Source organism: Phyllobates terribilis, unplaced genomic scaffold (genome assembly GCF_046119375.1).
Source record: "Phyllobates terribilis strain yellow unplaced genomic scaffold, ASM4611937v1 Scaffold_1__5_contigs__length_1240528914, whole genome shotgun sequence".
In the NCBI taxonomy this organism is placed as follows: domain Eukaryota; kingdom Metazoa; phylum Chordata; class Amphibia; order Anura; family Dendrobatidae; genus Phyllobates; species Phyllobates terribilis.
The window spans coordinates 919,122,776-919,194,864 of NW_027362761.1; the positions used below are offsets into that span (position 1 = coordinate 919,122,776).

General features: G+C 44.8%; 1 long non-coding RNA gene across 1 annotated transcript; it reads right to left on the reverse strand.

Annotated features, from left to right (window-relative positions):
• Positions 1-11,530: 11,530 nt before the first annotated feature.
• On the reverse strand, positions 11,531-52,467 carry LOC141171954 (uncharacterized). The gene is made up of 4 exons (XR_012252396.1): positions 52,450-52,467; positions 52,195-52,310; positions 16,901-16,996; positions 11,531-12,213 (listed from the first exon to the last, which is right to left on the reverse strand). It is a non-coding gene; the product is annotated as an uncharacterized lncRNA (long non-coding RNA).
• Positions 52,468-72,089: the final 19,622 nt, after the last annotated feature.

The following is a 72,089-nucleotide window of genomic DNA, read 5'->3' on the forward strand; positions in this document are numbered from 1 at the left end:
GGATCGCACAAGAAATGGTCATGCTGCGGTTTTTACCGCAATGGTAATCCGGAGTGGAAATTTCTGCATCATGTGCACACAGAACATGACTCAAGCAACATTGAAACAATCTTCTTTGCAGAAGGAAGAAAAATAAATGCAGAAGGAACTGGACATGGAATCCTAGTCTGTCCTGATAAAAATGGACAAAACTTAGCCATACCAGTAAAGGATGTTTTGTATGTTCCTGGTATAGAAGGAGGACAGCTATCCATAAAATGCATGACACCTAAAGAACTCATTGTGACATTGAAAGGTGATGAATGTATTATCCTGGATAAAAACAAGGTAATAACAATCTAATAATGCCTGCTTGTCCAATCACCATAAGATGTGAATGTTGCATCAAATCCAAAGCTACAAGGGCAAGTCTTCCTAAAGTAAGTCAGACAGTAGACACACAACCGCTTGACCTAGTACATATTGATTTATGTGGACCTATAAAAGTGCGTACACCCAGAAGTAACAGGTACACCCAGAGGTAACAGTTATATGGTGACTTTCATAGATGACTATTCACAATACACAGTCACCTATCTAATCAAGAATAAGAGTGAAGTTTTCAGCAAACTAGAACTAGTCAAGTAACAAGTTTCAGAGAAAGCCAATTAGTATTTAAATTGATAATGGATGTGAATTCATGGGACATCAAATAGAAGACTATTTAAGACAGAATGGAATAGAACATCAAATAACAGCCCCATATACACCTGAACAGAATGGTGTAGCAGAGAGAAAAAATAGAACCTTGACTGAAATGACTAGATGTATGCTAACAGATTCTAATCTACCCGAAAAATATTGGGATGAATAACAGGCACTTATATACAGAACCGACTCTTTTCAAAAAAGTGGAGAAGACCACATATTAACAGTGGCATGGTGAGAAACCACATGTGAAATACTTAAGAATTTTTAGTTGCAAAGCATTTTAATTTATTCCACAAGAGAAGAGCTTAAAACTTCAAAACAGGGTCATAGAAGGAATCTTGTTGGATACAATGATCACTGCAATGGGTGCAGAATCCTAGATCCTAAAACAGACAGAATTATTAAGTAAGTAAAGTAACAGTGTGACTTTCATTGAGGATTTAAACAACAACTAAATAACAAAAGTTGAAGCATTAAGGAGAAAACCAATAATGGAGAGATTACAGTAATACCCAATGAGCAAATAGTTGAAATAACTTCAAACCCAAGTACATAGGTGACCAAATACTACTGCACACAGATAGAGAACCAAGACGTTCAATAAGAGAAAACAGAGGTAAACCACCAGTACGCCTTTCATATAAAGTGAGCATAACTAGTGCATATGAACCCACATCATGGGAGGATATATCTCGACTCTCAGAAAAGGAAACCAGTAAATGGATAAAGGCAGCAGAAACAGAAATGAAATCTATGAATGATTCAAGAACTTGGACCTTAACAGAAACTGTCCAACTGATGACATGACCGCAGGTATAATTACAAAGGCACTAACTGCTGAAAGGCATCAAAGGCTACTAAAGAAGTTAGAACCGAACAAATAAGTCTCTGCTGTTGAGAAAGGGTGTTGAAATACATTATATTACGGTGTGAGCAGATGGCGCTGTTTTATCTGTTGTTGCTTAATAATATGTAGTGTATCTAGGTGTTTCTGTTGTTTAAACTGTCATTCTTTAGTATAGCAGCCATTTTTGGAAAAGTTTGTTTGTCTAAAGTAAAGCCCCCGTCTCACATAGCGAGATCGCTAGCGAGATTGCTGCTGAGTCACGGTTTTGGTGACGCAACAGCGACCTCACCAGCGATGTCGCTATGTGTGACACTTTGCAACGTCAGGCCCCTGCTGTGAGGTCGCTGATCGCTGCAAAGTGTCCAGGACCATTTTTTGGTCATTGCTCTCCCGCTGGTCAGCACACATCGCTGTGTGTGACCAGCGGGAGCAGCGATCAGGCTGGTATCTATGGTAAACATCGGGTTACTAGGGGTACACGCGCACTTAGTAAACCACTGTTTATCATGGTTATGAGCCTGCTAAAGCGAGCGGTAACCTCCCGCTCACTGTAGCAGAGTGGTAACCATGATAAACAACGGGTTACTAGGAGTACGTGTGCCCCTAGTAACCCAATGTTTACCATAGTTACCAGCCTGCTCCTTCTTCAGCAGGCTCGTAACCAGGAGCAGGACATCGTGGAAAGATTCTTTCCACGATGTCACTGCTCCCCTGATCGTTGGTGAGCCTGCTGTTTGACAGCTCACCAGCAACCACATAGCGAAGCAGCAACGATCCCTGACAGGTCGTATCGTTGTCGGGATCGTTGCAGCGTCGCTAAGTGTGACGGGGCCTTAACTCTAGTTTCTCCCACAAATTTCTGATTGCTGTTACTTCTGCTGAAGTTGAACAAATCTGCAACAATAGATATAATGATGGTCTCAATCCATAGAAATCACTCTATCCTGGACTGACCATTGTTAGTTTTTTATTCTCATACAGATAGTTGGACTATATCTGTGTTTGTGTGTGTGAACAAGTCATCTGATTTGACATGGGTGACCTACTTTTAATATTTTGATACATTTAATTTAAAATACTTTTGATTAAAGGTTAACTTTTAGATTTTCGCTTTTTGCTTCTTTCTCATACTATTAGTAAGCTATGACTGATAGATTCCCTTTAATAGTAACCTCACAGTGTGCCTGTTACTAAATTGTTTTTACTTTTTCACACTTGTTTTATTAGTTAAATTTGACATTCGTACACACCACAATATAGAGTGATGTTTCAAGTAGTGACCTTTGAGACATGTACCTACTGTACCTAGCATTTCTTTATACGTCCTTTTTAGGAAAGGGAAGTTGAATTCAGTTCTAAAAAAGAAAAAAGGAAAACATTGCTTTTTTTCACTCACTAACTTGAAATCAATCTACCCAATTCATGGTATTACCTATCAAAATGATGTCTTCATATTATAGCACTTGCTGCTATATATTATTGTGAGATTACATAGTTACATATAGTTACATAGTTTATAAGGCCGAAAAAAGACAAGCGTCCATCCAGTTCAGCCTATTTCTTGTGCACTGCAGCTATTCCGCAGCCTTGATCCAGGAGAAGGCAACAAAAAAAAAAACATGCGGTATAGGCCAATTTACATCATTGAGGAAAAAATTCACTTCCCGACACCAATCTGGATTAATTAACTATCACTAAGCATAAGATGTAATTTTATTGTTCTCAAGAAAGGCGTCCAGGCCTCTCTTGAACTCATTAAGTGAGTTGGACATCACCACTTCCTCTCCCAGAGAGTTCCAGAGTCTCACGGCTCTGACCGTAAAGAATCCCCTTCTATGCTGGTGCAGGAACCTCCTTTCCTCCAGACGCATAGTGTGCCCCCTCGTCTTTGTCACCATCCTTGGTATAAACAGGTCATGGGAGAGATCTCTGTACTGCCCCCTGATGTATTTATACATGTTTATGAGGTCTCCCCTAAGCCTTCTCTTTCCCAACGTAAATAGGCCTAATTTTGACAACCTCTCTGAGTATTCTAGTCCCTCCATTCCCTTTATTACCTTAGTCGCCCTCCTTTGTACCCTCTCTAGCTCCAATATGTCTTTCCTGAGCACCGGAGCCCAGAACTGTGCACAATATTCTAAGTGCGGCCTTACCAGCGCTTTATACAGAGGAAGAACAATGTTCTCATCATATGCCCCTATTCCTCTTCTGATGCATGCCATGACTCTATTTGCCTTCGCAGCTGCTGCCTGACACTGGGCACTCCAATTTAATTTGCTATTAACCAAGACGCCCAGGTCCTTCTCCATGTCAGATTTCCCCAACGTTTTCCCATTTAATATGTATGGGTGACTGCTGTTTTTCTTTCCCATGTGCATGACCTTACATTTATCGGCATTGAACCCCATTTGCCATTTTTTGGCCCAACTCCCCAATTTATCTAAATCCTCCTGTAGCTGTGCCCTATCCTCATCTGTATTAACTACTTTACAAAGTTTAGTATCATCTGCAAATATTGCTATTTTACTATGCAACCCTTCCACTAGATAATTAATAAATATATTAAATAATATAGGGCCCAAGACAGACCCTTGAGGCACCCCGCTAGTAACCCTGACACACCCTGAGCTTACTCCATTGATAACCACCCTCTACTTTCTATCACTCAGCCAGCTATTTACCCACTTGCACACATTATCCCCCAGACCAAGCATTCTCATTTTATATACCAACCTTTTGTGTGGCACGGTATCAAACGCTTTGGAGAAGTCAAGGTATACAACATCCACTGACTCTCCCCGGTCCAGCTGTGAGCTCACCTCCTCGTAGAAGGCAATCAGGTTTGTTTGGCAGGAGCGATCTCTCATGAATCCATGTTGATATGGAGTTAGACAGTTATTATCATTAAGATATTCTACAATAGCATCTCTAAGAAATCCTTCAAACAATTTACCCACAACAGACGTTAAGCTGACTGGTCTATAGTTCCCAGGGTCACTTTTAGACCCCTTTTTGAATATTGGTACCACATTTGCTTGGCGCCAGTCTAGTGGGACAGTCCCTGTCCGTAAAGAGTGCTTGAATATAAGATACAGCGGTCTGTCTATCACATTACTTAATTCTTTTAGTACCCGGGGGTGTATGCCATCTGGGCCTGGTGACTTGTCTATTTTGATATTATTTAGGCGTTTCTGAACTTCCTCCTGGGTTAGGTGAGTGATATTTAGCGGAGGGTTTACTTTATCACTTTGCATTTCCTCCGATAAATTGTTTTCTTTTGTGAAAACAGTGGAGAAGAAGCTATTGAGTAGGTTTGCTTTACCCTCATCGCCCTCTATGATTTTACCCAGGTTATTTTTCAATGGGCCAACTTCATCAGTTTTAATCCTTTTACTGTTTATATAGTTAAAGAACAGTTTGGGATTCGTTTTACTTTCCTTGGCAATTAGTCTCTCTGTCTCCTCTTTTGCTATTCTTATTTGTTTCTTACAGATTTTGTTTTTTTCCCTATAAGTTATTAGCGCTTCCTCGCTGCCTTCTTGTTTAAGTTTACCGAAAGCCCTTTTTTTGTTTTTCATTGCCCTCTTGACTTCCTTATTTAGCCACATTGGCTTCATCCTATTCCTAGCCCTTTTATTCCCATAAGGTATGTACCTTCTACAGTGACTATGTAGGACTGTTTTGAAAATTTCCCATTTTCTATCCGTGCTCCTATTACTGAAGATACTATCCCAGTCTATAAGGTGAAGGGCATCTCTTAGCTGATCAAACTTTGCCCTCCTGAAGTTCAGTGTTTTTGTGACTCCCTTGCTGGGCACCCTACTGAAGCACATGTGGAATTGTATAATGTTGTGGTCACTATTTCCCAGGTGCCCCCCGACCTGCACCTCAGTTATTCTGTCTGGCCTGTTAGTTAATATTAAGTCTAAAAGGGCCGTCCCTCTAGTTGGTTCCTGCACAAGTTGTGACAAATAATTGTCTTTGATAATTGACAGAAACCTGTTTCCTTTCTGAGATCTACAGCTTTCGGTTTCCCAGTCTATATCGGGGTAGTTGAAGTCCCCCATAATAATCACCTCGTTATTTTTTGCTACTTCGTCTATTTGTCTCATTAAAAGACTTTCCGTGGCTTCTGCTATATTTGGTGGTTTATAACAGACTCCTATGATAATTTTATTATTGTTTTTTGCCCCATGTATCTCCACCCATAAGGACTCGACCTCCTCATTTCCCTCCCATACATCCTCCCATATTGTAGACTTTAGACACGTCTTTACATACAGACAGACTCCACCCCCTTTCCGACTTCTTCGATCCCTTCTAAACAGACTGTAACCCTGTAAGTTAACTGCCCAGTCATAGCTTTCATCCAACCATGTCTCGGTTATTCCCACTATGTCATAGTTACCTGTAGATATTTCTTCTTCCAGTTCATCCATCTTGTTTGTCAGGCTCCTGGCATTTGCTAGCATGCAGTTTACACGATTTTGTTTTGTTCCAATCTTCTCCCTGTGGATTGTATTAGAAATTTTCTTACCTCCCTTCCAAGTATCTTGTCTTGGACCTTCTTTGTCGCACTTCATATCTTTCATTAGTATGTTCTCTGGTTGCATGTTCGTGTCCGGCGTTTTTCTTCCCATCCCCTCTTCTTCTAGTTTAACGCCCTCCTGATGAGTGTTGCGAGTCTCCTGGCGAATGTGTGTTTCCCGGGTTTGTTGAGGTGTAGTCCGTCTCTGGCAAGGAGTCCGTCATAGAGGTAATTCACACCGTGGTCCAGGAATCCAAATCCTTGTTGTCTGCACCATCGTCTCAGCCAGCTGTTCACATCAAGGATCCTGTTCCATCTCCTGACGCTACTGGAAGGATAGAAGAAAAAACTACCTGTGCATCCAGTTCTTTTACTTTCTTCCCCAATGCTTCAAAGTCCTTGCAGATTGTCGGTAGGTCCTTTTTTGCCGTGTCATTGGTGCCAACATGTATCAGAAGAAATGGGTGGACATCCTTGGAACTGATGAGCTTTGGTATCCTATCGGTAACATCCTTGATCTTCGCCCCTGGGAGGCAGCATACTTCTCTTGCGGTTATGTCCGGTCTGCAGATAGCTGCTTCTGTTTCTCTCAGTAGTGAGTCTCCCACCACCACCACTCTTCTTCCCTTCTTGGCTGTCCTTTTTCTTGTCGCTTCTGGGTGTTTCTGGGTACTCTTTTCTTTTTTGCTTGCTGATAGTTCCTCATCCTTAGGTGTGCCATCTTCGTCCTCCACAAGTCCTTGGAATCTGTTTCTCAGTTGTGTGGTTGGTGGTGTCTCCATGGTCTTCTTGCTTCTTTTGGTCACTTGCCTCCACTTGTCTGCCTCTGGAGGTTCTCTGACGCTTCCTTCGCTTTCCGTGACCAGTAGTGACGCTTCTGTTCTGTCCAGGAAGTCTTCATTTTCCTTGATGAGTTTTAATGTCACAATTCTTTCTTCCAGTCCCCGCACCTTTTCTTCTAAAAGAGCCAGTAGTCTACACTTCTGGCAGGTGAAGTTGGTTTCAGCTTCTGGTCGATCTGTGAACATGTAGCACATGTTGCAGCTTACCATGTAGGTTGTCACATCTGCCATGCTGCTCCTTGTTCCTGCTGACTTGATGTCTGTCTTCTTTCTTGTGATACCCTAGGATAAACAAATGAAACAAATTCGCGTGCCGTCAGGCGCGCGGTTTGGCGATGCTTTCCAGGCAGCTGGTCCCGGCTGTACCCAACGATCTTCTAGCTGAAGAAGACTCTTCGATTTTCCCAGAAGGCACCTGGTATATGCAAATTGCCCTCTTCAAGCTTCAATCCCTGGTTTGGCGATGCTTTCCAGGCAGCTGGTCCCGGCTGTACCCAACGATCTTCTAGCTGAAGGAGACTCTTTGATTTTCCCAGAAGGCACCTGGAATATGCAAATTGCCCTCTTCAAGCTTCAATCCCTGGTTTGGCGATGCTTTCCAGGCAGCTGGTCCCGGCTGTACCCAACGATCTTCTAGCTGAAGGAGACTCTTCGCTTTTCCCAGAAGGCACCTGGAATATGCAAATTGCCCTCTTCAAGCTTCCATCCCTGGTTTGGCGATGCTTTCCAGGCAGCTGGTCCCAGCTGTACCCAACGATCTTCTAGCTGAAGGAGACTCTTCGCTTTTCCCAGAAGGCACCTGGAATATGCAAATTGCCCTCTTCAAGCTTCAATCCCTGGTTTGGCGATGCTTTCCAGGCAGCTGGTCCCGGCTGTACCCAACGATCTTCTAGCTGAAGGAGACTCTTCGCTTTTACCAGAAGGCACCTGGAATATGCAAATTGCCCTCTTCAAGCTTCAATCCCTGGTTTGGCGATGCTTTCCAGGCAGCTGGTCCCGGCTGTACCCAACGATCTTCTAGCTGAAGGAGACTCTTCGCTTTTCCCAGAAGGCACCTGGAATATGCAATTACATTATTTATGATGTTTTAATTTCTTCATAGTTCATCTACATATTACCATTTTACCTTGATTTTTTTTCCTTTATTAACTTAAAATCATTCCACCCAATCATAGTATTATTAAAATCAGATATTTACATTGTATCACTTGCTGATATAATTTTTTAGAATTTGCACTTAGACCTCAGTCCAGAGCCTCTCACCTAGCCAAATCTGCTCTCATACTTTGCACTGACGAGGGCCAACAGCCCTAAACACCGTGTCTGCAAATTGAGATTCTGATTTGGCTATTATCCTAAGTCATATTGCACGACTCGTTAAAGGGTTGATTGTGACTTGTAAGATTGCTGCTTCCAATAGGTGGCGCTATAGAGTTCAAGTCCTCTTTTTCGCTGAAGAGGCAATTTGCATATTAAATTTCCCAGAGGAGCATTGCATGGCGAATAAGCCTCCTTACCCTGATGTGCCAGAGACGGTGTGTCACTCTCCATAAGGAGAAACGCTACCCCTTAGACCATATTTTTAACACCATTTATTAGTACTATTCCATATATTTTCTATTTCTTAGAGTTCTTAAATTTTTCATGGATTCATATTTCAGCATTTCCTGTTACACCTTTAAAGGGAATCTGTCAGTAGGATCAACCCTTCTAAACTGTCAATATGGGCACGTAGGTCAAAGGAAGCTGAATAAAATTATACGTTGATATCTGTGATATGATTCCTTAATCCAGAGAAATCCACGTTTTTCTATAATGTAAATTAGCTGTTCAGGACTATAAACCGGACCCTGATATGATTGACCATCTGCCTCCAGAGATTATTTTAAATAAAAAAGGGAGTTACCAGTGTGAAACATATATTGGCCACTCTCTGCCCTCCTGATCTCACTGCAGGGCTGTGTGGGACTGTAATTGACACATCTGCAAGTTCCTCTCAGTGCTTCAGCTTCCATCTCACAGGCAGACTTGGCTGTAATGTTGTCACAATACAGCAGAGCTGTGAGAGCTGCAGCAATTGTGTTGGTAAGAAGACAAAGTTCACTTCTACTGTTCTGTGTTAGCTACTTGCCTTCCACTGGTAACTCCCCCTTTTATTTAAAATAATCTATGGAGACTTAGTCTTATGTAGACTATTGTCCTTCCTATAGCCTATAAAAACTTATTTACATATAAGAAAATGTTTTGAATTTCCCTAGAATAGAACATGAAATTGCAGATATCAATGTATCATTTTATTCAGCTTCCTATGACCTGAGTGCACAACTCAGGAGGGTTCATCTTACTGACAAATTCCCTTTAACCTTACACAGGTTTTCTGCTTTTGGCCCTGCATATATGTTTCATTCCCTGTGATAGGTAATATCTTTTATACTTGCAGATGCCTGTATATTTCCAGTGATAGTTTACATTTATATATTGTTACATTTTCTATCCTCACTTAACTATTCCATACATGTTCCCTCTGGTGATGCCATCTCTCTTTGCCATATGATTCATCGTTTATTCATTATTTTACCTTTTTGTTTAAATAAAGATTTAAAACATTTTTAACAAATCCTTTTGTTACATTTGCTAAGTGGCCATTATTTTTTGATAGGGCATGTATTGTTGATGGGCTATCTGGTGATACATCTATTAGGCATATATAAGTATAATTTTGCTATTTATCGGTTTACCATTCTGTTCTTTCGTGCCACAACAGTACTGCTGCCTTTTGCTGCATTTTGCTTTTTGGGTGTATACCTACCTGGCATTTTATGTTACTTATTGGATGAGATAAAGCCTTTGAACTCAGATGACATTATGCTGAAGGAGTTGGAGTACATAATTCAACTGCCTAGCTGAGTTGTTGGCTTTGCCAGCTGGAGCGGTTAGGGAATTTGGCATATCTAAAAACTGAGTCATATCTAAAAGTGGGAATCAGGTGGCGGGGGGGAAGTATCTCAAGACATTTCCTACGCTGAGGAAAGACCAGAGAAACAGATAGGATGCAGAGAAGGCAGTGTTATCAAAGGAGGTGGTGGCATCAGCCATAAAAAGCTGAGCCATTGTCCATCCAAAAAATCTTCTGAGGCAGATTTGCTTCTTTGCCGGTTAACTTAACTAATCTTCATTTTTGCAAAATTTTTTTATTTTTGGTGCCTAAATGGGTGTAAAGTTCCGCCATGATTTGTTGTTTGATCACCTATTCCAACCATGTAATATAGTGACAAAAATAATAGTACAACAGCTTTTTATGTTTCCAGTCCTGGGTAGGGGCTCAAACCTGTGCAGGGTTGCAAAGGTTTGAGCTCCTACCCAGGACTGGAAACATAAAAAGCTGTTGTATTATTATTTTTGTCACTATATAACATGGTTGGAATGGGTGATCAAACAACAAATCAAACCCTGACTATATATTTCCCATGGTTTGGACACTATTATAGGCACAGAAAGCAACATACAAAGTTTATGGGACACACAGTGTCAGTGACACAAGAATGGATGGTCATCATCAATCCAGGACCTTACGTGCATTGTTTGTAAAATGTATGGTAAACCAGGCTTGGAGTAGACTACAGGCCTAGGCAGGTGAATTCTTAGTAGGCCCCTGCACAGAAAATATCATTCTTTTGGACTTACATGCAGTGACAGAACAGTCTGCTTGATAACAGAGAACTGGTAAGGATAATTTTTAGGCCTATTTTGGACCAGTATTTTGTTTTAAAAAGCTTGAAAAGTATATCAGTGCACTGTGCTATTAAATGGGCTGCAGGTACAACCGCTTACCATATATTGTGAGATCATTTTGACATTTCTAAGGTTGTTTTTATGTTAAAGAGCTTTAAAGGTGTTCAATGCATTCATTGGAGACCGCAAAGTGTTATGCACATCTTCTACAGGCAATTGGAGTCTTTGCAATATTAAAATTGGAAGCAAATTAATTTTTATAAATTTGATAAGGCTGGCAAATTTGAATTTCAAAAGATTTGCTCATTTTTCATATGGGGGTTAGCAGATGTGCTGTGCAATTAGACATGTTGTGTAAAGACCATCAGTGTAAACATCTCATTTTCTCTCTGATGCAGGTTAGCTATGTTGTGACTTTTACATGCATGTTTGCCTGTAAAAATGTAGCAAATCTCTGCTCAACATTAACTATTTCCTACCACAGGCATTATTTTATGTCTTGTCTGACAGGAAACCTTGCACCGAAAATAATTCAATAATTTAGCATAATTAGGCTAGAGTTCATATTATAAATTTATTAGGTGTCACTCTATACCCCTAAGGATTTTTTTATTATTTTACCTATTATATTTTTAAGCTGCTAAATGCTTTTTATTCCACTTTTTTTGTACTTGAAAGTAATCTGATGACAGTAACTTGTTTGGTTCTACTGTTCATAATAAACTGTCCACTATGTATGGCTTATTACACACTGAACAGCAACACTGCAGTGGAAAGGAATGGGTATTTTAGGGTCCATTAAAATCAATAAGTAAGGTGCAATACGCCATCCATATGCCAATTAAATAGAAATAAATGTAAAATAAATAAGCATTGGATTTGGGAGCTCAATAGTTTTCCATTGAATTTTAATCCAGAATAAGATGCATGGATCAAGACAGACTCATGGACTGAGAGAAATACTTGGACTATTAAATAAATTATACACAATTTACATATTATGAGTTGACAAAATTGAGCCATCAATAAAAGTGTCTGTTTTTATCCTTATAGACAAGTTACCTAATAGTGTGTAAGTCTGGAACACAGAGAGAAATAGATTGAAAGGGAGAGTGAATGAGAAATTTTAAAAAAGATAATAGGTAGATAGATAAATAGATAGATGCTCATTATATTATGTAAATGAATGTATATTTATTGTTATAAGGAACATATGTTCGGCAATGTTAGTTTATTCTTTATTTCTTGCTTAATACACTCCAGTTTCAACATTCACAAAGCGATGATTAGTATCAGCTATAACTTCCATCATAGCAGAGATCTTTTTATTACAATTGTGTAATTTTATTGTGGTTTTATCCGGCATTTTTATTTTTAGATTGTTTTTATTAGCTCCACACAAACATTGTGGTAAAAGGACAGTCGACCAAAGATTTCTAGCTTTTTTTACCCCAGCGGGATTACTAGTGGTGGGCACAACAACAGTCTTCTGTGTATTCAAAAAGATAGGATTACTCTTGATTTCACTCATGGTGGATGTACGGAAACAGCATGTGTTATTGCAGTTTGCTTTCCTGTTGCAAGATAAGAACAATGATTTATTAACATGGCTATGATTATAATATGTAATAACAAAGAAATGTATTAACAAGTTGCATAAAACATTATCCTGAAATATTACAATACAAGACACAGCTTCCTTTAGTCTTTCAGAAAACAATACACTAAGGAACAAAATTAGGGTACCACATCGAAAGAGACAAAAGTTAAACAGTAAAAAAAAAAAAAAAATCTAAATTGAAGAAAAAAAAATGCAGAATTGTTATATATTTGAAAAAGACAAGGCTTTGAATCCCGGGTTTACCCCTTTTGACAGAAACACCTTTAGCAGACATTTTAGACAGTATGATGGTTCCTACAGCCCATTGCACAGCATTATACCCCACCTACACCCACACAGTATGAAAGCCCTTACTACACATCTCCCCACACAGTATGATGTCAACTAGAGTTGGGCAGATCTGGCAGCATTCAAATTTGCCTAAGTGCGCTGTTGACAGCCACGAGACATGCAGGGATTGTCTGACAAACAGGCAATCCCTGTATGTGTTGCAGCTAACAGACACAAGACATGCAGCCACGGCAACAGGATCATATTTTACGGTTAGGACTCAGGCATGCTTGGATAACGACTTATCCGAGCACATTTGCGCAACACTACTGCTGACCTCTTCAGCTCCTCTGCTTCTCACAGTAACTGGTCTTTCTCACGTCTTCTGATCCCCAACACTCACGCTGAAATCACCAGTCATTACACAACAACTTATGACACTGGTGAGGCCCAGGAGGGTTCTGTGCAAGCACGTGAAAAGTCACGAGGCTATGATATCACAACGTGTGCATTAACCTTGTGTGTGCATGCGCAGAACCATCCTGAGCCTCCTCAGAGCCAATGCTGATCAGAAGATGTGTGAAGGACCGGATAGGTGATGGAGAGGAGCGGAGGGGCCAGAGAGCGGAGCGGTAAGGTGAATATGGCTATGTTCACACTTTGCGTTTTTGCTGCGTTTTTTCCACAGGCAAAACCTGCTCTCTTGGCAGTAAATAAGCAATGTCACAAAAGCAGGTTTTACCTTTCATGGGTGAAAAACACTGCAAAAATGCTGAAAAACGCTGAAAGAAGTGACATGCTGCTTTTTTCAAAAATGTAGCTCTCTGATAGAACAGTCAGGAAAAAAAAACAATGTGTGTGCATGAGATTTCTGAAATCTCATAGACTTTGATGGTACTGTCAAACGCAGCTTAAAATTTGCATAAAACATGCAGCAAAAAAAAGCTGCAAAAACGGAACGTATGGAACATAGTTTATAAGTGTTTTTTTAATTTTCTTTAACCTTTTCATTGCACTGTATTGCCACAATTTTGCTAAATCTGCACAGGAGGGAATTATAAAACAAAAAGCTGCATTTTGGTGAATTGTATTATTACAATTATGTTATTGTAAGATACAAGTAGAGCTCTATTCCTCTCAAATTTATTCACTCATCTCTAATGCCTGCCCACTTTCCCCCCACAGGTACTGAATGAGAAATAAAAAAAACCCTCACCTAGCCCAGTTCTCTCAGATGCGCTTCTCTAGTCTGTATTTTGTGCAGAACGAGACTTTGCACAGCAGGCAAAATGTAGTGTGTAATCATGCTGTGCTTATTGTAGATTGAGATACATAAGCTAAATGGTGGATCTAGGAGCCATATTCTATCACTGTATTAAACTGTACATGCATTCTGGCTATGCAGATACTGTTGAAATAGAAACACCAGGGAGGAGAAAGCAGTGTTGTTCGGCACTCAGTTCCCCCAACTCACGGGTCCTTTGGTTCCACCTGATCTGCCGCAATTAGCAGTACACCACTGAACTCTCCCTTCCTCATCATCCCTAACTCTGCTTAAGGGCTCTTTCACATGTCAGTGTGTCCGGTATGTGTAGTGACAGCTTCCACACGTACCGGAGACACATACACCCGCAGACTAGTGATGAACGAGCATGCTAGTTACTCGAGATTTATGAGCTTGGGTGTTTCCCGAGTATCTTCAGCGTGCTCAGGTGTTATGCTTGAGTCGTGCCGTGTGCATGATTTGCAACTGTTTGACAGCTTTAATACATGTGAGGACTGCCTGATTCTTAGGCATTCCTCACATATATTAAAGCTGTCAAAAAGTCACAAATCATGTACACAGTGCGACTCAAACACTGCCTCATAGTAAGATTGTTCTGTTTGGCTATAGCCACTGCAGAAGTAACTGCGGCCTCATTTATGAAAATTGCCTCATAGTAAAATCGGTCTGGTTGTCTATAGCAATGAGAGTGCAGCTTTCAGCATTGAAGCTGTTGAGATAAAGTGAAAGCTGTGCTCTGATTGGACAATTAAAACAGTCTGACTGTGAGGCAGTCACATATTTTATGCTTTTCATACAGTTAGGGCCATATATATTTGGACAGAGACAACATTTTTCTAATTTTGGTTCTAGACATTACCACAATGAATTTTAAACAAAACAATTCAGATGCAGTTGAAGTTCAGACTTTCAGCTTCAATTTGAGGGTATCCACATTAAAATTGGATGAAGGGTTTAGGAGTTTCAACTCCTTAACATGTGCCACCCTGTTTTTAAAGGGACCAAAAGTAATTGGACAATTGACTCCAAGGCTATTTCATGGACAGGTGTGGCCAATCCTTTCATTATGTCATTCTCAATTAAGCAGATAAAAGGCCTGGAGTTGATTTGAGGTGTGGTGCTTGCATTTGGAAGGTTTTGGTGTGAAGTAAACATGCGGTCAAAGGAGCTCTCCATGCAGGTGAAACAAGCGATCCTTAAGCTGCAAAAACAGAAAAAAAACATCCAAGAAATTGCTACAATATTAGGAGTTGCAAAATCTACAGTTTGGTACATCTTGAGAAAGAAAGAAAGTACTGGTGAACTCATCAATGCAAAAAGACCTGGGCGCCCACGGAAGACAACAGTGGTGGATGATCACAGAATAATCTCCATGGCGAAGAGAAACCCAATCACAACAGCCAACCAAGTGAACAGCACTCTCCAGGAGGTAGGCGTATCAATATCCAAATCTACCATAAAGAGAAGACTGCATGAAAGTAAATACAGAGAGTTCACTGCACAGTGCAAGCCACTCATAAGCATCAAGAATAAAAAGGCTACACTGGACTTTGCTAAAAAAACATCTTAAAAAGCCAGCACAGTTCTGGAAGAACATTCTTTGGACAGATGAAACCAAGATCAACCTCTACCAGAATGATGGAAAGAGAAAAGTATGGTGAAGGCGTGGTACAGCTCATGATCCAAAGCATACCACATCATCTGTAAAACACGGCGGAGGCAGTGTGATGGCTTGGGCATGCATGGCTGCCAGTGGCACTGGGTCACTAGTGTTTATTGATGATGTGACACAGGACAGAAGCAGCCGAATGAATTCTGATGTATTCAGAGCCTTACTGTGTGCTCAGATCCAGCCAAATGCAGCCAAACTGATTGGTCGTCGTTTCATGCCACAGATGGAGAATGACCCAAAACATAAAGCCAAAGCATCCCAGGAGTTTATTAAAGCAAAGAAGTGGAATATTCTTGAATGGCCAAGTCTGTCACCTGATCTCAACCCAATTGAGCATGCATTTCACTTGTTAAAGACTAAACTTCAGACAGAAAGGCCCACAAACAAACAGCAACTGAAAACCACCGCAGTGAAGGCCTGGCAGAGCATCAAAAAGGAGGAAACACAGCGTCTGGTGATGTCCATTAGTTCAAGACTTCAGGCAGTCATTGCCAACAAAGGGTTTTCAACCAAGTACTAGAAATGAACATTTTATTTACAATTATTTAATCTGTCCAATTACTTTTGGTCCCTTTAAAAACAGGGTGGCACATGTTAACCCTAGAACGCATACCTGGGGCCTCGCAGGCCCGCCCTGTTAATTGTTTTCTATTTTTTGCAAGATTACTTTAGTTCGAATTTTGAAACTCTAGGTATTCCTCAGGTATATAGTTGTTTCTTATTTTTGTTTGAGTTATTCCATGTTATTTGCACACGGGCCTAAAAGGCCCCAGGTATGTGAAAAAGTAGATTTTTATGGTCATGCAATCTAGGGTTAAGGAGCTGAAACTCCTAAACCCTTCATCCAATTTTAATGTGGATACCCTCAAATGAAAGCTGAAAGTCTGAACTTCAACTGCATCTGAACTGTTTTGTTTAAAATTCATTGTGGTAATGTCTAGAACCAAAATTAGAAAAATTTTGTCTCTGTCCAAATATATATGGACCTAACTGTATATACAGTAGATTCACCTATTAGATCTCTGATCGGTGTGAGGTGATTACTAAGGTTCATGATACTAAGGACTGTTTTTAAAATGCCACTCAGAAAAAGACCATCTATTGGGCAAGTTAATCCAAAAGCTAAGAAAGCAAAACTGTCTCAAACTGCTGAGACAAGTGAATAAAGCGACTTAAAAGTACACCGATGAGACAGGCTGAATCAAAGGCAACTAAAACATCTGAACAATGGGAATGTCGTCTTCAGGAGAAACGGATGAGACAGGCCGAATCAAAGGAAGCGGAAACATCTGAACACCAGGGACTTCGACTTCAGGAGAATCGGATGAGACAGGCAGAACACAAGACTGCGGAAACATCTGAACAAAAGGATGAATGTTGTCAAAATGGCCACATATGACATAAGCAACTTACGCAAAGACGTAGGCAGGCTGGTTTGAGTTTGGAAGTGTTAACTCTATGTTGCTTGCTCTAAGGTGGGTAATCCCAAAAATCTTTTCATATATGCACCTGAAGGTAAAACAAAAAACGTTGTTTACCAAAAAGCACTACAATAAACAGCTGTGTATCTGTGTAAATCAGTCTTACTTCTTTGTCCATTAACCACTGATTGGTTACACTGGGGGAGAGGGATGAAGGGATGCACTATGTTGTCCACCTCTTCATTTTTTATATGTTTGTGAATTAGAGTAAACTTTGACCCCTTTACCCCTCAAGCCTGTTTGCACCTTAATGACCAAGCCAAATTTTACAATTCTGACCTCTGTCACTTTATGAGGTACTCTGGAATGCTTCAGCAGATACCCCTGATTCGGAGATTGTTTTTTCATAACAAATTTTACTTCATGGTAATAATAAAAATTTCTTCAATGTGACTTGCGTTTATTTGTGAAAGAAATGGAAATTTGGCAAAAAATAAGAACATTTTGCAATTTTCAAACTTTTAATTTTTATGCCCTTAAATCAGAGAGTTATGTAAAAAAAGTAGTTAATAAATAACATTTCCCACATGTCTAATTTACATCAGCATACTTTTTTTTGGTAGGAAGTTATAAGGGTTAAAATTTGACCAATAATTTCTCATTTTTCCAACAAAATTTACAAAATCATTTTTTGCAGGAATCACATTACATTTAAAGTGAATTTGAGTGTTTCTATATGACAGAAAACACCAAAAAGTGACACCATTATAAAAACTGCACCCCTCATGGTGCTCAAAACCACATTCAAGAAGATTATTAATCCTTCAAGTGCTTCACAGGAATTTTTGGAATATGGAAAAAAAATTAACATTTAATTTTTTTCCACAAAAATGTAACATTAGACCCATTTTTTTCTATTTTTGCAAGGGTAAATGGAAAAAATTGCCCCAAAATTTGTTTTTGCAATTTCTCCTGAACATTCCGATACCCCATATGTAAGGGAAAACCACTATTTGGGCTCACAGCAGAGCTCAGAAGAGAAGGAGCTCCATTTGACTTTTTGAATGTAAAATTTGCTGGAATATTTAGCGGACGCCAAGTCGCGTTTGGAGAGCCCCTGATGTGCCTAAACAGTGGAAACCTCCTACAAATAACACCATTTTGGAAACTGGACCCCTCAGGGAACTTATCTAGTTTTGTTATGAGCACCTTGAACGCCCTGGTGCTTCACAGAAAGTTTATAACATTGAGCTGTGAATGTAAAAAAAGTCACATTTTTTACACAAAAATATTTTTTAGACCCAAATTTTGCATTTTCACAAAGGTAAAAGGAAAAACTGCACCAAATAATTTGTTGTTCAATTTCTCCTGATTACGCCGATACCCCATATGTGGGGGAAAACTATCAGGTGGGCGCACGGCAGGGCTTGGAAGGGAAGGAGCGCGATTTAACTTTTTAAATGTAAAATTTGCTGGAACAGTTAACGGACATCATGTCAAATTGGAGAGCCCATGATTTGCGTAAACTGTGGACATCCCCTGCAAATAACACCATTTTGGCAACTAGACCCCAAGTAGAATGTATCTAGATTAGTGAGTATGTTTGGTTTACCCTTTTGCTTAAGAAACAAGCATTCCTCACATGTATTAAAGCTGTCAAACAGTAACAAATCATGCACACAGGAGTGATTCAAACATATCACCGAGCAGGCTGAAGATACTTGGTACTCAGCCAAGCATACTCACCGAAAGTGTAAACCGAACATACTTGCTCATCACTATTCTAGATTAGTGATGAGCAAGTGTATTTGTTACTATTCATGATTCACACAGTATTTGGGTTATTCTGTTAGGTGTCGGGCTGTTGCTGGATTTGAAATGGGTCCAGAACCTTCTGTTGTCTCTCATTCTGGTCTAGCCAGGGCTGATGCTACTCAGCATCATCATCAGCCCCAACGCCTACCTGGTCCACGAGATGTACAGATTGTCTCTTGGTTATTTGTGCCTAGCAATGTTAAGCATAGGTTGCGGAGGGAGACAGGGCTCTTGGAGTCTATGTTCAGGATTCGCCACACTGAGCATGACCGTGACCTGGCGGACCGTGATTGGTGGTTTGGCAACCACCTGACCCGGTGACCTGGCACCACCTGATTGGTCCACGGGTGGCGTCACCAATGGTGCGACGGTGGGCAGGGCTTAGTCTTTAAAAGGCCCGCCCACAAACATGGCTGCGCGCTCTGATCATTGAGCAAGTGATGCTGTTATGTGGACGACTGTGTTCCACGTAGTTTCCATAGGCAGGCTAGTGGAAATAGGCAGGTAGCTTCGTCTAGCAGTCTGGCTCTGCCAAAGGGGTCCCCTAACACCCCGAGCAGCCTGCAGACGTACTATCCACGGCTATCGCCTGTCAGCCACGTGGAGTAGTACCCTTCAGTCCGGTAGCACGCCGGCTGGAGGCACGTGTACCCGTCGGCGTAGTCACACACGCATCCTAGCGCCGCCAGTGTTGTCTACAGATAGTTTTTCACCGCATATATCACGTGCTGCTAACAGAGATAGTGCAAATTACTATACCCATTTCAGTGTGCAGTAACACGGAAGGGTTTATCATTTAAGTTGGTTGCTTTCCTTTTCACCCGGAAAGTGTTCGGCAGCAGTCCACCTGGCTGCATCGCGGACCCCAGGGTTGGTTGCGTTCCATTATAATAAAGTTCTTTGCAACCACCCTCCTAACAGTATCATAGCGCCAGAATCTTGCCGTACATGGCTGACAACCAGCAACTGCAGCGCTCTATCCAGCAGCTTGAGACCCGACTTAGGACTCTAGAACAAGCTCACCCGGTAGCTCATATCACTGCAGTAGCTACCCAGGCGGCTTCTCAAGCAGCCAATCTGGTTAACTCGGCTACAGTGAATGCTGCGACAGCTGCAACTGCCCCATTACCCCGTTTTGCTCTCCTGGAAACATTTTCTGTAGACAGTAAATTCTGCAGGGATTTTATTAATTTATGCTCCATTCAGTTGGAGATGATGGAGGCACGGTTCCCCTCCGAAAGAGCCAAAGTGGGTTATGTCATCTCATTACTCTCCCACAGGGCTCTGGAGTGGGCTACTCCTCTATGGGAGTGGAATGATCCGGTTGTAGCAAATGCGGGTCTTTCCCTTAAAACCCTAAAAAGTATATTCCTAGGTCCTCAGGTCACGCATGATACGGCTCTTAAGCTTCTTGCGTTGATCCAGGGTTCGGCCACTGCCAGCCACTATGCCATCCAGTTTAGAACCCTAGCGGCTGAACTGGATTGGTCTGAGTGGTCGCTTATCCCGGTGTTCTGGAAGGGTCTGGCTGGGCATATTAAAAATGCTCTATCTACCAGAGAGATTCCAACCTCCCTGGAGGAGTTAATTTCTCTTGCTAACCGAATTGATTTGCGTCATGCAGAACACAAATTAGAGTTGGAGGTTCCCAGATCTCAGTATCGGTTGGCACCGTCCTTCTCTAGACCCGTTTCCAAAACCGCGACTCCCGACCCGGAGCCCGAGGCTATGGATATATCCCGGACTAAGTCTAGTCCCTCTCGTTCCCGACCTGCACATCTCTTGGAGTGCCCCGTAAATAAGGGTTCCAAGCAGTCGGGAGAACGAGTAGGTCTTACCACCGTTGGAGGAGGTGTGTTAGATTCTGGGTCTTCTTCCTCCAAATTATTATATAAGGTGACATTGTCCTTTGGTACATCTGTAGTTACTGCCAAGGCGTGGGTGGACTCCGGTGCTGATAGCAATTTTTTGTCATCTACAGTACAGATCAAAAGTTTGGACACACCTTCTCATTTAAAGATTTTTGTGTATTTTCATGACTATGAAAATTGTACATTCACACTGAAGGCATCAAAACTATGAATTAACACATGTGGAATTATATACTTAACAAAAAAGTGTGAAACAACTGAAAATATGTCTTATATTCTAGGTTCTTCAAAGTAGCCACCGTTTGCTTTGATGACTGCTTTGCACACTCTTGGCATTCTCTTGATGAGCTTCAAGAGGTAGTCACCGGAAATGGTTTTCACTTCACAGGTGTGCTCTGTCAGGTTTAATAAGTGGGATTTCTTGCCTTATAAATGGGGTTGGGACCATCAGTTGTGTTGTGCAGAAGTCAGGTGGATACACAGCTGATAGTCCTACTGAATAGACTGTTACAATTTGTATTATGGCAAGAAAATAGCAGCTAAGTAAAGAAAAACGAGTGGCCATCATTACTTTAAGAAATGAAGGTCAGTCAGTGCGAAAAATTGGGAAAACCTTGAAAGTGTCCCCAAGTGCAGTTGCAAAAACCATCAAGAGCTACAAAGAAACTGGCTCACATGAGGACCACCCTAGGAAAGGAAGACCAAGAGTCACCTCTGCTTCTGAGGATAAGTTTATCCGAGTCACCAGCCTCAGAAATCGCAGGTTAACAGCAGCTCAGATTAGAGACCAGGTCAATGCCACACAGAGTTCTAGCAGCAGACACATCTCTTCAACAACTGTTAAGAGGAGACTTTGTGCAGCAGGCCTTCATGGTAAAATAACTGCTAGGAAACCACTGCTAAGGACAGGCAACAAGCAGAAGAGACTTGTTTGGGATAAAGAACACAAGGAATGGACATTAGACCAGTGGAAATTTGTGCTTTGGTCTGATGAGTCCAAATTTGAGATCTTTGGTTCCAACCACCGTGTCTTTGTGCGACACAGAAAAGGTGAACGGATGGACTCTACATGCCTGGTTCCCACCGTGAAGCATGGAGGAGGAGGTGTGATGGTGTGGGGGTGCTTTGCTGGTGACACTGTTGGGGATTTATTCAAAATTGAAGGCATACTGAACCAGCATGGCTACCACAGCATCTTGCAGCAGCATGCTATTCCATCCGGTTTGCGTTTAGTTGGACCATCATTTATTTTTCAACAGGACAATGACCCCAAACACACCTCCAAGCTGTGTAAGGGCTATTTGACCAAGAAGGAGAGTGATGGGGTGCTACGCCGGATGACCTGGCCTCCACAGTCACCAGACCTGAACCCAATCGAGATGGTTTGGGGTGAGCTGGACCGCAGAGTGAAGGCAAAAGGGCCAACAAGTGCTAAGCATCTCTGGGAACTCCTTCAAGATTGTTGGAAGACCATTTCCGGTGACTACCTCTTGAAGTTCATCAAGAGAATGCCAAGAGTGTGCAAAGCAGTCATCAAAGCAAAAGGTGGCTACTTTGAAGAACCTAGAATATAAGACATATTTTCAGTTGTTTCACACTTTTTTGTTAAGTATATAATTCCACATGTGTTAATTCATAATTTTGATGCCTTCAGTGTGAATGTACAATTTTCATAGTCATGAAAATACAGAAAAATCTTTAAATGAGAAGGTGTGTCCAAACTTTTGGTCTGTACTGTACGTTTGCCCAGAGGCACGCCATCCTTATAGAGTTACTGCCAAGACCAATGAACATTAGAGAAGTCAATGGTTCACTCCTGGACACGCAAATCACCCACCAGTCGATTCCCCTCACCATGTCATTTCCTCAGGGCCACCAGGAGGTCATCTCCTTTCTTATTATTCCCGATGGATTAGACGAGGTGTTATTGGGTCTCCCCTGGTTACGTTGTCATACTCCACACATTGACTGGAATACGGGGAGAATTTCTTCCTGGAGTGAGAATTGTGTGTCTCAGTGTATGGTCACAGTCACCCGGAGGGTAGTCCCTGATCCCTCTACCGTTGTGGCTTCCAGTACAGATTCTTTGTCTGTCCCCAGGACCCGGGTCTTGTCAGACTATATCAAAAAGAACTCTCAGGTAGAGAGGGTGGCTGCAGTGTCCTCTAACCAGGTTCCGTCAGGGAGGACGTTTGTTCCCCCCTAATTTACAAAATGTGGTGCTCTCCTGGGCTCATGACCCTAAGATCGGAGCTCATCTGGGGGTCAAACGTACCACTAAGTCCCTTCAACGGTCCTATTGGTGGCCCCGGTGGCACCATGACGTCAAGGAATTTGTTCTCTCGTGTGCCTTCTGTGTAAAAGATAAATCATTCCGTCAAAGTCTGGCTGGTCTTCTCCATCCGTCACCCGGGATGGACTCAACAGATAGAGAGTCGGTTGACACTTCTCGTCGTCCTGCCCCCGTATTCTATCTGGGCGACAGAGTGTGCCTCTTGGCTCGCAATACTAAATTATGTGGGAAATCTGCCAAGTTTGCTCCTCACTTTATTGGTCCGTTCAAAATTTTGGCCCAGGTAAACCCTGTAATGTATCGGTTACAGTTACCACGACACCTGTGGGGTCACGACACTTTCCATGTGTCGCTCCTTAAACCCGATCACCTGTCAAAACTCGCTGAACCCCAACCTGCTACAGACACCAGGGGTGATAATCTCGAGCTGCAGGCTATTAAGGGATCTAAGATGGTTCGTGGGAAAAAAGGGTACCCTGTACACCGGAGGGGTCACGGATCGTAAGATCTTCCCTGTGAACCGGTGGACCACATTCATGTTCCCTTGCTCGTTGAGGAAAATGAGCGTCAAGTGAAGTCGGATGATAGAAGCGAGAATAATGTTATGTGTCGGGCTGTTACTGGATTCGAAATGGGTCCAGAACCTTCTGTGTACTCCCATTCTGGTCCAGCTGGGGCTGATGCTACTCAGCATCGTCATCAGCCCCAACGCCTACCTGGTCCACGAGATGTACAGATTGTCTCTGGGGTATTTGTGCCTTGCAATGTTAAGCAGAGGTTGCGGAGGGAGACAGGGCTCTTGGAGTGTAAGTCCAGGATTCGCCGCACTGAGCATGCCCGTGACCTGGCGGACCGTGATCGGTGGTTTGGCAACCACCTGACCCAGTGACCTGGCACCGCCTGATTGGTCCACGGGTGGGGTCACCAATGGTGCGACGGTGGGCAGGGCTTAGTCTTTAAAAGGCCCGCCCACAAACATGGCTGCGCGCTCTGATCATTGAGCAAATGATGCTGTTGTGTGGACAACTGTGTTCCACGTAGTTGCCATAGGCAGGTGTAGTGGAAATAGGCAGGCTAGTGGAAATAGGCAGGTAGCTTCGTCTAGCAGTCTGGCTCTGCCAAAGGGGTCCCCTAACACCCCGAGCAGCCTGCAGACGTCCTATTCACGGCTATCGCCTGTCAGCCACGTGGAGTAGTACCCTTCAGTCCGGTAGCACGGCGGCTGGAGGCACGTGTACTCGTTGGCGTAGTCACACACGCATCCTAGCGCCGCCAGTGTAGTCCCTGTGCTGTAACAGGACTACAGATAGTTTTTCACCGCATATCTCTCGTGCTGCTAACGGAGATAGTGCGAATTGCTATACCCGTTCCAGTGTGCAGTAACACAGAAGGGTTTATCATTTAAGTTGGTGGCTTTCCTTTTCACCCGGAAAGTGTTTGGCAGCAGTCCACCAGGCTGCATTGCGGACCTCGGGGTTGGTTGCGTTCCATTATAATAAAGTTGTTTGCAACCGCCCTCCTAACAACTCGCTATATTGCGAGTATTTGTGTACTCGCCTCGCTATATTCGGATGTCCCGCCCTGCAGTTTTGGCGCCTACTTTGCAGCCACTAAACTTGCTGGGCTTCTTAACCAATCACAGTAATGCCACAGACATCTTGGATGTGGCATTATTATGATTGGCTGGCTGCCCAGCGTCATGGGGTCTTTTTAAGGCCTGCCGCCGCCATTTTGTGCACATTGCGTCAGGAGCCTACGTTCTATAAGCATAGGAAGAGATCGCTGAGCAGCTAGGGAGAGTGTTTAGGCCTCTTGATAACACAAAAGCCATTTTAAGGGCTACCTGCAGTGTATACTAGTTCAGTGTTTAAATGAGCTGCTCACTAGCTAAATAATACCACCAAAAAATAGCTCTTTTAGAGCTGAAGACAGACAGCAAAGTCAAAGTACAGGGAGGGAGAGATTGCGTATTAGATAGGGAGAGGTTAAAGTGTTCTTCCAGTGTCCATCTTAAAACAGCTCTTGTCAGAGGCAAAGCAATATTTTTCAAGCACACAGAGTAGTAGCATTTTGTGCTGCCTTTATTTTTAAGGGGTCAGAGCCTGACTTCTGCTGTCCACGTTAGTCCACATAAAAAGGCGGTAAGTGGCCAACGCAAAGCAGTAGTCCAAACATTTCCTACTGCCTGCTACCAAGCACGCACCAGCCCATTTTACCCGCTGTTTTTGGGGTGACAGCCTGCCTTCTGTCCACATTATTCCACTTAAAAAGGCGTTTAATGCCCTACAAAAAGCAGTAGTCCAAACATTTCCTACTGCCTGCTACCAAGCACGCACGAGGCCATTTTCCCCACTGTTTTTGGGGTGATAGCCTGTCTTCTGTCCACATTAGTCCACTTAAAAAAGCATTTAGTGCGCCACACAAAACAGTAGTCCAAACATTTCCTACTGCATGCTACAAAGCATGCACCAGGCCATTTTCCCCGCTGTTTTTGGGGTGACAGCCTGCCTTCTGTCCACATTAGTCAACTTAAAAAAGAGTTTAGTGTGCTACACAAAGCAGCAGTCCAAACATTTCCTACTGCCTGCTACCAAGCATGCACCAGGCCATTTTACCCACTATTTTGGCTTTGACAGCTAGCTTGGCTTGTGCCATCAACATCTGAAAATCTGTCAACAAAACCCAAAATGCCCAAAAGCCTGTTATTAAGGAATGTGCACGTGGATGTAGTGTTGTCAGTGGTGCGCGAGAAGGCACTCAGTCTTTGTCAGGTCAGCAGAAGCTTGATGCATCCACTATGTTCCTGGAAAAATTTCCCGGTCTGGAACGTAAACGTGTGTGGAAGCCAGAAGAGAGAGAAGACTCTGTCTTGGATAGCTGACAAGGCCTCTATGCATTTGCCAAGCAGCAACAAATCTTCCACAACCACACAGTCTACTGTCGATACACAGAAGGCTGGCCCATCCAATCCTGAAGCTGCTTCTCCTTCCTCCCGCCATTATCAGTCACAGTAGACATATGACCCCAGCTTGGCCACTCCGAGGATCTGTTTGGTACGTATCCTTTGGTTGGCTCTGGCCTATCACCATTCAGCATTGAAGAGGGACAAGAGGAGTTGGCGTGCGTTGATGCTGAAGTATTTGAGGACCTACGGCCAGAAGAAAGCCACCTGGAGGAACGTCATTTACTGTCTCCAGAGGTGGAGGCTGATGATGATGAGACTCAGTTTCCATCAGGTCAGCCTACAATGTCAACTGGGAGCGAGGATGAGATGGAAGACGAGGTTGTCATTGATGAGTCCACTGATCCCACCTGAACTGTTGGCATGCAAAGCCATGACAGCAACACAGAGGAAGATGGATATGTAGCACCAACACAGGCACCAAGAGGTCATGGTTTGCCCAGAGTGAGAACTGGGTCAACTGTTCCCAAGAGCATCCCCGCTGTAGCATCGGCGTCTCTGCCCCTTGCTAGGCAGAGACGCCGTCCCTCTCACCTCCCCGCTCCTGGCACAGCGTCCTCCAGCGCTTCTCTCCCCGTTGCTGCCGGCACGCGCTCCTTCCCCGGCAGTGTGCTTAGGGCGCGCGCGCGCTCCCCCTCTCTTAAAGGGACCCCGCGCGCTGTCCTAAGGAGTCCCCGGCCAATTTCCGGAGAATCTCCCATATATATGGCACCTCCTCCAAAATGGAGGTGCCCAAGCAAAGTTGTTTACACTGTGTCTGATCTTTGCTTCAGCCCTCAGGTCCCGCTGCTAGCCTGACTCCTCATCCTGCCTGCCAGCCTGCTCACCTGGAGCGCTCACCTGTTACCTGCCTGTTACCTGCCTTGGCTGTCAGTCCGCTCACCTGGGAGCATCCGCCTATTATCTGCTGTGTCCGTCAGACCGCTCACCTGGGAGCACCTGCCTGTTATCTGCTGTGTCCGTCAGACTGCTCACCTGGGAGCACCCGCCTGTTATCTGCTGTGTCCATCAGACCGCTCACCTGGGAGCACCCACCAGTTACCTGCCAGTTACCTGCCTCGTCTGTCTGCCCGCTCACCTAGGAGCACCCGCCTGTTTCCTGCCTGCCTGGAGACCCTGCCGTCACTTGCTGTGACCACCTTCATGGTAAACCTAAAGACTGCTACTTGCCCTGCTTTCTCGAACTGTGACCACCTATCAGCTACCAGAGACTTTCGCCTGCTTGCCGTGTCCATCCGCCATACCGGTCAGTCCCAGCCATCTGACCCGTGGGAGCCACCTGCTCTCTTACAAGGTCATCCCCAGAGTAGCACCTGGTCCCTCAGCACGGATCCTCCCTGGTCACGGTGTCGTTAGCTGCCGTACGACCAGGGTCGGTTCGGATGGATACTTAGTCACGCCCCTCTGGGTCCCTCCTTGCACCTCGGCACAGAGTTTCCACCACCCGGACCCGTAACACCCGCTGTGCACCAAGTCAGGGAAAGGGGGCATTCAGCTATTGTGTGCAATTTTTTTTCTGAAAGTCCTTCAGAGAAAAACATTGTAGTCTGTAGCATCTGCCATACCAAGTTGAGCAGAGGCCAGGGCAAAGGCAACCTGAGTACCACCAGTATTCAAAACCACATGGCAGCCAAGCACCCTAGCAGGTGGGCGATACACCAGGGTACCAAATCTGCGTCTGCGGGTCAAGCCAATGCCATGTCACCTGGGCTATGTCCTTCAGAATCTGCTGTTCAAGAAGCAGGCGCTCATACCTCCTGCCCACAAGTTGCGATTGCTCACACACAACAAACATGAACCACATCCACTTCCTTGTCCCAGCGAAGTGTTCAATTGTCTGTACCTTAGAGCTTGGAAAGAAAGCGTAAATACCCAGCCACACACCCACAGGCACAAATACTAAACTCGCACATTGCCAAATTGCTAGCTTTGGAGATTATGCCATTTAGGCTTGTGGGAACACAGCATTTCCGCAATTTCTTGGCTGTGGCTGCCCCACGATACAGTTTTACCAGCCGCCACTATTTTGCCTGGTGTGCCGTCCCTGCGTTACACAAGCACGTGTTAAACAATCTGAACCGTGCTCTCACCAATGCCGTAACCGGTAAGGTCCACCTAACAATTGACACCTGGACAAGTTGTTGTGGACAGGGATGATACATTTCCGTCACGGCACACTGGGTGAACCTGGTGGAGGGTGGGACAAAGGTGCAAACTCGAACATCACACATCCTACCCATGCCAAGAATAGTGTGACGCCCAGCTGAGCTTGGTATCACAGATCCTGGAAGAGTGCATTGATGGATTACTCCACAAGAGGCCCCCATAAACATTCACACATCTCCACCTTCCACCTCAGACCAGCAGATGGCGCCCGTTAGGGATATAAATAGGGAAGGTGGAGCCAGGCAGCTGAGTCTGTTGAGAGAGTTCCTGCAGTAGGGAAGCCTGAGAGAGGTCAGCCTGCAGTGGAGCACAGTCCAGACTCAGTTGAAGCTCAGAATAGGTAGCTTAAGGTGTGCCAGCGCCATAAGATCGGCGAAGCACGGCAAGCTGCCGTTAGTGTGAGTAGCCTAGTGAGGGCCCGAGTAGGCCGAAGGCGAGTGGAGAGTTAGTACAAAGGGGGCAGAGGAGCTTAACCAGCTCACCACGAAGAATTTACCGGACACTGGGTCCGAAGCTTACCGGGATCTCTATGACCCAGTAAGGCATAACCGGAATCCCTGGAGAACTACAAGACCCAGGATCGCTAAAGTGCTGATACGTAACAGAGCCGGGAGACACATAGGCCCCCCAAGCTGAGGAGCAAGTACTCCAAAGAAAGGCCCTACCACAAGGTCAGCCAGCGCAGGACGAGACAAAGTTAGGCCTAGCTCCAGGCAGGTCAGAAGCTTACTACGCAGAGGCAAGTAACAGGAGGCCCTACACCCGCTCATTGGGGAGGATCCTGACATGCACCCTTCACCCTCCAGTGCTCCGGGACATGCCTGAATTTCCATCAGTAAAAGGTACTGAAGTGACTATCGTGTCTGTCCCTGTACTTGCTCAGACCAGGCTGGGTCTCACCTGTCCTGCATTCCCCTCTCCGTACGCTGCCCTGAGGCCCAGCTCCACCTGTGGGGAGCTATACCAGGTACCCGAGTAATCCCCATCCCCCTGGGCTCGTCATCTCTTCCTGGCGTCACGAACAGGATCGCATGCCCGCTGCAACGACAGAGTGTATGCCCGTTGCAACCAGGTACTGTGCGCCTTTATTGAAGTGAACTGTATATTTGACTGTGGTGAAGAGTGCCGCCATTGTTGGGCCGCCGAGCGAGAAGAATGGCGTAACCGCGAGAAACTGAGGGGCATACCTGTAAAAAAGCGCAAAGCCCCGGACACGCCCCACGCCTCGACATCAAATCGGGAAGCGCCAGGTCCTAGAAGGAGCGTCGCTGAACACTCTGACGTAGGATGCAAGCGACGCAAGGTCCTGAAGACAACCGTCACCTGCGGAGCTGCGGCCTACCGGAAGAAAAACTAGTAGGCAGGCCACGGTTAGCTAGGGGGGCGGCAGAATGTCCGATGAACAGCACAACGCCGGAATACCGGTTAACGGCCCTGATGTTCAACCCGCGCCCAACGCCGAGCAGGCCGAGGCGGCCGCGCCACCAGCAGCGCCTGTAACCCCTGTCATTCCTATAACTCTACCGTACATTCCTGGAGCAAAGTGGCTCCCCCAGTACAACGGCAAACTAGAAACCCTGTCTGCATTCAAACGGAAGATATGCGGTATCTTAGACATGTACTCTATGACAGGCAAACAAAGAGCCGCCATTGTATTAGGACAACTGACTTGTGCTGCGGACCGGGAAGTGGAAACATGCTCGGCCGCAGACCAGGAGTCAGTGTCCGCAATATTTCAAAAGCTACAGACTATCTTTGAGGATATTACTGAGGCGGACCTCCGGATGAGGTTCTACAACTGTTCCCAACAACCGGAGGACAATGTTCTGGTCAATGCCTGGTGTCTACAAGGGGCCCTGCGGGCTCTGAAACAGGTTAGTCCAACCAGCATAGAAAATGAGAATAAATTGCTGAAGGACCAGTTTGTCCGGGGACTGAGGTCTCCAGAGGAGAGCAGGACTGTAACATACCTGGCGGCGCCCTTGCATAGTGGTCCATCTCCCACTGTGCAAGAGCGCACACTTGATCTCCAGTCCAGACTGCCACTTTGGCTTCTTTCCATGTTGTCTGCTTTGCTCTGCTCTTGCTGCTTAGGGCGACGCCCGCTGAACTTCCTGTTTCTTGCAGCTGCTGCTGACACTCCCCTGATGCGTCCTCAGCCTATTGTTGTCTGTCACCTGGTATTTAACCCAGCTCCTCCTTGGAATCCATGCCTGAGCATCTTGTTCTGTCAGTTGGCTTCTGGTCGCTGACATGCCAGGTCCTGTCTATGTTTCCTGCCTATCTGTATCAGTTCCCGTGTCTGAACTGTGTCCTGTCTGTGTATTCTAGCCAGCTGTCAGTCTGCCTTCCTGAGGCTGTATTTCCAGGCCTGTCTGAACACGCTCCTAGCCTGTTCGTCTCGCCCTCTGGGGGCCGCATACCCAGACTCGCTCCTGTATTTGTTGCCGTACAGTTCCTGTCTGAACTGTCTCCTAGCTTCCTACCTGTTTTGTCTTTATGTCCGTTTGTTCCTTTTTTCTGCAGTGTCTGAACCAGCACTTGGCTTTACCTAGGCTCGTTCCTGCATTTTGTTGCAGTAACTGTTCTTGTCTGAACTGTGTCCAAGCTTCTTACCTGTTTTGTCTTTATGTCCGTTTGCTCCCTTTTTCTGTAGAGTCTGAACCTGCACCTAACTTCTTCTCGCTGTCATTGTACTTCCGTTTGTGAGTTGGAGTCTTTTCGCTACTTCTTTGCAAGTACCTTGTGTGTATCTGGTTCTGCCTTTCTTTTCCAGTCTGTTCCGTGTGAACAGAGCCCTGTCCCCTTTGCTTTGTCTCTGTTTACCGCGTCAGCGATTTATCTCTGTCCTGTCTTACTTACCGCTTCGGCGGTTCCTGCCCACTCAGCCTTGTCCACCGCACTTGCGATTTTGCTCTGCTCAGCCTTGTCTACCGCATCTGCGGTTTCGCTCTGCTCAGCCTTGTCTACCGCGTCTGCGGTTTCGCTCTGCTCAGCCTTGTCTACCGCGTCTGCGGTTTCGCTCTGCTCAGCCTTGTCTACCGCGTCTGCGGTTTTGCTCTGCTCAGCCTTGTCTACCGCGTCTGCGGTTTTGCTCTGCTCAGCCTTGTCCACCGAGTCTGTGGTTTTGTTCTGCTCAGACTTGTCTACCGCGTCTGCGGTTTTGCTCTGCCCAGCCCTGTCCACCGCGTCTGCGGTTTTGCTCTGCTCAGCCTTGTCCACCGCGTCTGCGGTTTTGCTCTGCTCGGCCTTGTCCACCGCGTCTTTGCAAGTACCTTGAGTGTATCTGGTTCTGCCTTTCTTTTCCAGTCTGTTCCATGTGAACAGAGCCCTGTCCCCTTTGCTTTGTCTCTGTTTACCGCATCAGCGATTTATCTCTGTCCTGTCTTACTTACCTGCTTCGGCAGTTCCTGCCCACTCAGCCTTGTCCACCGCACTTGCGATTTTGCTCTGCTCAGCCTTGTCTACCGCGTCTGCGGTTTCGCTCTGCTCAGCCTTGTCCACCGCGTCTGCGGTTTTGCTCTGCTCAGCCTTGTCTACCGCGTCTGCGGTTTTGCTGTGCTCAGCCTTGTCCACCGCGTCTGCGGTTTTGTTCTGCTCAGCCTTGTCTATCGCGTCTGCGGTTTCGTTCGGCTCAGCCTTGTCTATCGCGTCTGCGGTTTCGTTCGGCTCAGCCTTGTCTACCGCGTTTGCGGTTTCGCTCTGCTCAGCCTTATCTACCGCGTTTGCGGATTCGCTCTGCTCAGCCTTGTCTACCGCGTCTGCGGTTTCACTCTGCTCAGCCTTATCTACCGCGTCTGCGCTTTCGCTCTGCTCAGCCTTGTCTACCGCGTCTGCGGTTTCACTCTGCTCAGCCTTGTCTACCGCGTCTGCGGTTTCGCTCTGCTCAGCCTTGTCTACCGTGTCTGCAGTTTCGCTCTGCTCAGCCTTGTCTATCGCGTCTGCGGTTTCGCTCTGCTCAGCCTTGTCTACCGCGTCTGCGGTTTCGCTCTGCTCACCCTTGTCTACCGCGTCTGCGGTTTTGCTGTGCTCAGCCTTGTCCACCGCGTCTGCGGTTTTGCTCTGCTCAGCCTTGTCTATCGCGTCTGCGGTTTCGTTCGGCTCAGCCTTGTCTACCGCGTTTGCGGTTTCGCTCTGTTCAGCCTTGTCTACCGCGTCTGCGGTTTCACTCTGCTCAGCCTTATCTACCGCGTCTGCGGTTTTGCTCTGCTCAGCCTTGTCTACCGCGTCTGCGGTTTCGCTCTGCTCTGCCTTGTCTACCGCGTCTGCGGTTTCGCTCTGCTCAGCTTTGTCTACCGCGTCTGCGGTTTTGTTCTGCCCAGCCCTGTCCACCGCGTCTGCGGTTTTGCTCTGCTCAGCCTTGTCCACCGGGTCTGCGGTTTTGCTCTGCTCGGCTTTGTCCACCGCCTCTTTGCAAGTACCTTGTGTGTATCTGGTTCTGCCTTTCTTATCCAGTCTGTTCCTTGTGAACAGAGCCCTGTCCCCTTTGCTTTGTCTCTGTTTACCACATCAGCGATTTATCTCTCTCCTGTCTTACTTACCTGCTTCGGCAGTTCCTGCCCACTCAGCCTTGTCCACCACACTTGCGATTTTGCTCTGCTCAGCCTTGTCTACCGCATCTGCGGTTTCGCTCTGCTCAGCCTTGTCTACCGCGTCTGCGGTTTCGCTCTGCTCAGCCTTGTCTACCGCGTCTGCGGTTTTGCTCTGCTCAGCCTTGTCCACCGCATCTGCGGTTTTGTTCTGCTCAGCCTTGTCTATCGCGTCTGCGGTTTCGTTCGGCTCAGCCTTGTCTACCGCGTTTGCGGTTTCGCTCTGTTCAGCCTTGTCTACCGCGTCTGCGGTTTCGCTCTGCTCAGCATTATCTACCGCGTCTGCGGTTTCGCTCTGCTCAGCCTTGTCTACCGCGTCTGCGGTTTCGCTCTGCTTAGCCTTGTCTACCGCGTCTGTGGTTTCCCTCTGCTCAGCCTTGTCTACCGCGTCTGCGGTTTTGCTCTGCCCAGCCTTGTCCACCGCGTCTGCGGTTTTGCTCTGCTCAGCCTTGTCCACCGCGTCTGCGGTTTTGCTCTTCTCGGCCTTGTCCACCGCGTCTTTGCAAGTACCTTGTGTGTATCTGGTTCTGCCTTTCTTTTCCAGTCTGTTCCATGTGAACAGAGCCCTGTCCCCTTTGCTTTGTCTCTGTTTACTGCATCAGCGATTTATCTCTGTCCTGTCTTACTTACCTGCTTCGGTGGTTCCTGCCCACTCAGCCTTGTCCACCGCACTTGCGGTTTCACTCTGCTCAGCCTCGTCTACCACGTCTGCGGTTTCACTCTGCTCAGCCTTGCTTACCGCGTCTGCGGTTTCGCTCTGCTCAGCCTTGTCTACCGCGTCTGCGGTTTCGCTCTGCTCAGCCTAGTCTACCGCGTCTGCGGTTTCGCTCTGCTCAGCCTTGTCTATCGCGTCTGCGGTTTTGCTCTGCTCAGCCTTGTCCACCGCATCTGTGGTTTTGCTCTGCTCTGCCTTGTCCACCGCGTCTGCGGTTTCCCTCTGCTCAGCCTTGTCCACCGCGTCTGCGGTTTCGCTCTGCTCAGCCTTGTCTACCGCGTCTGCGGTTTCGCTCTGCTCAGCCTAGTCTACCGCGTCTGCGGTTTCGCTCTGCTCAGCCTTGTCTATCGCGTCTGCGGTTTTGCTCTGCTCAGCCTTGTCCACCGTGTCTGTGGTTTTGCTCTGTTCTGCCTTGTCCACCGCGTCTGCGGTTTTGCTCTGCTCAGCCTTGTCCACCGCGTCTGCGGTTTCGCTCTGCTCAGCCTTGTCTACCGCGTCTGCGGTTTCGCTCTGCTCAGCCTTGTCTACCGCGTCTGCGGTTTTGCTCTGCTCAGCCTTGTCTACCGCGTCTGCGGTTTTGCTCTGCTCAGCCTTGTCTACCGCGTCTGCGGTTTTGCTCTGCTCAGCCTTGTCTACCGCGTCTGCGGTTTCGCTCTGCTCAGCCTTGTCCACCGCGTCTGCGGTTTTGCTCTGCTCAGCCTTGTCTACCGCGTCTGCGGTTTCGCTCTGTTCAGCCTTGTCTACCGCGTCTGCGGTTTTGCTCTGCTCAGCCTTGTCTACCGCGTCTGCGGTTTTGCTCTGCTCAGCCTTGTCTACCGCGTCTGCGGTTTCGCTCTGCTCAGCCTTGTCTACTGCGTCTGCGGTTTTGCTCTGCTCAGCCTTGTCCACCGCGTCTGCGGTTTTGCTCTGCTCCGGCTTGTCCACCGCGTCTGTGGTTTTGCTCTGCTCAGCCTTGTCCACCGCGTCTGCGGTCTTGCTCTGCCCAGCCCTGTCCACCACGTCTGTGATTTTGCTCTGCTCAGCCTTGTCCACCACGTCTGCGGTTTTACTCTGCTCGGCCTTGTCCACCGCGTCTGCAGTTTTGCTCTGCTCGGCCTTGTCTACCGCACCTGCTGTTTTGCTTTGCTCTGCTTGATTACTGCATCTGCGGCTCTGAACCCGTCTCCCAGTCTGTACTGGACCTTACCCAGCCTGCACTCTAGCCTGCCTGTTCCTGTATTCCCCGGTGTGGGTCAACAGCCGTGTCCGGGGTCTGACCTGGAGTCGCACCAGGTCCCTCTGCTTGGTTCCTACCTGGTGCACTGGCGTCGTATGCCATCCTTGGTCGGATCGGGCAGATACTTAGTTACGCCCCTCCAGGCACTCTCCGGTTCATGGCACAGTGGAATCACTAATCACGCACACGCCAGTCAGTCCGGGCGTGTGCATTACAAAGACTGTGCGTTGGTGGTCCCTGGATCATCCAGATGCCACTTTTGATAATCTTAAGGACATGGCTATAAAAGGACTGCAGCCCCTGGAAACAAATGCCATCCAATGTTACCAGGGTGGGGCTACCCCAGTACCTGCTTCACCCACCTTTTCTCCAGTGGCTGCTGAAGCTAAGGTTCCAGCAACGTCCCCTAAAGAACTGGACAGTCTGTGCTCTGAAGTGCGTCAGTTGAGCAAAACCCTGACCACTGTGCTGAGTGCCCTGCAGCTGTGAACGGAGCCCGAGGAAGGAGGGAAAATCCTGTTAGCCGATAGCCCTGAGGATGTCCCCTGGATGCGAAGGAGGAGGAGGCCAACACCACCCTCTACAAGGACCAGTGACCAGCCCCGTCCGCCGAGGGACCCTACCTGCAACCGCTGCCATAAGACCGGACACACCACCCAGAATTGTCCTTTAAACGAGAAAACCCTTGGTCCGAGGGCCGACACCCAGCAGTAAACTACCCAGGCCCATCAGACTGGTACAACAGGTTCGTCGGAGAAAGACCCTTCCTGTCCATTGTGTTGGACGGGATTCCGACGCATTCTCTGCTGGACACAGGATCTCTGGTAACCATCATGCCTGACGTCCTCTACAAGAGGTTCTGGTCCATGGACGATCTACGTCCGCCAGCTCCAAATCTTTCTATTTATGCCTCAAGTGGACTCCCCCTTAACCTAATCGGGGTTAAGAATGTGACTGTAAAGGTGGGGAGAGTGGAGCTGAAGGACCAGGGGCTAATTGTAGTAGAGACTAACCCTGATGACACCAATCCGTATATGGTACTTGGCACTGACATTGTTGGTAACTGTTTGGGAGAAGTTGTGTTCTTGCTCCAACAGATAGCTGACACTGCCAGACCAAGACAGTGGAGGGCGCTGCAGAAGGAGATCCGAGTCTTGATGTACCAACAGCAAGTAAGGTTAACAGAAGGTGAAATCGGTAACGTGCGGGTGACGGACCCAATACCCATTGTCATCCCCCCCAATGAGTGAAATGCTCATCTGGTGTAGAGCTGCTATAGGTCTTAGAGGAGAGAGCTACCAGGCGGTGGTAGAACCCCTTTGCTCCGAACATACACCCACGCTCTTAATCGCCAGAGGAGTGGTAGATGTAAGTAATGGGAGGGTGCCCGTCCTTCTTCTCAACTGTGGGGAAGATGAAGTCAGATTGCCCCGTTATGCCACTGTTGCCAAATTACATGCTATAGATAACAACTGCATTCACAAGGCGGAGTCCTTAACCTCACCAGATGAAGTGGAGGATAATGACCCTGCAATCCAGGTGGAGGATTGGTGTCAACAGCTCCATGTTGGGACAAACACCACTCCTGCCCATCAAAAACAGGGTGTACACCGGGTGGTTCAAGAATACGCGCAGGTGTTCAGTAAACATCCACTTGACTTCGGGAGGGTTAAGGGGGTTCAACATCATATCCCCACAGGCGACCATCCCCCAATCAAAGAACGTTACAGGCCTATACCACCAGCTCACTACCAGAAGGCAAAGGAGATGTTGCAAGACATGAGGAAGGCGGGGGTAATAAGGGATAGTTGTAGTCCCTGGGCAGCTCCCATTGTGCTAGTTAGGAAAAAGGACGGGAGCATGAGAATGTGTGTAGATTACCGTCAAGTAAATCGCATTACACATAAGGATGCATACCCTTTACCACGCATAGAGGAGTCCCTAGCTGCCTTAAAGTCTGCAAATTACTTTTCCACCCTTGACCTCACTAGTGGGTACTGGCAAGTAGCTGTGACTGAGGCGGATCGGGAGAAAACGGCCTTCACCACCCCGATGGGACTCTGCGAGTTCAACAGTATGCCGTTTGGACTCTGCAATGCCCCTGGAACGTTCCAGAGATTGATGGAGTGCTGCCTGGGACACCACAACTTCGAGACTTTGTTACTGGACGATGTAATAGTGTACTCAAGAACGTACGAGAACCACTTGAAACACCTGGAAGAGGTATTTGAGTCACTGTCCCGGTACAGGATGAAGTTGAAGCCCTCAAAGTGCCACCTGCTCAAGAGAAAGGTACAGTACCTGGGGCACATTGTCAGTCCGGAAGGGGTAGCACCAGACCCGGAGAAGGTCACAGCCATCCAGAAGTGGCCGGAGCCGAAGAACCTCAAGGAGGTGCGTCAGTTTTTGGGACTAATAGGGTACTACCGGAGGTTTGTAAAAGACTACACCAAGAAAGCAGCTCCTCTGCAAGACCTCCTGGTAGGGCAGTCCCCCAAAGGCAGAAATCCCCCATTCCACTGGGGTAAGGAGCAAACCAAGTCATTTCAGGAGATGAAGGAGATCCTGACAGGCGATGAGATCCTAGACTACCCTGACTACAGCCAACTGTTCCTGCTGTATACAGATGCCAGCAACAAAGGGCTGGGCGCTGTTCTAAGTCAGAAGCAGAATGGCCAAGAGAAAGTGATCGCTTATGCAAGCAGGAAGCTCCGCCCGACTGAGAGGAACCCAGAGAACTATAGTAGCTTTAAGTTGGAGTTCCTGGCCTTGGTTTGAGCCATCACTGAAAGGTTTAAGCACTACCTAGCCTCCAGAAAGTTTACTGCCTTCACTGATAGCAACCCCTTGACCCATCTTGAAACAGTTAAGTTGGGAGCACTGGAATAACGATGGATGGCTCGGCTGTCAAACTACCAATTCACAATTAAATACCGGGCGGGCCGCAAGAACGCCAACGCCGATGCCCTGTCCAGGATGCCTCACCAGTCAGACACAGAAGAAGTGGATGACCTGGAAGAGATAGAGCTACCTGCCTTTCACCGGAATGGGATGATCCACGAGCAACGAGCCTCCAGGAGGCAGCGTGGAAAGACGTTAAACCCCCTGCCTCACCACAGCTGGAAAGAGACCCAGGACAGTGACCCGGTTGTCAGCCGCATCAAGGAGCTGATAACCCAAGAAGGTGCCTCTCTGGAGAAAGAAGCGTCTCTGCAAGCAAAGCAGCTGTGGAACCAGAGAAGCCGGCTGTTTATCTATCGTGAGAAGCTGTGCCGGAGGTACGTCAATCCAAAAACCCATGAGATGGTATGGCAGATAGTGGTCCCCAAGACAGACATCCAAATGGTATTAGAAGCTTACCACGATCAGGCGGGGCACTTTGGCTGGAAAAAGCTAGAGACCCTGCTGAAGTGTCGATTCTACTGGGTAGGAATGCGCAGCTCCATTGAGAGGTGGTACCGGGACTGTGGACCCTGTGGCCTTAGAAGAAAAGACTACAGCAGCCAGAAGGCACCCCTGCAACCCATCAAGATGACTCGGCCCCTGGAGATCGTGGCCCTGGACCATGTCAAGCTGTCCCCCAGCAGGTCAGGGTACTCCTATGCTCTGACCATGGTGGATCTCTACTCACGTTTCCTGGTGGTCGCCCCCGTCAAAGACCTGACGGCAGAGATAGCAGCAAAGACGTTCCAAGCGTATTTCTGTAGACCCCATGGTTACCCAGAGCAGGTGCTGATGGACCAAGGCCCGGCCTTTGAGGCTTGAGTTGTTCAAGGAGTTCTGCCATTTGTATGGTTGTAAAAAGATAAGAACTACACCGTACCACCCACAAACCAACGGTCTCTGCGAAAAGATGAACAACATCATCATCGACCTGCTAAAGACCATACCACTTGAGGAGAGAAATCAGTGGCCAGACCTACTACCTGACCTAGTGGATCTGTACAATCATATAACAGTAAGTTCCACCAATTGCACTCTGGCATAACTCATGCGGGCAAGGCCAGGAAAGCTGCCCATGGATCTGGAGCTTATTGTTGTTGAGCCTGAAGCTGATATGACCACTGAGGACTGGGACATGACCAGACAAGAGCAGTACAGAAGAGTACAAGCCTGTGTCGAGGACAGTCTCACTCGGGTGAGAGAAAAGCAGGAGGCGCACTACAACAAAAACGCGCCCGCAGAACCCTTCACACCTGGTGAAACAGTATTGAAAAGGAAAAGAAGAAACCACAAACTTGATGACCAGTGGGAGAGAGAACCCTACACTGGGTTACCGTCAAGATTTGATAATTAGAAGACCTGCATAATCAGTCGAGATGGAGTAAGGACGACTGCAACAGTGTCCAGGGACCACCTAAATTTGTGTCCAGATTTACTGAAACTCCAGGAAGAAGTGCCACTCACAATCCCGGAAGAACCTGAAGAAGCAGTGATACACACTGACCTAGGAGATTTCCAAGCAGATTGGCCTCAAATAGGAGGTGCAGTAATCATTCCAGCACTCCAATTCTACGAACAGCCAGAAAACCCTCCACAGCAAGTTGAACCTGTAAGTGCTGCAGAAGAGCCAGCTCAAGAAGTATCCACGGACGAAGGATCCCCGGTAGGAGCAGAGCAAGAGGGCCCAGCCAATGGTGAACTTGCCAGTCCAAGAGAGAGGTTAAGGCAGTTTTACAACTTGGTCACACGTAGAACTGGTAGGGTAACTGAAAATACAGACTCTGATACCCCACAGACCACCGCACTACACAGATCAACACGTAGCACGAGAGGCAAACCCCCTGTTAGATACACTGAGTAAAATAGCTAAACTCTGACAAATGTAGATAGTTACCCCTGGGGTATTAAACTGTATTATTGTGTATTTTCATGCATATGTATATTACTTTGTGTTTTACCTAATGATTTCCTTTATTGTTTATCTAAGAACTGCATGGCTGAGGACTATGTGTAGCCCAAAAACTGCTTTTGTATATAATTGCGCTCCCTGGAGTGCCCCTTTCGGTGACCTCAGAAGGAAAACCTGTCTGGAGTGGCTCTATTGGAGGTCCAACTCGGGATCTTCATGCCCTGCAGCCACCCCAGGGCCTACGTTGAGGGTTTGGGACAGGTCCCTCAAACCACCAAGTACTCTACCCTATGAGATGGACATCCTGTCTGGGAACCTCACCATAAAAGACTTGAACTCTGAGGACACTTTGTATTGGTTATATTGTTATGCAACGTTTAAGCTTGGTGCCTCCCATAAAGGGAAGATTGTTCATGTTTCCTATTGTTATTGTTTTATAAAATGTACTTCAGCCCGGGAGTGCTGAGCTTTGCTAGGGTGGAATGTGATGCCCAGCTGCGCTTGGTATCACAGATCCTGGAAGAGTGCATTGATGAATTCCTCCACAAGAGGCCCCCATAAACATTCACACATCTCCACCTTCCACCTCAGACCAGCAGAGGGAGCCCGTTAGGGATATAAATAGGGAAGGTGGAGCCAGGCAGTTTAGTCTGTTGAGAGAGTTCCTGCAGTAGAGACGCCTGAAAGAGGTCAGCCTGCAGTGGAGCACAGTCCAGACTCAGTTGAAGCTCAGAATAGGGAGCTTAAGGTGTGCCGGCGGCATAAGATCGGTGAAGCACGGCAAGCTGCCGTTAGTGTGAGTAGCCTAGTGAGGGCCCGAGTAGGCCGAAGGTGAGTGGAGAGTTCGTACAAAGGGGGCAGAGGAGCTTAACCAGCTCACCACAAAGAATTTACCGGACACCGGGTCCGAAGCTTACCGGGATCTCTATGACCCAGTAAGGCATAGCCGGAATCCCTGGAGAACTACAAGACCCAGGATCGCTAAAGTGCTGATACGTAACAGAGCCGGGAGACACATAGGCCCCACAAGCTGAGGAGCGTGCACTCCAAGGAAAGGCCCTACCACAAGGTCAACCAGCGCAGGACAGAGACAAAGTTAGGCCTAGCTCCAGGCAGGTCAGAAACTTACTACGCAGAGGCAAGTAACAGGAGGCCCTACACTCGCTCATTGGGGAGGATCCAGACATGCACCCTTCACCCTACAATGCTCCGGGACGTGTCTGAATTTCCATCAGTAAAAGGTACTGAAGTGACTATCGTGTCTGTCCCTGTACTTGCTCAGACCCGGCTGGGTCTCAACTGTCCTGCATTCCCCTCTCCGTACGCTGCCCTGAGGCCCAGCTCCACCTGTGGGGAGCTATACCATCGAGCTGCCTTATCATCGGCCTCAGTGGACTGCGCAGCGCTGGTGATTCTCACCAGAAGCCACAGGTGGTATCACGAACTTTCATAAAACTAAGAAATCTATTAGCCCCTTTTTAAAGAGTGACCCCAGGGTACGGGCCTGGGAGCCGACCACTGTGACATCCCCAAGGCCAGGCTAAAGGCCCGGGTACCCGAGTAATCCCCTTCCCCCTGGGCTCGTCAATAGCGGGCCCAACTTCCGTCAGGGTTTCCGCCTCTTCATATTCCACTTCCTCTCTCCCCTCCTCCTGCTCCTCATCCTCTGCTGAATTACCCTCCCCATCACTGCCAAGCTGGGGCCTGTGCAGCAGTGCATCGGCAAAGCGGCAACACGCTCTGCTTTAGGTCAGAAAGCACACACTGTAGTAGAGCTGTGGCAAGATTTAAAACAGACTGATCAGTGGCTCTCCCTGCTGCACCTTCAACCCGGTCTGGTCTTCTGCTATAATGGGCGTAACCTGGTGGCGGCTTTAAAGGTCGGCAAGCTGGTAAACGTGTCATGCAAGGCTCACGTGCTGAACCTAGTTGTTCAGAAATTTCTGAAAACTTACCGTGACTTGCCGTACCTACTTGAGAAGGTGCGCCATATTAGCGCCCATTCCTGCCATTCCTCTACCACTTTTTCTGCTCTTACAGCGCTGCAAAAGCACTTGAATTTTCCAAGTCACCGACTCATTTGCGACCTGCCCACGCGGTGGAACTGAACATATCATATGTTGGCAAGGATTAGTGAACAGCAGAGGGCAGTAGCTGAATACCAGCTTCAATATGCCCGTCAGACTGAGAGTCAACCACCACACGTAACAACTGTTGAGTGAGTGTAGATCACTGACATTTGTGAGGTTCTTGAGAACTGCACCAACCTCGTGAGCGGTGATCAGGCTATTATCAGCGTAACCATCCCACTGCTGAGTCTCTTGAAACAATCACTGCATAATCTCAAAGAGGAAGCTTTGAGTGCCCAGCATGTTGGTATGGAGCCAGATTTTCCAATGGGTGATACTACCCAGCCAATATTCTGAGGCAACATTGGGTGATGAGGAGGAAGATCAGGAGGGAGAGGACTTGTTTTTCTGTGCTACCGAGGGGACTTGTAATGCTACAGAGGGGACACCCAACCCAAGCTACATGACTGTCCAGCCTGGATGGGCAGGAGAGGAGGAGGTGGAGGAGGAGGTGAGTCAGCGTGAGGAGAGGATGGGTACTGTTTCTACTATTGGGGACACAGAACATTTGCCTTTTTGCAGCTTGGCCCACATGGCACAGTTCATGTGTAAGTGTCTGTGGCAAGACCCTCGCGTGAGTCACATTTTATCCAACAACCCATACTGGTTGGCCACCTTTCTCGATCCACGGAACAAGGAGAAATTTCCTTCTCTCCTTTTGGAGTCACCAAAGAGTTTTACAATGGAATCTTCAAGAGGGCCGTTGTAGATCAGTTGCTGAAAAGATCACCCTCAGACAATGCTGGTGGCAGAGGTACTGGCTCTTTTCAACAACAAGGGATAATGGGGAGAGACATGAACACCAGCTCCAACAGATGTGGGGGGAAAATGTGCACAAATTGGGCAATTTTCAATAAACCAGCACAGCAGCAAGGGTTATCTGTGCCTGTAACAATGCCAAGGAGGTAAAAGTTGCAGAACATGGTCAAGGGGTACTTAAGTAACCATACGTGCGTCCTTTCTGACGCTTCAGTTCCCTTTAATTATTGGCCCGACCTCTCCTTATATGCCTTGGAGGTGCTGGCTTGCCCGGCTCCTAGTGTGGTGTCAGAGCGTGTTTTCAGTTCTGCTGGAGCAATCATCACTGATAGGCGCACACGCCTCTCCACGGAAAATGCAGACAGACTTACTCTGAATAAATTCAACCAGGACGGGATATCTCCAGTTTGTAATCCCTTCAGATGACAGCAAGCCAACCTAAATTCACCAAAAATGCAGATTCATGCTACTGCTGTTAACTTCACCCCCTTCACATAAAAACCTGTTTCCTTCCTTCGTCAACCATGACTCAGCCCATAGTGCTAATTTTTACAAACGCTATGCACATTGTGCAGTGGACAAACCAGGACAGTATTCCTACTCCAGCCTAACTACTATTTGTGATTGATGGCCCTTGGGATGGTGGCTTCCTGTGTCAACCATGACTCAGCCCATAGGGCTAATTTTTACAAACCCTATGCGCATTGTGCAGTGGACAAATCTGGCATGTACAGTGGTCCTACCAAACTAATATATGTCATTGGAGGCCCTTGTCACAGGTTGTGCCACATTGTGACTGAGATAGGGGATACATATTCAATAGAAATTTACACTGATTGTTGATGACCGACTGATTGCCCTCTGAAAACTTGAATGGAGGGCCACAACTACTACAGTACTCCATGGTAGATAATGTTTCGTCAAGGGAAGCCCTTGTCATGGAATCTTCCGGCACCTATGACACAGCCCCCAGGAGTAATTTTTTGAAATACGATGCACATTCTGCACTGGACCAAGTAGTACAGTATCAAGAAGTCTTCTCTTGCTATATAATCTGGAGAGCCATTATTATAATTAATTATAATTATAATCTGAGCCATTATTAGAAGCTTCTCCAACCCATCCTGGAGGGGGGGAACCATATATCCTTTGTCCTTTGACTTGCACAAGTGATATATTTGAGCTCGTCATCCAGTTTACTAGTGAAGCTTTATTTTTCTGGTTCACAGAGTTCAGCCATACCTGAGGATCGCAGGCTGCACTCATTGTTACCTTCTAGTACTCCATGTATCTTGACCTTTTTTTCTGTAGCCTCTGCCCTTAAATGAGTTCAATAATAGAGTGAGGGACCTACAATAAGAATAAGTGAGGGCACTCTCAAATGTACACAAGAGGGACCTCCAAAATTTCTAGAGGAGGGCACTTCAAAATGTATGTTACAGGGCCATACGAGGGCTCTCACAAAACTCAGCTTTCCTGCCTACTGCAAGCCCTCTGAACATTTGAATTTAGAGTCGCAGTATCACATGGTGGTGAGGAGGTGGAAGAGGAGGAGGAGGGTCAAGCCCAACGCTACAATGGGCACATTATAAACTGCTATGGAATATGTATTCCACTATTTGAGTGTCAATGATGGAGGGACCGCCCAAATGTCTAAGTAACAGCTGTCCCTCCAAAACTCATATTACAGAGCCACCTGAGGCCTCTCAGGTCAAAGATCAAGATACTTACTGGTACATTCTAGCTGTGCTTGTAAAGTACTGGGGAATAGCGAACTAAAAATGATGTATGACAGAGGGACCTTCAAAATGTATAAGTCAGGGCCCTCCCAATTGTAAAAGGCGAAAAAAAAGCCACAAGTGTGAACAAACACTAAAAGGGATTTTTTTTTTGTTTCTCTGGTTTGTTTATCCTTATATACAAGTGAATATGCAGGAAAAACTGTTTCTTAACCTTTTTGGCCTGTTAAATGCAATTTAGATTAGGTTTGGTAGTTGTTCTTGTGTGTCTGTAAAAGTGGCGTAATACTGCGACAAACTTATTCCCAGAAACCATATGTGAGTCAGAAATGCATGCAGGCATATTCTCCAGGCTCTTCTCATTCTGTTTCATCACTTTCCCATCCATTTCAGCCTTTTCATCAGACCCCCAAACCCCTTTGTAGGGTCCAGCAGAAAATTACTCTCATTTACCATTGACTTACATTGTACTCGCTATTCGGAACGATTATTACAAAGTTCTCTTTACGAGTATAGCGATTACGAATATTTTGGTACTCGCTCATCACTAATGTAGATGTATGGTAAGCACCTTGAACCCCTAGGTGCTTCACAGAAATTTATAACGTTGAGCTGTGAAAATAAAAAAATGACATTTTTTCAACAAAAATGTCCTTTTAGCCCCAAATTTGCATTTTCACAAGGGTAATTAGAGAGATTTCAAAATAGAAATTGTTGTGCAATTTCTCCTGAGTACGTCGTTATCCAATATGTGGAGGAAAACTACTGTTTGGGCGCACGGCAGGGCACAGAAGTTAGGAGTGATGTTTTGGAATACAGACTTTGATGAAATGGTCTGTGGGTGTCATGTCGCATTTGAAGAGCCCCTGATGTGCCTAAACAGTGGAAAACCCTGACTAGTGAGTGACCCCATTTTGTAAACTAGACCTCTCAAGTAATTTATCTACATATGTGGTGAGCACCTTGAACCCCCAGGTGCTTCACAGAATTTTACAACTTTGATCTGTGGAAATGAAAAAATATATATTTTTCCCACACAAATTTTGTTTTAGCCCCAAACTTTTTCATTTTCACAGGGATAGCAGGAGAAATTGGATCCCAAAATGTGTTGTGAAATTTTTTGTGCAACACCAGATGTGGTTGAAAACTACTTCTGAGGCACTATGCAAAGCTCAGAAGGGAAGAAGCTCAATATTGGAGTTCAGATTTTCCTGGGATGGTTTGAGGGAGCCAATGTCACATTGGCAGAGTCTCTGAGGTGGCAGAACAACAGAAACCCCCATATGTGACCTCATTTTAGAAATTCACCCCTCCCAATTAATTCATATAGGCATGGAGTGATAGTATTGACACCATATTTGCCTCATAGAATTTTATACCATTGGGCAGTTAAGAAAGAATAAATTACATTTTTACCACTAAACTGTTGTTTTAGCCCCAAGTTTTTAATTTTTCTAAGTGCTAGCAGGAGACATTTTTACAACAAACAGAGGTCCATTTTTTCCTGAGTATGGCAAAACCCTACATGCAATTGGGAAATAGTTTTCAGGCACAGTGCCAAGCTCAGAAGGGAAGGAGCACCATATTATAATGCAGATTGGAGTTCAGATTTTCTTGTTATGGTTTGCGGGTGCCATGACCCACTGGGATAGCCCCTGAGGTGCCAGAACAGCAGAATCCCCCATAAGTAACTCCATTTTACAAAACTAAACCTCTCAATGAATTCATCTAGGAGTGCAGTGATCATATTGACACCACAGGTGTGTCACAAAATTTTATACCATTGGGCAGTGAAGAGAAAATAATTACATTTTTACCACAAGAATTTTGTTTTATTCCCAAACTTCACATTTTCACACAGGGAATGGGGTAAAATTATGCCAAAACTTGTCCCACAATTTCTGCTGAAACTAGCAATACCCCTTATGTGGCTGTACAGTACTGCTTAGCCATACGGCGAGACTCGGGATGGATGGAACGCTATTTGCCTCCTGGAGCGCAGATTTTCCTAGAATAGTTTGCAGACTCCATACACAGAGCTCCTAAGTGCAAGAAGAGCAGAATCCCCCTCAAGTGACCCCATTTTGGAAAATATACCCCTTTGGGAATTTATTTACATGTGTAATGACGATATTGACTCCATCTGTGTTTTCCAGAAACAAGCAGCAATGGATGTTGCTGAGTGAAAATTGCAAACTGCCATTCTAGTGACCAGTACATTATAGTGACCAATATGTTATGCTCAGATCATGTTTCTGGAGACATGCACCCGTAAATTAGAAGGGCTCTCATCGCTACAGAAATGGCAAACATGTGGACGCTAAATGTGGTTTAGGCACACTGGGGCTCAGAAGGGAGAGGGACATTTGGATTTGGGAATGAAGAATTTGCTGGATTTCTTTTGAGGGCGAGGAGTAATAGCGCTTTTGCAGAGCCTTTGTACTACCAGTAATATGGAAGCCCCTTATATTTCCGTTAACAGATGGCGGACCTGAGTGGAAGATTTTTTTTGTGGATTGAGTTGAAACTTTTGTTGGGAACATTTTACATAACATTTTGGACCGCATTTATTCTGCGCTCTATTCTGAGCACTTACATTGGGGTTTCCATCTAAATCTCTGAATGACGTGATTCCGATGAACTCCCCAAGGGATCCATTCACTGTAATGAGGCAGCAGAGTTACTCTGAATGCTGTCTGGCCTCGGTTCAGTGGTGTTCTTTTCAGAAGTGCAAAAAACTGTGGTCGAACGCGCTTTTATGCATGCCTGAAAAGACGGACACTGCCGGATCATAGGTCAGACGACTTCCATAGTGTCTCCATCTGCCTCATTAAAGGGAATCTTCCACCGGGGGTTCTGTCTGAATAATATATTTCAAAGATTTACATGGAAACCCCGGTGTAAGTGCTCAGTGTAGAGCGCAGGATAAATGTGAGCCGAGCCTTACTGCGATCTTTGGGAGGAAGAATAAGCAAATCAACAGCTTGTGAAGAATTGGTTTTATTTATTTTTACGTCTATTCTCATGTGGTATAAGTGATTAGAAGACTTTATTCTTCGGGTCTGTGTGATTACAGTGATAGAGTTATATCAGGTTTTTATGTTTGGCTGCTGTCACAAGTGAAAAGATGCTTTTTTTCTGCAAAAACAAGTTTGTGCATCGCAATATTTTGAGAGCTGTAATTTTTCCATTATTCGGCCAACAGAGTCATGTTATGGCTTGTTTTTTTAGGGACAACTTGGCGTTTTTATTGGTACCATTTTAGGGCACATGACATTTTTTGATCGCTTTCTATTCTGATTTTTGTGAACAAAACCAAGCAATTCAGGAATTATTTTTTTTGTTTTTTTTATGCCGTTCTGAGTGTGGTGAAATTGATAAGGCAGCTTTATTCTTTGCGTCAGTATGATTACAGTGATACCACATTTATATTTTTTTATGTTTTGGTGCTTTTACACAACAAAAACTATTTTATAGAAAAAATATTAATTTTTGCATTGCTTTATTCTGAGAGCTGCAACTTTTTTATTTTTCTGCTCATCACGCTGTATGGCAGCTTGTTTTTTCGAGGGACAAGATTACGTTTTCAGTGGTACCATTTTTATTTACATTTGTCTTTTTGATCGCATTTTACTTTTTGTTTGGTTGTATGATGAAAAAGCATAGTTTTTTGCTCCGTTTTTTATTAATTTTTCTACAGTGTTTACTGAAGGGGCTAACTAGTGTGACAGGTTTATGGGGCAGATCGTTCTGGACACAGTGATACCAAATATGTGCACTTTTTTTATTTTATTTTTTTAACATAAAATTACAAATTTATCAGTACAATGTATTTAATTTTTTTTATTATTTTCATTAATTTAAATGTTTTTACAATTTTATTTTACCATTTTACTTAGTCCCACTATAACTTTCACATTGAGCAATCTGATTGCAGTTATAAAGCATAGCAATGCAGGATCATTGCTCTGCTTTGTAAGTGTCAGTTCTGCACTGACACAAGTTAGTTAGATCATGCACTGCAAATGATCTAACTAACTTACTAGTGCCTGGTGACCCAGATGTCATCATGATGTGGCGCCTTACATGCGAGGGCGCCGATCTAAGGGCAGAGGGAAACATGATCTGAGCATAACATATTGGTCACTATAATGTACTGGTCACTAGAATAGCAGTTTGTAATTTTCACTCAGCAACATCCATTGCTGCTTGTTTCTGGAAAACACAGATGGAGTCAATATCATCACTACACATGTAAATAAATTCCCAAAGGGGTATATTTTCCAAAATGGGGTCACTTGGGGGGGATTCTGCTCTTCTTGCACTTAGGAGCTCTGTGTATGGAGTCTGCAAACTATTCTAGGAAAATCTGCGCTCCAGGAGGCAAATAGCGTTCCATCCACCCCGAGTCTCACCGTATGGCTAAGCAGTACTGTACAGCCACATAAGGGGTATTGCTAGTTTCAGCAAAAATTGTGGGACAAGTTTTGGCATCATTTTACCCACTTCCCTGTGTGAAAATGTGAAATTTGGGAATAAAACTAAATTCTTGTGGTAAAAAAGTAATTATTTCTTCTTCACTGCCCAATGGTATAAAATTTTGTGACACACCTGTGGTGTCAATATGATCACTGCACTCCTAGATGAATTCATTGAGAGGTTTAGTTTTGTAAAATGGAGTTACTTATGGGGGATTCTGCTGCTCTGGCACCTCAGTGGCTATCCCAGTGGGTCATGGCACCCGCAAACTATAACAGGAAAATCTGAATTCCAATCTGCGTTATAATATGGTGCTTCTTCCCTTCTGAGCTTGGCACTGTGCCTGAAAACTATTTCCCAATTGCATGTAGGGTTTTTCCATACTCAGGAAAAAATGGACCTCTGTTTGTTGTAAAAATGTCTCCTGTTAGCACTTAGAAAAATCAAAAAACTTGGGGCTAAAACAATATTTTAGTGGTAAAAATGTAATTTATTCTTTCTTAACTGCCCAATGGTATAAAATTCTATGAGGCAAATATGGTGTCAATACTATCACTCCATGCCTATATGAATTTACCTTGCAGTCTAAATGCTGAGATCACATGATTTAGGGGGTTAAAGTACCGAGAGTGGTGCTCCTGGCACTGAGTGCTGGATGTCAGCTGTCAGAATCAGCTGACACCCAGCGGTGATCATACGAGCACAGTCCCTGTGTGCAAAATTGCCTATACGTACTCAGAATGTCCAAGGTTGGTAAATACTTACCAACCAAGATGTACGGAGTACGTCTAAAGTTGGTAAGGGGTTAATAATTAATAAAAGTTTGTTCAAAAAGTAGTTGTTGTTCACCTCAGTGTTACGACAAATTTGTAAAAATAAACAACTGTTAACGCCAAACTAACAAAAAAGAAGAGTTGGCAAAACAAATTTTAAACACTAAAAATGTCAAATTCAGGATGCAAGTTGCCTCTTCAGAGAAAAAGAGGACTTGTACTCTATAGCGCCACCTATTGGAAGTAGCGATCCTACAAGTCACAATCAACCCTTTAACTAGTCATGCAATATGATTTAGGATAAAAGCCAAATCAGAATCTCAATTTGCAGACACGGTGTTTCGGGCTGTTGGCCCTCGTCAGTGCAAAGTATGAGAACTGATTTGGCTTGGTGAGAGGCTCTGGACTGAGGTCTAAGGGGTAGAGTTTCTCCTTATGGAGAGTGACACACCAGCTCTGGCATGTCAAGGTAAGGAGGCTTATTCGTCATGCAATGCTCCTCTGGGAAATTTAATATGCAAATTGCCTCTTCTGAGAAAAAGAGGACTTGTACTCTATAGCGCCACCTATGAAACTGAAAATTTTACCTTAGCAAGCGTAACCAACAATTTAACATATTTTCCATGAGCAAAGCCGCTGGTATTTTGCTAGTAAATAATATAAAACACAAAATTGTGTAATTAAAAAATATTATTTAATCAGCAAAAAAAACAAGACCTCTAATGGCTATATAAGTGTTAAAATAAAAATAAATAAAAATTTAATGCTTCTGAAAAAAAAAAATTAATTTAAAGAAAAATCTTTGTCTTTAAAGGAGTTGCTAATTTTTTTAGTTTTGAATGAAAATAAGCAAGTTTGCAATTGTTTTTTTTTTTGTCACCCCTCTCCATCCCTTTGATTTCTATACATCTTTTATAGCTGCTCACCTCGCAAAATTACCAAACCCCAGCATCAACTACTGTCAGTTCAGTTCTCTTAACCCCTTCATGATTGGCGGTGTCCCTGCCTTTGATGCGGGCTCCAGTGCTGAGCTTTCACCTACTGGAGGCGGACACTCAGATGCAGTCTCCTATGTCTGAGTGTCCGTCTTCAGTAGGTGTACATGCTCAAAAATTATGCACAGCAGAGCGCACATTCGCTCTGTCAGCACCTTTATTGTCCATGGCCCCGTAGGCACATACATCTGAATTCCATTTTGTGCGGGGCTTCAGATATATGCCCCAACGGGGCCATTGAGTGTGTATTAAATGCAATGTGAAAGAATCCTTACAATTCTACTAATACAGTATCACTGCTCAGGAGAGCCAGCCCTGCCAAAAACCAGGAATTGACAGAAACAGAACAGCTGTGTGTTGCTGAGGAAAGAATCATAGAATCATAGAATCATAGAATCTTAGAATGGTAGAGTTGGAAGGGACCTCCTGGGTCATCTGGTCCAACCCCCTGCTCAAAGCAGGATTCACTAGATCATCTCAGACAGATGTCTGTCCAGCCTCTGTTTGAAGACGTCCATTGAAGGGGAACTCACCACCTCTCGTGGCAGCCTGTTCCACTCATTAATCACCCTAACTGTCAAAAAGTTTTTTCTAATATCTAATCTGTGTCTCCTCCCATTTAGTTTCATCCCATTGCTTCTAGTCTTTCCTTGTGCAAATGAGAATAAAGATGATCCTTCTACAATGTGACAGCCCTTGACATATTTGTAGACAGCTATTAAGTCTCCTCTCAGTCTTCTTTTTTGCAAGCTAAACATTCCCAAATCCTGCAACCGTTCCTCATAGGACATGGTTTGCAGACCAGTCACCATTCTGGTCGCTCTTCTCTGAACTTGCTCCAGTTTGTCTATGTCTTTTTTAAAATGTGGTGCCCAAAACTGTACACAGTATTCCAGATGAGGTCTGACCAAAGAGGAGTAAAGACCGATAATGACTTCACGTGATCTAGACTGTATGCTTCTGTTAATACATCCCAGAATTGTATTTGCCTTTTTTGCTGCTGCATCACACTGTTGACTCATGTTCAGTCTATGATCTATTAGTATACCTAAGTCTTTTTCACATGTACTGTTGCTTAGCTCTATTCCTCCCATTCTGTATATGCTTTTTTCATTTTTATTGCCCAGATGTAGTACTTTGCATTTTTCCCTGTTAAAAACCATTCTGTTGGTTGCTGCCCACTGCTCCAGTTTATTTAGGTCTTTTTGAATCCTCTCTCTCTCTTCTCTAGTATTAGCTATCCCTCCTAGCTTTGTGTCATCAGCAAATTTAATCAGTTTACCCTCAATTCCTTCATCTAAATCATTGATAAAGATGTTGAACAATACAGGTCCCAGGACGGAGCCCTGTGGTACCCCACTTGAGATATTCATCCAGCTGGATGTGAAGCCATTTACAACCACCCTTTGAGTCCGATCACTAAGTTATGAATCCACCTAACAGTTGCCTGGTCCATTGCATACTTGGTCATTTTTTCAGAATTTGAGAATGTTTAATTTTTTTTTTCATCTTTTGCTCAATTACATAACTTTAATCTTTATAGAAAGTTTGGTTGAGGACGAAAAATTATAACAAGTGCAACCAAAAATGTGAAAAGTGAAACCATATTCTAATCATGTGTCATATAAAATTATTTAATTATATAATCTTGCCTAATATGGCTTATGTACTACTTATTTTCTAAAGATAGAGATATTATACATTTTATTACACAAATTAGAATGTAATGTTCAAACAAATATTATATACAGAATATACTAAATTTCTGTTGAGATATGGGATAAAAAAATAAATTAGTGTATAATAATTCTATGTAGTCATAATACATGAATGACTTGTACCATAATTGTATTTTTTTAATTGTCAATTATTTATTAAGTAAGAATTACATTTTATAATTATTCAATAGAAAAGGACACTATAAATTTGTTACCTCTTCAAAAGCAGTCTTCAGCAAATGATCTCAGTCTGCCTTCACAATCTGTCCTGCCTCCTTTATGTGGTCTGTTTTATGCTATGTGCACTCTATTGCTTTCTGTAGGTGGTATCCTGTTTAAACAATTTGATTACAAGTTAAATTAAGTTTATTTGGTTTGTGCTTGTGATTCCTCATCAAGTCAAACAATAGGACCTGATTAACCTAAAACAATACAAAGTGGATTGTGTGTCTAGCCTACTATTGTCCTACCTGTATTTTTAAATGCACTACCTTTTGTGTCGACCTTTTATCGCCTTCCTGAATGCTTGAATTTGACAGATTAGCTACTTATAAAAGTAAATCCTGTTTTGCTTTAAAATAGTTAGTGTATCATTAACTAATCATTTGCAAGGAGTTTATATGTTCTATCTTTGTTTGAGTGGATTTTCTCTGGGTATTCTGGTTTCCTCCCACACTCCAAAGACATACTGATAGGGAATTTAGATTGTGAGCTGCAAAGAGGATAGTAATGATAATGTCTGTAAAGCGCTGTGGAATTAACAGAGCTATATAAGCAAGTAAAATAACGAACTAATTAGTTGGTGATTTACGTGGGTAATATATATTATTTACTTGATTTTGCTGTATTGCTGATTTCATTTTAAAAAGTTTTAAAATATAACAGAGTTATATTATATAATGGTGTGTGATGAAAAAAACACAACTATTTATATATACAGTGCAGACCAAAAGTTTGGACACACCTTCTCATTTAAAGATTTTTCTGTATTTTCATGACTTTGAAAATTGTACATTCACACTGAAGGCATCAAAACTATGAATTCACACATATGGAAATATATACTTAACAAAAAAGTGTGAAATAACTGAAAATATGTCTTATATTCTAGGTTCTTCAAAGTAGCCACCTTTTGCTTTGATGACTGCTTTGCAGTAGAGATGAGCGGTGTTCGAATCAAACTGTTCGCCAATTTCAAATTCGAGCTGTTTTGGGCGGTGTTTCGAGCCGTTCGATGAACCCGAATGATTTGAAAAAAATTCGGCTGTTCGAGGTTATGTTCGATAACTGTTCGTGCACCAAAATCGTAACTGGATTTTTTCACAGTAATTCTGATAATCAATGTTAATACACAGTTTGAGTGTACAGCGGGGCGGGGGGAGGGGCAGGGGATGTATCTCTGCAGAAATAATGAAGATCTCCATTTTTTTTTCTCTTTCCCGCATTTACAGTGGGGAGGTGCAGTCTGTCAGCCTATCGGCAGCGCACACACGGAGCGAAGTGCTTTTTTTCACACAAGCAAGGGCATGTGTCATTGGCTGTGTATGTCACATGTCCTTGCCCTATTAGACCCAGCCATTTTCCCCGTCGCCACCATTTTCTTACTGCTGCAGCTGAGTGTTAGACGGCACTGCTGCTGCTGTTAGCGCTATATTGTGTAACTGAATTGCAAGCGAATTTTGTCTTAAATAGACAGAAAGGTTTAGGGAGTAGGGACTAGTTTGTAATTGCAGCCCTTTTGAGGGCTGGTTACAGCAGTTCCTAGTACTTTTAGCAGGCAGGTCTGTGCTCTTAAATAGACAGATAGGTTGGGAGTAGTGACTAGTTGTAATTCCAGCCCTTTTGAGGGCTAGGTTACATCAGCTCCTATCACTTTTTGCCAGGCAGGTCTGTTTTAGTGCTGTGCAAGTGTTTTTCACAGCATTTGGCTAAATCTAGCTAAGCAAATCCTTTTGGGCCTCTTGCAGTGTGTGTTAGTCAGTGGAGTAGCGTATCTGTGTTGCAAGCTACACGACCTGTGTATGTAATACAAATTTTTTACTGCACCTAGCCAAGTAAAACCTTTTGAGCATAGTAGCAGTGTGTGGTACTCATTGTATTAGGCCATCTATACCAAGCTCCAGGATCTTTGAAATTAATAATAATTTTTAGCTGCATCTAGCCCGGAAAATAATTTTGGGCATAGTAGCAGTGTGTGGCACTCATTGTATTAGGCAATCTATACCAAGCTCCACCAGCTTTGAAATTACTAATAATTTTTAGCTGCATCTTGCCTGTAAAATAATTTTGGGCATATTAGCAGTGTGTGGTACTCATTCTATTAGGCCATCTATACTAAGCTCCACCAGCTTTCAAATTACTAATAATTTTTAGCTGCATCTTGCCTGTAAAATAATTTTGGGCATATTAGCAGTGTGTGGTACTCAGTCTATTAGGCCATCTATACTAAGCTCCACCAGCTTTCAAATTACTAATAATTTTTAGCTGCATCTTGCCTGTAAAATAATTTTGGGCATAGTAGCAGTGTGTGGTACTCATTCTATTAGGCCAACTATACTAACCTCCACCAGCTTTTAAATTACTAATAATTTTTAGCTGCATCTTGCCTGTAAAATAATTTTGGGCATATTAGCAGTGTGTGGTACTCATTCTATTAGGCCATCTATTCTAAGCTCCACCAGCTTTCAAATTACTAATAATTTTTAGCTGCATCTTGCCTGGAAAATAATTTTGGGCCTGTAGCAGTGTGTGGTACTCATTCTATTAGGACATCTATACTAAGCTCCACCAGCTTTCAAATTACTAATAATTTTTGTTCTCTCTGAACCTGTGTTCAGCGCTGCTGGTGGTGTGCTGACAGATAAGCCCATGCGGCTGTCCACTGACAATGTAGATAAACTCAAGATCATAAAGATGAACAAATCATGGATCTGCAAGGATTTTTCTACCCCTGTGTCATCCTGTGGAGAGTAAAAGTTTGAGGATTTGTTAAAATCACCTCACCAACCGTTTTAAGCAACTCTGGGGCAATTGATGCCACTTAAGTGGTGTCTGTGCCCCAAATTTTGGGAAAAAATGGGGACTCTTTCTGGAGTTCCCTTGCTGTGTTTTATGTGACGTTGGCATCGTCAATTACAGATGGGTTGGGTCTCCCCCCCCTCCTTTTAACCGTAAGAAACTACATACACTATGGCTTGGGGTAACACAGATGGTTGAGTCTGAAGAGCTGTTTACTCATACTATAGCCTGGGAATCAGAGGTCTGCTCCAAAGCTTCAGTGTCTGCTAGTCAGCGGAGTAGCCACCGCCTGTAGATCAATTTTTTTTTTCAAATTCAAGTTTTTTTTTATTTTTGTGTTGAAAAAGTACAAGAAAATACAATATACAAAGTAAAAGGGGTAGTATAACTTTAAATCTATGCATAACGACAGCACATTGGGGGGTACAGGGAGGGTTTTCCATCAATATCCAGATCAAGCATGTATTTTTCTATATGAAAGATAGAGAGAGAGGGAGCGGACCACGGCAGACCACCAATCAATAGAGTGCGATTATGATCATTGTTGTGCCGACATCACGGATAACTTTAGTTGGGGGCTAGATGTTAGGCATCAGAGCTTTGCAAATCAATCCAATTCCTCCAAATCACACAGTATCTATCAACATCAGCCGGTGAGATGGCAATCAGATGCTCCATCCTATTAAGGAGGGAGATCTCCGCAAACCATTCCTCCACAGTGGGTGGGTCTCTGCTTTTCCAGTGTCGTGGAATGACATTCTTAGCCGCCTGTGTTAGGTAGCCTATTGATGACCTTTTATAACTACGTTTACTTATTGGTAACATTGATAAAAGGAGGGCTTCTGGCGTATTAGGGATAGTCAAGCCAGTTATTTTCTCAATCATGGGAACCACCTTTGCCCAAAATGCATTTATTATAGGGCATGCCCACCATATGTGTGACATTGTCCCTTCCCCCTCCCCACATCTCCAACCTCTATCTGAGACCACTGGATACCATCTATGAAGGACTGCTGGTACCCGGTACCATCTAGAGATAATTTTGAAGGAGGTTTCCTGAGCTTTGGACCCTGTTGAGGTTTTAGGTGTTAGGAAGAAACATTTATCCCATTGTGAGTCAGAGAAGGACTTCCTCAGTTCCCTTTCCCATGCACCGCAGAATCCTGGCCTATTGTCAGTTACCTGGGCAATGAGGAGATTATACAGTAGGGAGATGGAGTGTGTAGGGGGTGACAATGATAGGCTCAATTTTTCAAAGTTTGTGAGATCTCTATGAAGATGTGTGCGCTTCTTCACAGTTGAATAGAAGTATTGTAACTGGCTATATTCAAAATTAGCCTTCGGGGAAGTGGCTCTTCCCTGTAACAAGTCATTGAGGGGGAGCAGCGAAGTATTGGAGATGACATGAGAAAATAATATCGCATGGGATTTATTTGAACCGAGAAATCTATTTGCAGATAGTCCTGGTGGGAAATCTGGATTATCTGAAATCAGGAGCAAGGGGGGGGTCGATTGAGGATAAGCTTTTTTTTTGGGGATCTCAAAGCCAAAGCAGTGGCATAAGCACTATATGACATGAGGCCAAGAGAGGGGACAATTAAATGGGCGCACCATGGGAGAGTGGTAAGAGCTTTAGGACAAATGGATTGAGCTATTTTGACCCACAATTTCCCCACCGATTGATGGAAGAAGTCCAGGATTCTAGCGTGTACTGCTGCCATGTAATACCTTCTACAATCCGGAAGGCTAAGACCCCCCTTTTGTTTGTGTCTGATCAGAACATCCTCCCGAATGCGTGGACGCCCACTTGCCCAGATAAATCTGCAAAAGCTACTGCGTAGTCTTTTCCAAAAATTTGAGGGAATTACCACGGGAATGGTTTGGAAGAGGTATAAGAGTTTAGGTCGGACGTTCATTTTTTATTCAGCCGAACCAGGAAAAATCCTTCACCGGCCAAGAAGTAAGATCTCTATGGAGTTGTTCAATAAAGGGCCCAAAATTAAGATAAAATAGACAGGAGAGGTCTCTATGAATACAAATTCCTAAGTATTTGATACCCTGTGAGGGCCAGGCAAAGGGAAAGTTGGACTGGATGGAATCCTGTATGGATTTGGGGAGGGAGACATCGAGGGCCTCAGACTTCGCTGCATTGATTTTAAAATTTGACCATGTACCAAAGTGATCTATTTCAGCCATAACAGCAGTGATGGATATATGTGGTTGAGTGATATATACTAGGACATCAGCAGCAAATGCAGAGCATTTGTACTCGGTGCCTCCCACCTCAATCCCCCTAATATTGGGGTTATCGTGAATTGATGAGAGCAGGTGCTCAATCACTAGGATGTATAAGAGAGGGGACAGAGGACATCCCTGCCTTGTCCCATTGGTGATTATGAAAGGTGATGATAATGTTCCATTTATCTTCAGCCTAGCTGACGGATTGCGATACAGGGCATTGATTTTGGCTATAAAAGGGTCCCCTACCCCAAGCTTTTTAAGAGAATAATATATGGCGTGCCAGGACACTCTATGGAATGCTTTCTCAGCATCCAACGAGAGTATCTAATTACAAATTTTTAACTGCATCTAGCCCAAGAAATACTTTGTGCCTAGTAGCAGTGTCTGCTAGTCAGCGGATTAACCCAGCTGTTAAGCAAGCTACACCACCTGTAGTTTGGACACTTAATTTTTTCAAAGGAAATGGTTCGGGCCCCTGGGACACTCAGTGAAGAGCATCTGGGAGGCACCCCAAGGCACAGGGGCTGGGACTGGCGGTAGGATGCCTTGCGGTGGACCGCCAAGCTCGATCCTTATAAAAGCTTTTTCACTGCAGCAGCTTTAGTGGACACTACTGGAGCTGGAATTACCATGGCTGCTGGCATGAGACTTGCCCTCCAATAGATCCTTGTAAAAGGATTTAAAGTTTACTCATTCAAATTAGAGAGACAATTTAAATTAAAAAGATTAGACCTGCCTCCACCGCAGGGGGGCTCGCTCGACCCACCAGCGGACAGGCACCAGTATTTGGAGAGGGGTGCTGGCCGTCAGGGTCCAACGCGGCTCTGGCACAAACCCGGCGACACGGAGGTCGCACGGGCAGGAACGGACTGGCCGTGTCGGCTTCGCACTTTTTTGGCTTTAGAATGGCATGACATGCCTATATCTGTGTCTCCCCCTCCTTTTACTCCTCCACTTCTTTTCTTTTCGCATGACTATATGTACTTGTCACTTTTCCATGTGTTAGTTTTGTCTTCTGAGCAGTTTGTCAGCTTTTGGACACCTTTGAAGTGTTTTCTATGTGTTTTCTATGTGTTTCTATGTGTTTCTATGTGTTTTTGTTTGCCTGCCATTGGTTTTAACGGTGTTCGAAGGTGTTCGACGAACAGTTCGACGAAGAGTTCGACGAACATACGGGTGTTCGACGAACCGAACCGAACTCGAACACTACGGGGGTGGCTCAACACTACTTTGCACACTCTTGGCATTCTCTTGATCAGCTTCAAGAGGTAGTCACCGGAAATGGTTTTCACTTCACAGGTGTTCCCTGTCAGGTTTAATAAGTGGGATTTCTTGGGTTATAAATGGTGTTGGGACCATCAGTTGTGTTGTGCAGAAGTCAGGTGGATACACAGCTGATAGTCCTGCTGAATAGACTGTTAGAATTTGTATTATGGCAAGAAAAAGCAGCTAAGTAAAGAAAAATGAGAGGCCATCATTACTTTAAGAAATGAAAGTCAGTCAGTCCAAAAAATTGGTAAAACTTTGAAAGTGTCCCCAAGTGCAGTTGCTAAAACCATCAAGCGCTACAAAGAAACTGGCTCACATGAGGACCGCCCCAGGAAAGGAAGACCAAGAGTCATCTCTGCTTCGGAGGATAAGTTTATCCGAGTCACCAGCCTCAGAAATCACAGGTTAACAGCAGCTCAGATTAGAGACCAGTTCAATGCCACACAGAGTTCTAGCAGCGGACACATCTCTACAACAACTGTTAAGAGGAGACTTTGTGCGGCAGGCCTTCATGGTAAAATAGCTGCTAGGAAACCACTGCTAAGAACAGGCAACAAGCTGAAGAGACTTGTTTGGGCTAAATAACACAAGGAATGGACATTAGATCAGTGGAAATCTGTGCTTTGGTCTGATGAGTCCAAATTTGAGATCTTTGGTTACAACCACCGTGTCTTTGTGCGACGCAGAAAAGGTGAACGGATGGACTCTACATGCCTGGTTCCAACCGTGAAGCATGGAGGAGGAGATGTGATGGTGTGGGGGTGCTTTGCTGGTGACACTGTTGGGGATTTATTCAAAATTGAAGGCATACTGAACCAGCATGGCTACCACAGCATCTTGCAGCGGCATGCTATTCCATCCGGTTTGCGTTTAGTTGGACCATCATTTATTTTTCAACAGGACAATGACCCCAAACACACCTCCAGGCTATTTAAGGGCTATTTGACCACGATGGAGAGTGATGAGGTGCTACGCCAGATGACCTGGCCTCCACAGTCACCAGACCTGAACCCAATCGAGTTGGTTTGGGGTGAGCTGGACCGCAGAGTGAAGGCAAAAGGGCCAACAAGTGCTAAGCATCTCTGGGAACTCCATCAAGATTGTTGGAAGACCATTTCTGGTGACTAACTATTGAAGCTCATCAAGAGAATGCCAAGAGTGTTCAAGGCAGTCATCAAAGCAAATGGTGGCTACTTTGAAGAACCTAGAATAAAAGATATATTTTCAGTTGTTTCACACTTTTTTGTTAAGTATATAATTCCACATGTGTTAATTCATAGTTTTGATGCCTTAAGTGTGAATGTACAATTTTCATAGTAAGGAAAATGCAGAAAAATCTTTAAATGAGAAGGTGTGTCCAAACTTTTGGTCTGTACTGTATATATATATATATCATTTTTTTTTTTTGCTTTTATAGCACTAACAATGTTTACAATATAAATTCCCTGTCAGTATGTCTTTAAAATGTGCGAGAAGCTCACACAAACACAGGAAGAACATACTACAACAGGGGCACTGTTCATGATCATCCAGCAACTGTAAAGATGGCTACTTCAAATAAGGTATAAGCAATCTTCCATCATAAATACAAATAACGAACAAATATATTTAATTTGGTTGATTAAGTGTACAGGTGTCAGAAAATTAATATAGTTAAGACTCACCTTTGCTAAGCAAATCAATATGTTTATGTTCTTCCTAGCTAACCTTCACTCTGCTTTATATATGTGGATGCTGGCTAGTAGAGATGAGCAAACTTATTCGGAAAAAGTTTGTCAATCTCAAAGTCGGCACGAACATTGCACATTCAGATTCGTGTTCGTATCCTCTAGTATTTTCCTCAAAATCGGCAACGTTCGTTTAAAGATTGATTTTCCACTAATGCTTTTGACTTTGACTTGGCTAGGATACTGGTGCTGTATGATGAGCGGGGAGGACGTGTCTGATGACGGGAGGTGGTGGGGAGAGGTCAGAGGAGCGGAGAACTATTATTCATTATTTTTTTAATTAACTTAATGTGTGGAGATTCGAACAGCCAATAAGGGCGCAGAAACCATCCACAACGTCCAGACACAACGGCTTGTGTCATTGGCTGCTGAAGTCACATGTCCCTCTCTATATGAAGAGCGGATATGTTGTTTTGGTGCCATTTTGTCAGTGTAACAGTGCAGAGAAGCTGCTCCTGCTGCTGCTACAGGATAGTCAGATAGTTATATATGTGGTTGATTGTCCGTCAGCTAGTTCAGATAGATAGGATCCTGTGTGAAATCGACCTTCCAGCATATCAATCCTTTGTGATAATTGTGTGGTCCAGACACCATGCCACATTTCAGCATATAAATCTTTTGTGGCAATATTGTGCTCCAGCCAGGAGTCCACATTTCAGAATCTAAATTCTTTGTGCTAATAGTATGGACCAGACACCAGGCCACATTTCAGCATATAAATCTTTTGTGCTAATATTTTTGTCCAGCCAGGAGTCCACATTTCAGAATCTAAATTCTTTGTGTTAATAATGTGGTTCAGAAAACAGTCCACATTTTAGCATATGAAGAATCTTTTATGCTAATATTTTTATCCAGCCAGAAGTCCACTTTTTAAAGTCTAAATTCTTTGTGCTTAATAGCATGGTCCAGACACCAGTCCACATTTTAGCATGTGAATCTTTTATGCTAATAATTTTAGAGAGGCTGCTCCTGCTGCTACTACAGGATAGTTAGATAGTTATCTAGGTGGTTGATTGTCAGTCAGCTAGTTCAGATGGATAGGATCCTGTGTGAAATCAACCTTCCAGCATATCAATTCTTTGTGCTAATTGTGTGGTCCAGACAGCAAGCCACATTTCAGCATATAAATATTTTGTGCTATTATTGTGCTCCAGCCAGGAGTCCACATTTCAGAATCTAATTTTTTTGTGCTAATAGCGTGGTCCAGACACCAGGCCACATTTCAGCATATAAATCTTTTGTGGTAATAGTCTGTTCCAGGCACAACATCTCAGCAAATAAATACTGATTTTTAATTTAGTGACAGGTGACTGACAGGTCTGGACCTAGGGTTGTGAAACAGCTGGTTAAAAGAGGGGAAGGATGCATACAACATGAGTGGGAAAAAGCGAGGTTGTGGTGAAAAGGAGAATAGGCTTGTTGTTCAAGATGTATGTGGGGTAGGTGGTAATGTTACTGAAAGCTCTACTAAACAATCACCATCCTATCCAAAGACAACTAACAAATTCTGTTACTGGATGGGCTACTCCACTCCCTTTCTTTGGCAGCCACACAGCAGAATGCCTTGTAGATGAGGACCAGAGAGAGCATGTGATCCAGTGAATGCCAAGGGCTGCATCAAGTGGCCTCTCCAACTCTTCATCCACCTTAACATCACAAACAATACAGTTCTCAAAGGTGGCACCCAAATTACCCTTGTTTCCCCCCGCGTCACAGATGGGCGAGTCTGCAGAGCTATTCACACATCCTATTCCATGGGCATCAGAGGTCTGCTCCAAAGATTGACAGACTCAAGAGGAGGAAAGCATCTGCACCGATGCCCAATATATTTTTCAGTTGGATCCGGGGCCGAAAGACGTAGGGTCCGAGCAGAATCCAGACTCTCCCCCAGAGATGGAGGTGATCCTGATGAGACTCAGATATCTGAGGAGCATGCGGACTGTACTGTGCTCTCAGATCAGGAGAGGAGGAGGGTGATTCGCAGGGCGAGGAGTGGGATAACATGATGATGATGAGATTGTAGCTCCCACTTGGTGTGAACCCAGAGGCACACAGCTGAATAGAGGTGGAAGAGAAGGAAAATGAGGAGGTTAAGTTGCGGCTTCCCGCACAGATACGGATTGATGCAACCACGATGAGCACTGCATCCTCAGCCACATCTGTGGCTGTGGCTAGCAGTGGTCGCGGGACCGCAAAGGATGACCCCACTCACATTTTTTGAGAACTTTGTAAATAATGAATGAGGCAAAAATTGCAATAATTTGATTACTGCATGCATGGACCGGCACATGTGCGCTCAACATGTGTTAGTCTGGGAATCTCACTGCGATAAAATGCAGACTAGTGGTCCTCGCCAACAGCCCACCACCCCATCAACCACATCTGTTGCTTCTTCCTCCTCCGTCACTGTGGCAAGTGTTCTCACACAGATCTCCAGCCATAGAACCTCCACTTCTTTACCCGCTACAGTTGGGGTGAGTGAAAGCCCATCAGTTGTTACGGAAGTGGACATGCCTGCACCTCACTCATAGTTCAGCAGTTTGTCGTTTTCACCCTACTCCACCCTCTCTTAGCACAGCAGCCAGCCCTCGATCCCACAGTTGTGGTCACGTAAAAGATTGTTTCCTCCTACACATGCCAAAGCAAAGAGCTTGAACTTCACCCTCTCCAATCTGTTGGCCACGGTAATGCTGTCTTTCCACCTGGTGGATAAAGACAGTTTCCAAAAGCTGATTGCCTTCGCAGTCCCCCAGGACCAGCCGCCCAGTCGCCATTACTTATCTAAGGAAGCTGCTCCTGCACTACACCAGCATGTCACAGACAACATCACCCGTTCCTTGATAAAATCTATATCTGCCAGGGTGTATTTCACCACAGAAACCTGGATGAGCAAGCATGGCCAGGGGCATTACATCTCGCTGACTGGGCACTGGATGACTGTGGTGGCTGTGGGGACAGGAGGGGAAGGGGCTGTTCCACAAGTCTTGGAATCCCCAAGCCTTTCAGGACAAACCTCTGAATCTCACACTTCCTCCACTGCTTCTGCCTCCTCCACCTTCTCTAGGGCCTCCACCTGCGCCCTCAGCCTATGCCATAATGATACATGTATTCCAGCAGTGCAGAGAGAATCCACCCACCTCTGTACTGTGCAGTAAGTGCTCACCACAATCAGGCAGTGTTTAAATTAATATGCCTTGGAAATCGCAGTCACACAGCTCAAGAGTTGTGGACAGCTGTCCAGGCTGAGTTTGAGCAATGGCTGTCTCCACTAAACCTGGAGCCAGGGAAGGTCGTGTGCGATAACGGTGCGAACCTGGTGGTGGCCCTATGCCGAGGCAACCCCACATGTGCCTTGCATGTCTCACATCGTCAACCTGGTGGTCCATCAATTTCTCTGCCACTATCTTGGCCTGGATACACTGCTGCAGAAAGAACATTTTCTGTGTGCTCACTTCCACAATTCGCAAACCATGGGTCATCAACTTGCATCACTACAGAAGTATTTCGTAGTGATGAGCGAGTATGTTTTGTTATCCCTTTCGCCGAGTATACTCGGCTGTGCACCGAGTATTTATAGCGTGCTCGGGCTTTAAGTTTTCATCGCTCTGTGAACATGATTTGCAAATGTTTGACAGATTTAATACATGGGAGGAATGCAAGAAAAACAGGCATTCCTCACATGTATTAAATCTGTCAATCAGTCGCAAATCATGTTCACGGAGCTATGAAAACTTAAAGCCCGAGCACGCTATAAATACTCGGTGCTCGACCGAGTATACTCGACGAAAGGGTTAACAAAACATACTCACTAGTGTTGAGCGAACATGCTCGACACTGCTCGGTACTCGCCTGAGCATCACGCTACTCGGATGTTCGGCGAGCACCGAGCATTTCCGGGTTACTCGGGCGGGAGCTCGGGTCTCCGCCCTGCATGTTTGGCGCTCTTTACAGAGCCAATGAACATGCAGGGATTGCCAGCCAGTCACTGTAATGCCGCAGCCATGTTGGTTGTGGGCATTACAGTGATTGGCTGGCCGCACAGCGTCACCTCGAGTTTTTAAAACCGGGTGCCTCCATCTTGGACACAGACGGCAGGGATCAGACAGCGCTGATGATTTAGGGAGAGATATATACTGTGAAATAGTTATTGTAGGGTCTGTAAAGGCTGCCAGATCAAACAAACAGTCCTTCTCAGGACTAATATCCATCCCAGATATCAGGCAAGCAGGCAGGCTGTATAGGAGACGCAGTGGTTATACCAGCAAAAGCTGCATTACAGTCCTATGTGCTCCTGTTGATGAAATTGCTGGACTTAGCTCCAGGTCTCGGGGGCCAGGAAAAATCCTTTATTTTTCATCTAAATCCTCTTTTTTTTTTTTTTTTCCTCCTTCACACTGTACATATAGTATACCCATATTATTAAACTTTTGAAGTCCGTCCCCCCCCCAAAAAAAAAAAAAAGTGTGTCTATTACAGTTCAGACACAAATATATATTTTTAAGAGAGTCTGGTGTAGGCCAGAGAAATAGAAGTGTGGTTTTGCAGTTCCATGGTTCAAACCTCTGTATTATCCACTTTTGGGCCATTTTTACCTAAAAAAAAAACAGTTTGAGTGTGTAGCTCACTGTTCAGCCGCAAATATATCTATTTAAAAAAGTCTGGTATACACCAGTAAATTATAACTGTGGTTTTGCCGTCCCATGGTAAAAAATCTCTATTATCCAGCTTTTGGTATTTTTTCCATAAAGAAAAACAGTAATAGTGTCTCCTGATTGTTCAGACACAAATATATCTGTTGAAAATAGTCTGGTGTAGGCCCGAGGAATAGAACTGTGGTTTTGCAGTTCCACGGGTCAAATCTCTGTATTATCCTGCTTTTGCCATTTTTTGCCGTAAAGAAAAACAGTAATAGTGTCTCCTGATTGTTCAGACACAAATATATCTGTTTAAAAGAGTCTGGTATACACCAGTAAATTATAACTGTGGTTTTGCCATTCCACAGTGAAAAATCTCTATTATCCTGCTTATGGCATTTTTTGCCGTAAAGAAAAACAGTAATAGTGTCTCCTGATTGCTCAGACACAAATATATCTGTTAAAAGAGTCTGGTATACACCAGTAAATTCTAACTGTGGTTTTGCCGTCCCACGATAAAAAATCTCTATTATTCAGCTTTTGGTATTTTTTCCGTAAAGAAAAACAGTAATAGTGTCTCCTGATTGTTCAGACACCAATATATCTGTTTAAAATATTCTGGTGTAGGCCCGAGAAATAGAACTGTGGTTTTGCAGTTCCACGGGTCAAATCTCTGTATTATCCTGCTTTTGGCATTTTTTGCCGTAAAGAAAAACAGTAATAGTGTCTCCTGATTGTTCAGACACAAATATATCTGTTGAAAATAGTCTGATGTAGGCCCGAGAAATAGAACTGTGGTTTTGCAGTTCCACGGGTCAAATCTCTGTATTATCCTGCTTTTGGCATTTTTTGCAGTAATGAAAAACAGTAATAGTGTCTCCTGATTGTTCAGACACAAATATATCTGTATACCACAAAAGGTCACAAACTTATATGCTTCCAATAAATATATCACCATCAAAGAAACCTAGGCCATATGCGCCTTGGTTTAAATGGAAGAAAAATAGAAAGACACATAAAATTAATTATTATTTATTTCAACAGTTTAAAATAGAAACAGGATTAAAAAACAAGTGCCCTCAGAATACATAACAAACATATTCCCTTAGCTAAACAAATACAGTGGTGGGGGGCCCTATATCAAAAAGGGTCAAAAAGGTATATTACAACTGTAATAAATATTGTGCACAATTCCTATAAAAGGGGGCTAATAATGATATAATAATTTGATAATTTAATATCGGTAAATAGTACAACCTGCAGATAAGTAAAGTGCAAATGTGCCTGAAACAGTATCAAAATATGTAAATTAACATATATATACACATATATATATACATACACCCTAAGTTTATAAATAAATATATAAAGTGAAAAAGTGCATAAAGAGATTAGTGCATACAAAAATACACTTGCAGGTGTACCAGAAGAACAAAGGTAGTGCAATGATTGTAATTACATCTTATGCATCCCATTTAGCAAGTGCTAACAACAAGACCTGTCAGGTGGATGCATAGAAATAAAAGCACAGAAGTAATGTGTACACCTCAAAAGAGATTACTTACATAATGACCACCAAGGGAATAGCAAGGGGAGATATGCCGTCCTGGGGTTTAGGACGGCATATCTCCCCTTGCTATTCCCTTGGTGGTCATTATGTAAGTAATCTCTTTTGAGGTGTACACATTACTTCTGTGCTTTTATTTCTATGCATCCACCTGACAGGTCTTGTTGTTAGCACTTGCTAAATGGGATGCATAAGATGTAATTACAATCATTGCACTACCTTTGTTCTTATGGTACACCTGCAAGTGTATTTTTGTATGCACTAATCTCTTTATGCACTTTTTCACTTTATATATTTATTTATAAACTTAGGGTGTATGTATATATATATGTGTATATATATGTTAATTTACATATTTTGATACTGTTTCAGGCACATTTGCACTTTACTTATCTGCAGGTTGTACTATTTACCGATATTAAATTATCAAATTATTATATCATTATTAGCCCCCTTTTTATAGGAATTGTGCACAATATTTATTACAGTTGTAATATACCTTTTTGACCCTTTTTGATATAGGGCCCCCCACCACTGTATTTGTTTAGCTAAGGGAATATGTTTGTTATGTATTCTGAGGGCACTTGTTTTTTAATCCTGTTTCTATTTTAAACTGTTGAAATAAATAATAATTAATTTTATGTGTCTTTCTATTTTTCTTCCATTTAAACCAAGGCGCATATAGCCTAGGTTTCTTTGATGGGGACAAATATATCTGTTTAATAGAGTCTGTTATACACCAGTAAATTATAACTGTGGTTTTGCGGTCCCACGATAAAAAATCTATATTATCCAGCTTTTGGTATTTTTTCCGTAAAGAAAAACAGTAATAGTGTCTCCTGATTGTTCAGACACCAATATGTCTGTTTAAAAGAGTCTGGTATACACCAATAAATTATAACTGTGGTTTTGCCGTTCCACGGTAAAAAATCTCTATTATCCTGCTCTTGGCATTTTTTGCCGTAAAAAAAAAAATTTAATAGTGTCTCCCTGATTGTTCAGACACAAATATATTTGTTGAAAATAGTCTGCTGTAGACCAGAGAAATAGAAGTGTGGTTTTGCAGTTCCACGGTTCAAACCTCTGTATTATCCACTTTTCGGCCATTTTTACCTAAAAAAAAACAGTTTGAGTGTGTCGCTCACTGTTCAGCCACAAATATATCTATATAAAATTGTCTGGTATACCCCAGTAAACAATAACTGTGGTTTTGCCATTCCACGGTAAAAAATCTCTATAATTCAGCTTTTGGTATTTTTTCCGTAAAGAAAAGCAATAATAATTTCTCCCTGATTGTTCAGATTGTTTAAAAGAGTCGGGTGTAGGCCAGAGAAATAGAACTGTGGTTTTCCTCTTCCACGGTTCTAATCTACTTTTTATTACCCTTTTTCCATTGATAGTGCGAGTGTAAACTATTTTACTTCCTTTACAATGGGCAGGGCGCTTGGCAAGGGACGTGGAACTGGACATTTTGGTGATGGTGCGTGCAGAGGATGGGGCCGTGGCCAAGGTGAAAATGTGCCACAACCAACAGCCACAGCTTCTCGCTCCCACTTCTTGACCGAATTAATAGGGAAGCCCAGAACAACACCAGTATTGCGAACTGATCAGTGTGAACAGGTTATTAATTGGATAGCAGATAATACTTCCAGTTACCTGGGCACCAACACCTCCCGTCTGTCTTCCACACAGTCAAATCTTAGTAGCCGTGAGTCTCGACCGCATACTCCTCCTCACCCTGATGCTCCTTCCTCCCACCATGCCTAGTGTCATCAAACAGCAACTGATCCCACATTTGGACACTCTGAATTGCTGTTCACTGGTCCATTTCCAGATTTGTGCCCCTCGCCTGCTCCGCTTGAAGTGGTGGAAGAGAAGATCCCATGTAGCGATGCCCAAATATTTGAACAGCCACGGCCACAGGAAGTCGACATTTGTCACAAGAGGTGGACGATGATGAGACGCAATTGCCAGGAAGTGAGGAGGAGGATCGTGGTGCGCAAGTGGAAGAGGAGGAGGTGATCTAGTAACTGACCCAACGTGGCAGGAGGACATGCAGAGTGAGGCCAGCAGCACACAGGGGGAGGGAGGCAGAGTACCCCACCAGGCAGGAAGAAGCAGTGTGGTGGCCGCACACAGAAGGCAGGCAACAGTTCCCCGTAACACCAACGTTGCCAGTACAACCTGTAGATCTTCCAGAGTCTGGAATTTTTTTAAAGACTCTGCTGATAACCCCAAAAAGGCCATTTGTACCACCTGCCATGCCAGCAACAGCAAGGGTTACAAAACTACCAGCCTGACCACCACCAGCATGATCAGGCACATGGCAGCAAAGCACCCAACTTTATGGGGTGAACCCCAGGGTCCATGACTAGTGTCAGCGGGTGTCACCACTGCTTCTTCCGCTGTTGTGCGTGCAAAAGAACCCCCTGTTGTGTGTGCAAGGCAATCCCCTGTCCATACTGCATGCAAAGATGCCCCCTCCTCTCGGTCTTCACTTGTTATGGCAGTTTCTCAAGAAACAGCATCAACGTCCACGTCCACGTCCCACCGCAGCGTTCAATTGTCCATATCCAAGACTTTTGAACGAAAGCGGAAATTCGCAGCCAACTCCCCACAGGCCACAGTCCTAAATTCGCACATTTCACGACTGCTTGCATTGGAAATGCTGCATTTTAGGCTGGTGGAGATGGAATCCTTCCACAACCTTATGGCGGTGGGCGTCCCTTGGTACTCGGTACCCAGCCGACACTATTTTGCCCGGTGTGCCATCCCCGCACTACACAAGCACGTGTCCCAAATCATCTGCCGTGCCCTTAACAACACAGTTACTGGGAGAGTCCACCTGACAACGGACACATGGACAAATGCTTGCGGCCGGGGATGGTACATCTCCCTGACGGCACACTGGGAAAACATAGTGGAAGCCGGGACCCAGTCGAACCTTGGGACGGAACACATCCTCCTCACACCAAGGATTGCGGGCCCTAAGTCAGTCAGAGTTTCCCCCACAGTGTACAGCTCTTGTGTATCATCCTCCTCCTCCTCCTCATGTTCAGCCTCCATCTCAGATATCACCACATCAGTTACAAGCTGGAAGCACTGCAGTACTGCCTCCGCCAAGTGGCAACAGGCTGTGCTGAAACTCCTAAGCTTAGGTGAGAAACCTCACACTGCTTGTGAGTTGTGGACAGCTGTGAAAGAGCAGGCAGATCTGTGGCTTAGACCGCTGAACCTACATCCAGGCATGGTCGTGTGTGACAATGGCCGTAACCTGGTGGCGGCTCTGAGGCGAGATCACACACGTACCATGCCTGGCTCATGTGCTCAACCTCGTGGTTCAGCGGTTTCTTAAATCGTACCCCGAGTTGCCAGATCTGCTCGTCAAAGTACACCGCCTGTCAGCTCATTTTCGCAAGTCGGCTACAGCTTCCTCTGCCCTTGCTGTGTTGCAGCAGCGTTTGCAGCTTCCGTCACTCCGACTGGTGTGTGATGTTCCCACACGTTGGAACTCTACCCTCCACATGTTGCAAAGGATTTGTGAGCAGAAGAGAGCAGTTGTGGAATACCAGCTGCAACAAGGCCATCGATATTCAGGTCAGACTCCACACATAAGACCTCAGTAGTGGACCTGGATGTCTGACATATGTACCATCTTGACAAACTTTGAGGAGTCCACCAAGATGGTGAGTGGCTTTGATGCCATCATTAGCGTCAGCATTCCACTTGTCTGTCTTTTGCAACGCTCTCTGCAGAGAATTAAAGAGGAGGCATTGCAGCCAGAGTATGAAGAGATGGATCAAGAAGCTGTAGCGGCCGATTACACACAGCCCAGCCTCATCTCATCCCAACGTGCAATGGGGGACAATGACGGAGAGGAGGAAGAACGGGAGCTTGTATCATGCGCTGTAGACGGTAGTACCTGTACAACTGTCATACCGTCGGTTCAGCGTGGGTGAACTGAGGACAGGGTGGAGGAGGAGGAGGAGAGCATGGTCAGTCATCATCTTGGTGAGGTCATGGAAGTCTTGCCCGTTACCAGTCTGGCACGCATGGCTGACTTTATGTTACGCTGCCTTAACCGTGACCCTAGTGTTGTCAAATTGTTGGGTGACAGTCATTACTGGTTGGTGACACTTTTAGGCCGCTACAAGGAGAACTTTCACTCTCTTATTCCTGAGGTGGAGAGGTCTACAAAAATGAGGTAGTGTCAGAAGGCCCTTGCTGCAGAACAGTTAAAAAAATTCCCATCTTAACATGCTAGCGGCAGATGTCACAGTTCGTTGCCCAACCAAGGCGTACATGCGAGAGAGATGCAACTCCAATCCAGCAGAGGCAGGGGAACACTGTCAACGTTCTGGGACAGTTTTCTCAGACCCTCCTTTCGGACAGACCCTGAGGCGTGGGGTACTCTCACAAGGAGTGGAAAGTTTCAAAAGATGGTGAGGGAGTACCTTGCCGACCGTACCAGTGTCCTCCGTGATTCCTCTGTGCCTTTTAATTATTGGGTATCCAAGCTGGACACTTGGAATGAACTCGCTCTGTATGCCTTGGAGGTCCTGGCCTGCCCTGCCGCTAGCGTGTTATCGGAGCGTGTTTTTAGTGCCGCTGGGGGAGTTATAACTGATAAGCGCACTCGCCTGTCAACTGACAATGCTGACAAGCTGACCCTTATCAAAATAAACAAGGGCTGGATTGGGCAAGACTTCTCATCACCACCAAATGACAGCAGAGTAACATAAAGTCAAATCCTCTGTGTTATTTCGGTAGGTGTATTCACATGCACCGATTCACACCCACACATGGGTATACGCTTCCTCATTTCGGCTGTTTTATGTTCTTCTCCTTATCCTCAGCCTCCACTATACCACCGGGGTGACCATGGTCCGTGTTGCCATTATTGAAAGTTCCTCCGTCCTTATTTTTGTCAGCTTTTGCTTGGAAGGCATAAGCAAAGATTGTGGGAGACCCACTCCCCAATAATGGGAATAATATTTTTAAGATGCTGTACTGTATGGGTCTTGTAAGGGGCATTAAAACCATCTTGTTAAGCTACTGTGACCTCCACCTCTTTTCCAAGGGGCATTAAAACCGTCTTGTTAAGCTACTGCGACCTCCACGTCTCTTCTGAGGGGCATTAAAATCGTCTTGTTAGCTACTGGGACCTCCACGTCTCTTCCAAGGGGCATTAAAATCATCTTGTTAAGCTACTGCGACCTCCTCGTCTCTTCCGAGGGGCATTAAAACCATCTTGTTAAGCTACTGTGACCTCCACCACTTTTCCAAGGGGCATTAAAACCGTCTTGTTAAGCTACTGGGACCTCCACGTCTCTTCCGAGGGGCATTAAAAGTGTCTTGTTAAACCACTCTGAACTCCACAGCTCTTTGAAGTGGCATTGAAATGTTGTTTTTAATTAACTCTAACCTCCACGACTTTTCGAACGGCATTGCATTTCCTCCTAATTTTTGGCAGTTTTTGCTTGGAAGGCATAAGCAAAGACTATCTGAGACCCACTCCCCAATAATGGGAATAATGTTTGTAATATGCTGTACTGCACGGCTCTTGTAAGGGGCATTGCAAGTTCCTTTGCCCTAATTTTTGGCAGCTTTTGCTTGTAAGGCATAAGCAAAGACTATGGGAGACCCACTCCGCA